Raw genomic sequence first — 72089 nt, forward strand, 5'->3', positions numbered from 1 at the left:
TGTTTACCATGAAAACCCTATTCATAGGCTCACCATAAGTCGGGATCGACTTCAAGACAGTCCATTTCCATTTTCAAACATGATTGCATAGAAATAAATCCCACTGAACTCAAAAAGTATGCAAATGATCAAACTCACCCTCCCTTCTCCTCCCTCCTATCCCCTCCCTTTGCCCATCCTTCCCCATCCTCTTCCAATCCCCTCCTTCCCCTTCCTCTTCTCCATGATCAGTTTTACCTATCTTAAGCATGACTGCACGGGAGTAAATACCATTGAACTCTATAAGCATGCAAATGATCAAACCTGCCCTGCCCTCCCCTTCCTTTGCCCCCCTCCAATCCACCCTTCCCCTTCCCCCCTCCTCCTCCCCCATGGTCAGTTTTACCTATCCTAAGCATGATTGCATAGGAGTAAATCCCATTGAACTTAATAAGCATGCAAATGATCAGACCTGCCTGTCCCCTCCTTCCCCTCTCCTCTCCCTTCTTCCTCCCTCCTCCCCTGCTCATTCCAGCCCTCCCTTCCCCCTGTCAGTTTTACCTATCCTAAGCATGATTGCAAGGGAGTAAATCCCACTGAACTCAATAAACATGCAAATGACCAAACCTGTCCTTCTCCTCCCCTCCCTCTCCTGCCTGCTCCCATCCCCCTCCTCCCCTCTGCCCTCCCTCCCTCTCCTGTCCTCCCCATCCCCTGTTGTCAGTTTCATCTATCCTAAGCATGATTGCAGGGGAGTAAATCCCACTGAACCCAATAAGCATGCCAATTATCAATCCACTCTCAGCAAACTCACGCAGGATCCCATTTCTTACCTCCCAGATTGAAAAGCAGAGAAATTCACTAACAGGCAAAAAACCTTGCAGTTTAAGAACGTACCTATAGCCCACAGATATTTCTATCAAACTTTAAAAAGCAGGGAAATTGGGCAGCTACAGTGAATGCACCAAGGGAGCAGGAGACCTGAACTCCTCTCTGAGATATTGTAATGCCCTACAAATTTGTCAAAATGCAAACACAATTTGGGTTGGTCTTTCACAGTCCAATCCACTTCATGTGTAGCTTGGAAGAATTTGGTAGCATGTGCCTCTGAGCATTTGGTGAGTGGTGGCAACACCTGCCACCTCCAAAGATGGAGAATTATATTTTTGTATGTTTGTTGGTGTTCTTTTTACTTTGCTTCTTTCTTGTTTTACTAATGTTTCTACAGAGAATCTAATCTAGAAAAGCGGACCTCTATAAGGAAGCAATTTCAGAATCCAGTCATGCTGCTGAAAGCAGCGTGTGTGAGAGAATAGATGAATGAAGGTAAAAACAAGGCCTAGAGGCATCAAGATCATCTTCAGGGATAGTCTAAACTGGTGGTAACTAGTGCATGAATCGCTGAGGCCACAAAATTATTTTACCAATCCCTTTTTTCTTGAATCGAGACACCTTTTATCTACCCACACATAGTAGTTAATTATAATTTCTGCATTACAAATCACTTGATACGTTATGCAAACATTTCCTTTCCATTTACCTTCTCAATTCCAGAAACATCACTATTCTTTATAGCTTTACAAACTGAGCACCAAGTCTGTTGGTGCTATATATGTGAAACTAAAAGCTATATTAATTATATCGTGTAGAGCTCTATTTTGTCTGTTTGTATATAATTTTGCTGAGATGTAATAGATTTTTTTTAAAAAAATGCAGAATTCTATGAAGCTATTTCAATAGTCACTTCTTTCCACTAGACACTCAATGCTAATGTGGATAAACTCTTCAGCGGTGTCAAGAGATGGCTCTTGATTTTGGTTCCTAAGGCGAACCGAAGCCCTCTTCTCATTTGATAAGGTATTTTGTCTGCAATTAAGATACTGGTTTTGTGATCTACTTTCTCCCTGTCCTCTTTTGCCTAAAATGGATTGGTAATAAAATGCCATTTTCTGTTTTTAAAGGACATCACACTTTCCTTAAAGATTATTGTCCTATATTTGATCATTAAGCTTAACAGCACTCTCGAAAAACAGAGAAATGAGATCATTCCAGTAGCAAAGGCCGGCTCCAGGCATGCGGGGGCCCTTGGGCATCAGTTTGCCCTGGCCCCCCCGGTGTGTGTGTGTGTGTGTGCGTGCACGGCCCCCCTACCTGTCTAGTCTTTACCATTGCCCTTAATGAAGATGGCGGCCATGGTTTCCCTAAGGGGAATGAAGCCTCCGCCGCCATCTTTGTTGATGGCACACGTGCGTGCTATGCGAGCACATCTCTGCCATCAACTAAGATGGCGGCAGCGGCTTCAGTACCTTGGGGAAGCTGCGGCCGCCATCTTCATTAAGGGCAATGCTAAAAAGCCGGCTGACAGGTAAGTGGGGTGTGTGGAGGGGCACGGATCACAGAAGGGAAGTAGAGGGCCCCTCAGGGGCTCCTGTAGCTCTGGGGCCCTCGGGCCAGTGCCCAACCTGGCCGCCCTTTAGAACCGGCCCTGCCAGTTGCCTAGTTTCTCTAGAAGAAGGCTATGTTTTCATTATGTCAGAATAGCTCCTGATTACCCATGCCTCAGTCATAGGCTTCGCTAGTTCTGTGCTGGCTGTGAAATAAACCAAACTTCCTACATACTTTAAATAGCTAGGTGTAATTTTTCATCAGTCTAAAAAACGGATAGTAAACACGTATTAACAAATGGAATAACTGTTGTTGTTATGTGCCTTCAAGCCGATTAGGACTTATGGCGACCCTATGAATCAGTGGCCTCCAATAGCATAAACCACCCAGATCTTGTAAATTCAGGTCTGTGGGTTCCATGGAATAACTAAGTATTCTTAAACCTACTGAAGCAAACAGGTCTGGACTGAAGGCTATAAGAGCAGGCCCGGCGCTAGCACATGGCCAGGTGGGGTACTATCCCGAGGGCCCAGGATCTCACACAGGGACCCAGGGGGCCTTCCCAGGATAAGCGCAGGCCAGCAGCAGTGGAGGGAATCATTGTGCTGGGGAAAAGGAGAGCCAGGATGGTTGCACTAAGGAGCTGCCCAACCTGTCCTGAGTTTCAGGCATGGGAGAAGGGGCAGAGCTTACTGGCCTGTAGCAACAGAAGCAAGGCAATGCTGAGGGGAAGAAGGGGCTGAAAAAGAGCCTAACTGTCTATTCTGATGTCTGCTGGGAAGTAAAAATGGAAATGGACTGCCTTCGAGTCTTCTGGCGACCCTATGAATAGGGTTTTCATGATAAGCGGCATTCAGAGGTGTTTACCATTGCCTTCCTTTGAGGCTGAGAGGCAGTGACTGGCCCAAGATCACCCAGTGAGCTTCATGGCTGTGTGGGGATTCAAACCCTGGTCTCCCAGGTCGTAGTCCAACACACTAATCACTACACCACACTGTCTCTCTTCCTGAGAAGTAAGCCCTGTTTAATTCAGAAGGGCTTCCTCCCAGGTAAATGTAGATAGAATTGCAAGGATGTGGACCTTGGAAGGAAGGTAAGGCGGCTTTCCTGGTTTTCTTAGGCTGCAATCCAATAATGTCTACTCAGAAGTAAGCTTCATTGGGTTCAGTGGGACTTACTCCCAGGTAAATGCATTGGTTTGCAGCCTTAATTACATTGCCACAATTCACCATATGCTCAGAAGCACGTTACCAAATTCTTCCAAGCTACACATGAAGTGGATTGGACTGTGAAAAAGGTAAAGGTAAAGGTGTCCCCGCACTTGTAGTGCAAGTTGTTTCCGACTCTTATGGTGACGTCTTGCGACGTTTACTAGGCAGACCGTATATATGTGGTGGGATTGTCAGTTCCTTCCCTGGCCTTTCTTTACCCCCCAGCATATGCCAGGTACTCATTTTACCGACCACGGATGGATGGAAGGCTGAGTGGACCTCGACCCCTTTTACCGGAGATTTGACTTCCTCCTTCCGTTGGAATCGAACTCCAGCCATGAGCAGAGCTTTGGCTGTGTTACTGCCGCTTACCACTCTGCGCCATGGAGGATCTTGGACTGTGAAAGACCAACCCAAATTGTGTTTGCATTTTGACAAATTTGTAGGGCAGCGCAATATCTGAGAGAGGAGGTCAGGTCTCCTGCTCCCTTGGTGCATTCACTATAGCTGCCCAATTTCCCTGCTTTTTAAAGTTTGATAGAAATATCTGTAGGCTATAGCTATGTTCTTAAACTGCAAAGTTTTTTGCCTATTAGTGAATTTCTCTGCTTTTCAATCTGGGAGGTAAGAAATGGGATCCTGCGCGAGTTTGCTGAGGATAGATTGATCATTTGCATGCTTATTGAGTTCAGTGGGATTTACTCCCCTGCAATCATGCTTAGGATAGATGAAACTGACTACAGGGGATGGGGAGGAGGAGGGAGGGGAGGAAGGGCAGAGGGGAGGAGGGGGAGGGGAGCAGGCAGGAGGGGGAGGGGAGGAAGACAGGTTTGGTCATTTGCATGTTTGAGTTCAGTGGGATTTACTCCCTTGCAATCAGGATAGGTAAAACTGACAGGGGGAGGGAGGGCTGGAGTGGGCATGGGAGGAGGAAGAAGGCTGTATAATAATTGCCTCCCCACCCCCTTGTTCCCTTTCCCCACTGATTTAATAGTGTGTGTGGATTAAGAGCTTCGCTCTCCTTTTACAGAGAATCTTCCATTGTTCAGGTCTGTACTCTGGCTTTTGTATATGAATTCCCTCTCCCCCCCCCCTTGTAGCTGGGAAGCTCCTATTATTATTTTCATTTATATCTTGCTTTTTCTATAAGGAGCTCAAAGATGGTTCTTTCCCTTCCCATTTTATCCTCTCAACACCCTTGTAAGGTAGGTTAGACTAAGAGACAGTTACTGGCCCAAGGTCACCCAGGGAGCTTCACGGCTGAGCAGGGATTTGAAACCAGGTCTGGCAGAAGGTCCTAGTTATCATGTGTCTCTTTAACTTGGAAACTTGTACATTTATGAAGCTTGGTGGTAACTCAGCATGTTCAGAGACTAATGGTTTGTCCCTAGAAAGGCTCTTTTTTCAGTCCTTCATACAAAGTGCTATATTAATAGTACCAAGAGCATTAAATTTCCACCAGTGTTATGTGTTTATTCTGCACTAGCCATCAAAGGTGAGTCCTCTTATTATACATTTTTATGAGGGTTTCTGATGGACTGAGGCATGTTGGAGTACTGTGTTGCATTTGTATTTATATGGATCTACAGAATCAGAAGGTTTCTCTGCATGTAAACCCTGTGATGTGAGGTATTCCTTAGTGTCATTTTTGCACACTATACGCACTTCTTATCATATAGGTGAATTGTTGCTGAATTATTGTGAATGCCTTCTTTTTTTCTTGAGAAATGGAATTTTAACTTTTAAAAAATACTATTTGCTTAAAAGGGCAGCCTTTCATCTAGTGTTCTGTCCTTGGCTTGCCCTGGTGCTCTGATATGACAGAGCCACATGGCAATAAGGGGTTTCAAGATTCATTCTAGAATGCCTCCTAATATCTCAGCACAGTTGAGTAAGTTGTGAGTGTAGGGAAAGGATCACTGCAGCATCTGCCATGCATGCAGAAGGTCCCTCAGGTTCAGTCCCCAAGCGCATCTCCAGGTAGGAGAGGTGCCATCAGGGACTGAACCTGAGAGACCTTCTGGGAGAGACTCCTGCATGAAGCTCTGGAGAGCTGCTGCTAGTCAGTGTAGACAGTACTGGGCTAGATGGACCAATGATCCAATTCAGTATAAGGCAGCTTCCTATGTGAGTAGAAAATCCTGGAGGAGAACTGAAATGTTTATTTGAAGTGCTTTTTTCAAAGATCTTTGCAAATACCAGGAAAGGATGGATTCAACCCTCCCACACACACACACTTTTGTCTGTGAAAACATTAAAATAGAGAAGCCAACAGAAACAGTGAAAAATTTATTTCTCAGTACATTTTGTGGAAGATCCCAGGCTCTGATACTATTCATATAATCTGCCTATCTTTTACATGGTAAACCAGAATACTTAGGAGCTGAGGCCTACAAAATAGGTAAATTTACCCCAACAATTAAAATAAATCAAAATTTTGTATTTTTATTTTATAAGAGGGGGTTGCAATATTGGCAAAGATGTGTTTTCCTTGAAAGGAGCAGAGCCACGAGGGAGGAAGAATGTGGTTTGAGGAGGAAAGGGAGGGGACAAGGGCCCATTGATACCCTGTGCCTGTGGGTCCCCTGAAACCTGGAGCCTGCCCTGTGTAAGAGCTTTGAGCAACCCCAAATTTGTTTTCTCACCTTTCTGATCAATGTATCATATAGCCTCCCTGATTACACTTACCCAGAGGCACACACTTTTCCTTGTTCTACTCAGTCTAAGCTTGGAATCTGCAAATGGTCAGATAGTGGGGTCATTCTGGATCTCATGTTATCCAAGTATTTTACATTTTATTTTATAAAAAATGAGAACATAGTCTTTTGGAGTTTTCCCCCCAGTTGACTAAGAAACAGACATTATGTTCTGAAATATCAGTGTTGAAAAACTATAGGCTTCTTCTCACAACCATGGCACTTTAGCACATGGGGGGGGGCATGCCTGGAAAATTGCCTGTTAGCTGCCAGCCCATGGTGTCCAAGTCATGTTTCCCTGCTTGACTTAGCTTTTGGTATGGATTGAAAAGTCATTTTCTCATGGTTCCTAGCAAAATTATATCCTGCACAAGGCAGTGTTCGGATATCACCAACTGCCAGGATGAGGGAGCCAAAACTCACAGGCTCTTCCCACATCTATCATATGCATCCAGATGATCATAACAATAGGTTAAGATTGGGGTAGGGAACCTGTTTCTCTTCAGGTGTTGTTGGATTACAGCTACAATAATCTCTGACCATTGGCCATGTTGGCTGGGACTGATGAAAAGTCCAATATCTGGAGAACCACATGTTCACCAGGTGTTTACATCTGGGATGAGGACGTAAGACCGTCAATGGTCCATTGACATGGTCTCCCTTCAGAACAGTGGGGAACTGTTGGAGTGCTCACATGAAAACAAGTTTAGAGGGAGTTTCCAGGTAGATATAAGAATTAAGAACAGCGGGGCCTTACGAAGGATTCACCTAGTCCAGCATCCTATTTCCAGCCAGATATCACAAAACATGAGTGACAACCATTCCCTGTTGTTTGTCCCCTTTTAGATTGCTTTGTCTCCTTAGTTCTTAAGGAGTCATAATACCAACAGCAGGACATGTCACTGAGTCACAGCAACCTAGGCTCCATAGAATCAGATGTATTGGGCTTTGATCACAGCGCACATATAAGAAAGGCCAAGGCATGCTTTTTTGCTGCTGTTTCTCTCATAAGGGTGTGATAAATGTGAGGCTGAAAATGCTTCCCCCTTATACTCCTGTTTTTTGCCAATAGTTTCATGTGAATGAATCAGAGGTGTTTGTTATGGAGATGATGGATTTGCAAAGTATATGCCCAGATTCCCAGGGAGGCTCTCCAGAATTGCGACATTTGCACAACGCATGAGCAATAACAGCTAAATAGGCAGCCTTTTATACCTACCATTGCCTCACTCCAGCAGCTCTTTATTGCAGGGCCAGCCCTACCACTGGACATAGCGAAGTGATCACCTTAGGCAACTGTTTGGGGGCACCACAAAAGGGCAGCAAATTGTGAAGTTATTTACATTGTTGTTGTATTTTTAATGCCAGGGAGGGGAAGAGTGGCTTGTGGGATTCTATGCCTCAGGTGCCAAAATACCTTGGCTCGCCTGCAAAGCTATGCATCTTAATTTGCATGGTGGGCACACCATTTATGGCTCTGTCAGCAAAATGTCTTGGGCCAGCCCTGCTCTACTGACACAGTATGCACTACACAGCTGCAGCAAAAAAATACAAGGAGACTCAAGGGCACCTTAGCAACAATCTTTATTTTATCACAAGCTTTCATAGGTTTCTGTCTTCAGCAAGTATCTGCTTTCCTCCTGTGGCCCAGAGAGGTCATTGTATCATGAACTGTAACTAGGATGAGGCTAGATTGTGAGTACATAGAAAACCACCTAACGCCAATGTCAGTCCACTGGTCCATCTAACTCTCTAGAGAAGGCAGGGATTAAACCTGGGATCTTTTGCATGCAACATGTGCTCAGTGTCAGCTCTTCTGAACTTGCAGGCTAGCGCATCTCCTGATTGCTGATGGGAAGTTAGTCTTTTGTTCATTCAGGTTGCCATTAACAAAGGCAATGACGCTATGCTTTTTGACTCTTACCGGTAGCAGAGGGGCAGGCTTAGAAACTAGGCAGAGTTAAAAGTTTATGTCTTCTACCTTGATCGGGGATGGGGGGGCAGGGAGAGAGAGACCTTTTTCAACCTGAGGGCCTCGTTCTTTTCTAGGTAAACTCACCAAGGCCACGTGCCAGTGGTGGATTGCCCACAGGCAAAAGTGGGCAGAACAACAAATGTACATTTTACGTTGTACAGTAGGCTAGTTTCTACACATATTCACACACATCCCTCTATTCTCCATCCAGACAAGCAAGAAGCATGATCAGAGTTTCAGGACACATTCCAGCCAGGCAAATGCACTCAAAGGTGGTGTGAAGCAAGGCCAGTGGGCTGTGGCTGGCTGAGAGTTTCAGGGGCCAGATGGAGACATTCAGACCCTGGGCGTAAGGTTCCCCTTCCCTGATCATAATATATCAAACAGTTTCAATTGGACTGATCCTGTTCAAGGAAGTGCACACAACTCCAGTGGTGAGCAAGTTATTAATTAATTCATACCTGGCCCATTCTGTGTAGGTGTACCCATGTCTTATTTTCGTCCATGTTGCTCTCAGATGGTTTATTTGCTGCATCTCACATCCAGTTAGCTACCATGGAGAAGCAAGGTTGGTTTTATTCATGATGTGAAATGCCTACTGACTGGCGGAGAGGACACATGTCCTCCCTCACAGCTCATGTGTTTTTGTCCATCCTTTCCTCCAGGTTCAAGCAAACCAACAATGCATTTATCGCTAGATGATGTGTGATCCCGACTGCAGCAGATAATTGCCAGATTAGATCTCAACTGCTCAAGCCCACCTATGTTTTGAATGTTACTTATGATGATAGTTGTTTGCAAAAAATGAGTAATCATTAGCTCTAGATTGTTAAATGAAAAAAGAGAGAATTTCTATTATTCACTAGCAAATTCAACCACAAAATTGCCTGAAGGATATTTTCTTATCACTAATTAACCTGACATTGAATTTACCTTTTTTTTCTTTCTCTCACTGGGGATTTCATTGTTATCAGGCTACTACGTTTGCAAGTGCTAATTAGTTCTTGTCTTACATGAGCACACTACATTCTGATGTCCTGCTTTGATAAAGGGCCAATATACAAATAGCGTGCTGTCCTCTATAGGGAGACTACTTCACATGATGCATTTTCTAATCAGGACTGTAAAATAACCCCACTAATTGCACATAAGCTGGAGAATATCCACAGCAGCACTAGATAGGAGGGGGCCATACCAAATGGAAGCCCTCATTTGGCCAGCTGCGCTACCTGTTAAAATAGCAAGACTGCACAAGCACAGCCTAGAGGCAGAAGCAGGGAAGCGGCGGCCTTTCAGGTGGTGCTGGACCACAACTCCCATTATCCCTGACCTTTGGCCATGCTGGCTGGGGCTGATGGGAGTTGAAGTCCAAGACCATCTGAAGGGGCAGAGGTTCACCACCCCAGGGCCTAGTTGTTTCAATTGGCCTCTGCAGTACAAAAGTAACCAGTGGACTGGCTTTGATTATTCTTGGGGGGAAAGTCTGAGCACCTTAAAAAGCTAACATTTTCATGTTGACCTTCAGAGGTTGGATGAGAAATATCTTCTGTTTGAGGGTCCAAGGGAAGGGCTGTTGACTCAAGGGTAAAACCCACATTCTGTACACAGAAGGCCTCAGGTTCATTAATCCCTCTCCAGGTAGAGCTAGGAGACTCCTTTCTGAAGGAGCCCTGCAGAACTGCTGCCAATCAAGCTGTGGACGATACAGAGCTAGATGGGCCAACGCTCTGATTTCATACAAGGTAGCTTCCTCTGTTTCTATATATTATACTGCCTAAAAAGCTGCACATAAATACAAGCATGTATTAATTAATCTAGCAATGCGGTTCTAAGCATGTCTACTCAGGAGTAGCTTCCAGTGAATTCAATGGAGCTCACTCCCTAGTAAGGGTGTTTAGGAGCTTAGAATTTCTAAAATTAGAAACTAGGCAAATTGGTTGCGATTAGCAAGGTCATCACCTCTTTCAGCACCACCACTACCACTGTAAAAGGCAGACTTTCTGAGAACCGCAGTTTTAGAGGAAGCCTCTCTGATCGTGTACAAAAGAGCAAGAGTTTAAATTAGCTTTGGGTAAAACCTAAATGCACAATAAGTGATTGGAATCCAACTGAAAGCCAACACACACACTAAGTAATTAGTGACGACTTGGCCCCTTAAACCTTCACTGTTGGTGGACACACACACTTCTGTTCCAAGCAAGGCTGAATAAGGTATGGAAGGCCCATTATCCGGAAGGGGACAGGGAAGAAAAAGCCCCTAAACTGCATAATAACGGCACTAAAAGTATTTGCAGAGCAGGGGCTTGTTTCTGTGAAGCTACCCCCGTGTGGTTCGTGCGTTTCGGAGAGGGAGTCGCCATGCACGACCATTTGCGTTGGAGACAGAAAAAACAGGGTCGGGCAATCCTACTTTTCAGAGACGCCCTCTCCCCTTTTTTCATGGTACTGCATGGTACTGAAGACACGGGGTTCGGCAGGACTCCCATGATTTGGCTACGGCAAATTAGGGGGGAAAGGGGGTGCTCTTCTTGCAGCTGTTGGGCGCGCGCAACGCGATCCGCACAAATTCTTCAACCGGCGCGCCGTGCTTAAGCAGCTCGGCAAAAACCGATTGGTGTTGCTGTTGTTTGACAGCCGCTCGACCCTCCACACAGAGCGGGTATTAATCCAAAGGCTTGGCAAGTAAATGGCACCGATTTCGGCTGCCACCCGTCGCGCGTGTTACTTCGGAGCAAGCCGCTCTCTTGAATTCAGAGGGACTGGCTTCAAACCCGTGCACCGCCTTCCTGTTGAACCTCTTCGAAGACTTAAGCCGCCGCCGTCTCCCTCTCCCAGCGTGACTCTTCCCTCACCCTTGCTTGCAACCACCTCTAGCCCGACGCAAGAAAGGCTGTTTTGGCGCCACCCGGGCCGGCCTCGCTTTCTTTTTTGGCAGCTCCGATCGGTTTCTGGAACCCTTATTGTGGCCGGCAGCTCCGCTCGCAGCAGCGCCCCCTGGACCGCCCTGAACCAAGCTAGTGAGGCATCGCGTTGTACCTGCTCTTTCCAGATCAGGGGGTATCAAGCGCCCCCGTGCCGCGAGAAAGCGGCTCTCGCTGACGCGGCTGACCCTCTAGCCGACGCCGAAATGAACGTGTCTAGCGCATGGGAAACTGCCTTGCGAAATACTGAGGTAGGAGAACTGGGCTTACCCGAGATATCGGTGCTGTGAGTCGAGAGACTGACCACTGGAGAGAGAGCCGACCAACCCGGCTCCGCGTCCGCCGCAGCTCAGAGGGGTGTGCGCACTGGGCGGCTGCCTTGCCTAGCCCTCGAACGACCGCGTCTCTCGGCTAACTTTCATTCAGATCATTTCCCCCTTCCCCTCCGTGTAGTTATCCCAATCAAGGTGCTTGGGGGGGGGGCACCAGCTGCGGCTTGCCTAGCTGCGTTTTAAGCCCGAGAAAGGATGTAAACGATGGGCGGGGTGACACTCCCAGTAATCTTCACACTCGAGATGTGCTTTTAGCATGCCCCCTGCAACTCCAGGCGGTGGACGCTATGACCTTTGACGGAGAGACGGCGTGTGCCTGTACATAATGCCCTGGAGAGACACCTTCAGACGTGTTCGCTGTGTACTGCCGCTGGTGTGGTCTACCGTGGATAAAATAGGATCTAGAGGTGGCAGCGTGGATTGTATTACTTCAGACTGCAGGGCGGGATTTTGAACGTTCCCTCACTTTAAAATAATAATGTAAACCTCTTAGAGATCTCTTTTGATTAAGCGGGTTATAAATATTGCATAATAAATAAATAAATACATAACACTTGTTGCTAGGAAAAGAAAAGCTTCCTGTGCTAACTTTACCAGCAGGGAAAACCAATTATAATAATAGTCATTATTTGGGCTGGATCTTTTTTTAATGCATAAGAGTATTAAAAATAGCTGCAGTCTGAAGTGGTATAGTCCACTCCATCATCTCAGGACTCTACCACCCCATTCTGGTGCATTTGGGGACCAGGACTGAAAATATGAGCTGAGATCTAGGAGAAGCCCTTCTTTCAAATTATTACTAGTGTGATTACATTTACATCCTCCCTTTCCTCCAAGGAGCTGAAGGCATAGACTTCTCCCATTCTCCGTTTTATCCTCACAACAATTCTGTAAGGTAGTTTTGGGTGGAGAGACAGTGACTAGCCCAAGGTTATGGCTGAGTGGGGATTTGAACTTGGGTCTCCCAAGTCCTGGCGCAACACGCTAACCACGACACCTTGCTGGCTTTAGGCAAATGGCTGTTTTCCCTCAGCCTCAACCTTCTCTCTCCAGTATGGAGAAAATAATGCTAAACTACCTTTTCAGGTAATGTAAGACTTCCTGGAATGATGAAAAATACGAAATCCATTTGTCACATAATGTCTGAAACAATCCTTTGGGCTACTTCACATTCTGTTTTCACTTCATTAAAAAACTTCAGCATGTGGGAAAGCACAAGACCCACCCATAGGTGCCTGTTAAAACTGCACACCTGTGGGTTTTGATACATGTACTGTATATTTTTTGTTTTCTTTCTACCTCATCATTAGCGGAAGCTCCTCCCAAGGCTTAGTATAATAAATGCTAAAAGCAATACAGCAGTGGAGTAAATAACATATAGTACAAACAGCATCAGATGAAATTACAATAAAATCAATAAAAAGCTTGGTAGATTTTCCCCCCAAAGTCTTTTGGGTCTGCTTAAATGCTGCAAGAGATGGGGACAACCAGGATTCTCTGGAGATGAAATTCAGCCCTTGTGGAATATTGGATAAGTGCATGCACAGAATTTCTTCCCTGAGAGTTATATTCATATAGGAGATTCTTCTTGTTTGTCATGGTCTTTTTTAAAAAGATATTTGCTTCTCACAGTTCAGTTTACAAAAAACACCATTTAGCGTGTTAGAATGTCTATGCTGTTAACCTCATATCAACATGTGTGGGGTGAGCTGGAGCAGCTTAGTAAAGAGGGGGTGCACTCTGCACATGCTTCACAATCCTCTCTACACGGTTATTTCTGCAGTCCAGTACTGAGTCCTGATATTAAAATGAGGTTCCAGAACTGAGATTTGAGTCAGTTTAAGGTCCTGTGTTCTTCCACTTTCTCTATTTGAGGAGTGGGGAACTTTTGGCCTTCCAGATGTTGCTGAGCTAAAACTCCTATCAGCCCCAGCAAGAATGGCCAATAGCCAGGGATGATGGGAATTGTGCTGGATTTTTGTGGGGTGGTAGGGGGAGTTTTAAGGAAATCCACCAGACCAATACCCGTGGACTTCCTCCAGTTTTATCCGAACCATCCCATGCTGAAATGTGCCTTACACCATCAGACCATTGGTCCATCTAGTTCAATATGGTTGACACTGACTGGCAGTGGCTTTCAAGGGTTTCAAACAAGAGGCTCTCCAGCCCTACCTTGAGATACAGGAAGTGAGTCTGGGATCTTCTGCATGCAACAGGCTCAGATTAGTTTGGGGCCTCTATTATTGTGGTCCATTGTTTTCCCTTTACACTAATTGCCGAAATATTTTGAAATTTTCATTTAGGGTAGAAGAGAGATTAAAATCACTAATTGGCTCTTCTGCTTCAACTTCAGATTTCTTTTTGAAGTGCTTGCACAATAACAAAGGAAAATCAAAACTTTCTCAGGAGCACCATAAGCAGTGGAATTAAGGAACTCTTATAAGAAAGCACTCAAAAGAAATGTGCTTTTATTTATTATCATGTTTATTTAAAATATCTACATCCCCCTTTCTATTAAATCATATATATTAATTGTTATCTCAATTCTCCAAGTGCTGGTTCTTATGCAGCCAAAAATGACATCATCCACATACAAGAGGAAGAGGCTTGGGGGAACCAAGTACAAAAAAAAAAAGCAAAGAATTCTGGGAGGGAAACCCAACAGAATGCTGATTGAATGTTGCGGAAAGGGGAATGAGATGGACTATCTTGTGCAGGAGCATTCTACAGTAATATCTCAGTTAATAAATGAAGGTCCTTTTTGGGAAGGCTTTTTAAAAGATGAAACTGACCAGCTTTGCTTTGCTCTGGATAAACTTTCAAGCCTGTGCCTTTGCTTTAAGGTGAAACTGATCAGCCTCATATTTGCTTTGCTCTGGATAAACTTTCAAGCCTGTGCCTTTGCTTTGCTAGGGTAAAACTGACAAGCCCATGTCTTTGCTTTGCATTGGAGATCTTTTGCTTTCTCCCAGGGCTGGAGAGGGAAGGATCCGATGCGATTCAGAGGAGGAGAAGGAGAGGAGGAGGAGTCTGTGGGTGCTGGGTAGGCACCCTTTAAAGCCCCTGTTGAAACTGCCCCTATCATCTATGAGCGGGTGTAGGAACCTATCCCTATTCTTTCCAAGTTATTCCTATCTCTGGTACCAAAGTTTCTGTTAAAGAAAATGTCCAGGAACACATCTGCTTTGTTAACTGAGGTATTACTGTACCCAGCAACATTTCCTTGCAGGCAGAGACAAGGCACTTCAAGGACTTGGGGCACAAGCGCACAGAACAAATTTGCACAATGTATGCATACACTGATTTAGATGTATAGCTGTCTCTGGGCAAATTAAGATGGCAAATAGCAGGGGTCTCACCAGCACTGCACTTTGCAGTATGCCCAGACACTGTGCAAGCAAAATTAAATCAGTTAAGGTTTTAAAAGGGCAAAAGATCTGGAGGCTGGTTCTAAAGGGTCAGAGCTCAACCCCCCTGGTGTGCCCCCTAGCAATACCCCTGTCCAAGTCCCACTTGTTTTATGGTCTGCTTCCACTGTCGGAGGCAGTATGCTGCTGAATACCAGTTGCTGGGAATTTTAGGAGGGGAGAGTGCTCTTGCTCTCAGGTCCTACTTGTGGGCTTCCCACAGGCATCTGGTTGGCCACTGTGAAAACAGGTTGGTGGACTAGATGGGCCACTAGCCTGACCCTGTAGGCGCTTCTGATGTTTTTACATTTCTTTTAGCTGAAGTAAAGCCTTCAATTATGGAACTACAATTATGACTATGGCCTTTATTCACCCATCCCATCTCTGCAGGCCATTAAAGAGTAACACTTTCTCTAAGCTGTGTCACAACAAAAGCTCATGACATTATCACAGGTGACATCAAGGCAGGAGTGTGGAAGAAGCTTTATCTAAAAAGCATTTCTCGTAAAAATGGCTTGAAGTGCAAAAATGCTTAGTTACACCCCGCTCAAATGGCTGTTTCTGGGAATTTCTGAACTTAGCATGAACTTCAGATATGTTCTGTGACAGCTCTCTGATTTATTTCTGCAAAGACAGCAGTTGCTCAATGGAACATTCATGACTGAACTTTTTACTCCAATGGAATAGAAGCAATACTTCTTTCAAAAGGAGGAACCCTCTCTTAGGTATCTCCAGAATAGATTAAGTGCGTCTCCCAACATTTATAATGCAATGCTATGCAGGTTTACTCAGAAGTAGGTTCTGCTATGTTCAGTAGGAAGAACCTGCATGTAAGTGTACATAATATTGCAGACCTAATGGCATAACTTTGTTTTTTAAGTTATAATGTACTTATTTTGCTGTATCTCTTTCCTGGTCCACCAGAAGGACAAGGTGACTGTTAATATTGCTGAAACCTCTAATCAAATCAATAAGATAAAATCTGTATTACAGTGTAGAACATACTGTATTAAAACAAATGAAAATTAGCCCATATTTGCTAAAACCTAGCCATTACATTTATCTGTCCTTTTCTGTCTTTCCAGTTGTCAGAAAACAGCGCCATCCACACACAAAAGGGAATGATCAGGAGACTTGGGGAAATCCCAAGGTTTGCAGAAGTACAAAAAAGCTTTAGGGTGGGAAAACCTTTAAAAGTGTGGAAGGGGGGATAACCCAATGAAGACTGCATGTGCTCAGTTGCCATGGAATGATGACTGATTTGGGGTGGATGCGAGAGAAACTGAAAACAAGGTGGGAGGGGGAATGGAATGGAATGTCCTGGAGGGGGCATGGCTGGCTAGCTGACTGGAACCCTGAACATGAGCACTTCACACTGAAACATTTTGTTGCAGGTCACACATTTCTTTCTATTACCTAGGAGATCAGTGCGGAATACATGAATTTGCTTGTGTGTTTATCATCACAACAATCAAATGGCAGTAGGTTAGGCTGACAGAGAGTGATTGTCTTAACTGAAGTCATGCAGTGAGCTGAATGGCTGAACAGGGATTTCAAGGCATGTTTTCCCGGTCCATGTCTGTCACTCTGTCCATTAAACTATAACTGGACATTTAATCCAGCCTCCCCAGCCAAATTAAGAAAATCTTACAGACTTCCTAAAAGCACTTGGACCTTTATTTTGGTGACTGCCTATGGGAAAGAAGCTGTCGCAGGGCAGCCCCCAAGAAGTCCTCTTGCCTTCTTGCTGGTTCGAAGATGCTCAACAGGTACAACTAGGGATATGCTAAATTGTGCCCAATTCAGATTTGGTACTAATTTTCCATTAATTTCCCTATTCTCTATAGTTGCGGATTGGATTTTTATGTGGCAATTTTCCACAGCTATTTTTGAAACTGTTTCTAAAATACTGACACTAAGAGTGTTAATTTTATCAATATTTCATTTATTACTATTCCCTTTCAAAATATCATTAATATCAATATCTTTTGTGAGGAAAAAAACTGGATAGGTATAAGCAGCGGCTAGTGGACAAAGAATGAACTCGAATTGATACTGGCCTGTTAGGTCAATGGAATGCTTTCAAACTGGCAGTAGCCAACAGATCCCATTCCTAGATACAACTGAGAAGGCTTAGAAGATATGATGGATGAAGTGAAAAAATATGTGTAGACTCAAAGTAGTTTTATGGATCAAAACCTGCATTTCCCCCCCGAAGCTAATGGATGATAAATCGCTGTCATTCCAGTTGTATGATGTCCTTGGGGGGCTCTGACCCCTGCTCGCTGCACGTGCCCACCCCGATCCAATGTCACTTGGATTTACTCCGCTCTGGCCTCTCTCCTCTTTTTCAGCAGTCCACACCTGGTCCCAAACTGAACATCTCACATGAAGGCCTGAAGAAAAAGAGCTCCTCCCTCTTCTTCAACACAATCAGCCTTGAATGTATATGAATGCCAGTACTGTACTGGCATATTCTTAGCAGTGGTCTGCATATGGCATACATGACATTAGGGGGCAGTGTTGTCATCCCCTAACAAGTAGTTCACCCCCCTACTCCGATTGCTGGACATTAAAATAAGGGAAGGGCTGTGGCTCAGTAGTAGAGCACTTACTTTGTATGCAGAAGGTCACAGGTTCAATCACTGGGATCTCCAGGTAGGGAAAGACCCTGGGGAACTGCTGCCAGTTGGTCTAAGCAATATTGGGCTAGATAAACCAATGGCCTGAATCAGTATAAAACAGCTTCCTAAATTTGCAGTCCTTAAGCATGCTTAATTGAAAGTTCACTTATGTTTTTTTTAAAAACAATCTGAACTTTCTTCAGAAATTTGTTTAGGATGGGAGTGTTGAAATGAAATATGTCATTATGAGTTCATATAAATCTGAAGCTTTAGGACTCAGTGGTCTCCTTTTCAGATCAGTTAGCCTGGCAGGCAATGAGGACAGGGCCTACTCAGTAGTGGTCCCTACCTTATAGAACTCCCTCCCAAGAAACATATAGCTAGTCCCTTCAGTTGCAGCATTCAAAAATATGTTTCTGGGAATCATTATCCCTTCCATTTAAAAAACCCAAATCATGCCATATTCCTTCAGGTGTGTCTCCATGGGTTTGTCCTCTTGCTTTCTTCAGGTATTCTGTAAAATATTTGAGCAATGCAGCGTTTCAGACTTGTTGGTGCCAAAATTCTATTGGGATGTCTGTGCATTTGCACCATGCTGCTACCGTTAATGTTTCTGCCACGGTCAGAAAGATGAACAATTTTTTGGTGTCAAGTCTTCATTGTACCCCTTCGAAGATGGATAAGAGAGCCATTTCTAGATCTTTTGCAATAGGCTGTTTTCTTTGTCTGCATTCCTCAGTGACCTGATCCCAAAATAAAACAATCACCCTACAGTGAAAAATATCAAAAAAAGACATGAATACACTTGTGCTGTATCTTTTGCGGTTATTGTTACTGTTACAGTCTAACACACACACCCCATGCACAAGAAACACACCATCTCTCCTTGCCTGTTTCAGTTGGCTTGTTTTTGAGCATGTTGCTGTTTTATTGTTTTATCGCTGTGGATTTCAAAATGGTTTTAGACACATTTATATTCTTAAGTATTGATTTTTGTATTTTGTATTTTTGAAATGATGCTATATTCCATTCTTTTACTGCTGTTTGCTGCCTTGGGTTTTAAAGAAATAACTCTCCCAACACCATACCACACACTCCTCCCTAGCCCTGCTTTGCACCCTTGCGTGCATCTGTCTGGCTGGAATGTGTCCCTGAATTCTGACAATGCCTTTTGCTTGCCTGGACGGAAACTAGAGAGGGTGTGTGTAGAAATGTCACAAAGATAAAATTGGCCTTCATTGCTCCTCCCACTTTTGTCCCTAACTCCACCCACCACTAGCATGTTGTTCAGAATGGAAGGTGATTCTCAGGCTGAAAAAGGTTCCCCATCATGATATATAATACTGAGCTAAGTTGGACCAATGGTGTGACTCATTTGTTCCCCTCAATATTGCCATGGCAACTGGGCATGGTATGGAGGGCATGGATCCCTTCTCTGTTACTGTTTCTGAGGAGAGTGCTACCAGGGCAAAGAACATTTCAGGGGTGATTACACAGGACAGTCATTTTTAAGAGGACTCCTCAGAGTTTGCATTATATGGTATTGTACATCAGTATGGTTCCCCAAAAATGAAAAGGGTATCATGGCTTTAGTCCTGTCCACTGTGGGGGTTGTGGCCACAGGTGGGGGGATGCCCATAGGACAAGGGTATCCAGTGTGGTGTAGTCCAGATGTTATTGAACCACAACTCTTATCAGTCCCAGCCAGCCTGGCCAATGGTCAGGGTTGATGGGAGTTGTCATCCAATGACAGCTGGAGGGCAACCACATTGGCTATCTCCGTTATAGAACGTAACAATAATAACAACAGAGATCTGTTTCCATGCCCCTTGTGCAAGTACTATGTCAGGTTGCTAGGAGGAATGAGAATGGGCCTCCAATATTCCCATTTAGCCTAATTGTGAAGAAATCCTGTTTATTTGAATTACATTTTAATGGATATTGTGTAATGTGTTATTTGTGTTGTAGTGTATGCTGTAATCTGATAGGGAAGTCTGCTCTCTGGTGAGGTGAACGCTGGTTTAACTGTCATGGGGCAGGGGGACCTTAACTGACAACTGAGGTGGGGTTGGAGATAGATCTCTCAGTATGCAAAAGAAGGACCAAAAGTATGCAACATTTATATACCACTTTATTGTAAAAACTGCAGCCCCCAGATCAGGCTGTACTGCATGGAGATTTCTGTGACCTTGGCTGACTGGCTGCCAAGATTTTTTTAGTTTTGGCTGGGAACTCTGATTAGTTGTGGGTTGCTGAGTTTTCTGCCTTACGCATAGGAATCTTGTTGTGGTTGGTATGGTATTGCATTTAGGAAATCATCACTGTCTTTTCTTTTTCTATTTGCATTTTATTTACCTCTGACCTCACTCCTTACATCCATAGAAGCAACACCAGTGGTTCCATCTGCTCAGCTCAACCCGCTTAAACCCACTGATGATGCATCTTGTTGTTTGCATGACAATTTGTTTCTTACACAATAGTGGTGAAAGAGAATTCACATACCGGGAAGTGTGGCTTCAATTGCTGTGTGTTTTCTTGCTGACAGTCATTATTCACTGGAACTGGGTTGGCTGTCACAATCCTAACCATATCTACTCAGAAATAAGTTCTGTTGAGTTCTATGGGGCTTAGTCCCTTATTAAGTGTGTTTAGAATCGCAGCCTTTGGGGCATCCATCTTTACTCCTGAGCGCTCCCATCTAACATCTCCACAATATTAGGTTCCCTTCTTCCTACAATGGCTTTCTGGTGACTGTCCTGGCCTGAGGGCACTTAAACCCTTTTTGCCACAAGCAAGTAGGCTAGATTCAGTGTTCCCTACCCACGCTCCCTAAGCAGGTGAGAAGAAATGATCCCATCACTTCAGCTGGACCTGAGAACACTTTCATTTAACTAAGATTTCTATCTTAATTTCTAATCAGAGATATTTTTTTAGTGGTATGCTCCAAGCAACTGTGGTTGATGCTTAATGTATCATGCTTAATGACATCACTAGGGCCCGTCCCTGAAATCTCAGTGTTACACCAAAAAAGGCTCTTTACATCTGGAGGAAACTCCAAATAAACACCAGATGCGAAACCAGAAAATATAAGACACCTTTATTGATTACCAATATCTTTTGCAAAAGAGAGACCAAGTATTCAGCTCGTGCCTGAAAACCAGTCTAAAGCGTGATTACATAGTCACAAGTGATATATGCTTTCAAGCCTCCTCACACAGCCCCTCCCTTCTTGTTAGTAACTTTCCCAAGTCTCTTCATTGTCTTGCATTGAGCTAACGTCCTGGCCTTGAGCGCTTCATCTGTGCTGTCCCTACCTCCCCCTCCTGACATGATACATTCCAGTGAGCCATTATCTACTTGAACAGTATCTTGTTACATGGGATGGTTAAACTAGCATTCAAGTATCAAACACCAACTGAACATTTAGCATTCACATGCACCTTAGGAATTTTGTTTTTCTGCTTCTATGTTATCTCAAGTTAACACATTCTGTACCGTGTCAAATTAACACTACATACTACAATTCCCAAACTATATATGCCTGATTTCATCACATCAGGGTTTGGGATGTTTCTGACCTGGCAACCCTAGGTTCTTAGGAGTTCATGAGGCTTAACTAGGGGTGGAGTAAATACAAGGACAATCTGGCAAAAGAGGTTTAACAGGTAACTAACTACTTCCTTAAAGCTGTCTTGGTTTAGTAATAGTAGTGTAAAATGTTACTGTCACTTTAAATCAGCAAAGTGTAGGCCCATTTAAAGAGACAGTAGTATATTAAAATAACCACAAAAGCTTGGGCACTACATAATTGTGTAATAAACATTAATATCTTGTTTAAATATATTAACTATATGTGACTGGCTTTGTATTGCTCCTGTGTCTTACAGTTACCAGAGTTTGGGGGAAGTTAAGGGTTCAAAAGATATCAGTGATATTAAATGGTGGCAACGGTACAGGTTTCATTCGAATAGAAGCTTGGTTTTGTTAGTAGACTTAAGTAAAGAAATGCTGCCCTTCCCTCTACACCAAACCACTGTGTTCAATCAAAGAGAACTAGTTCAAAGGGTACAAACTCAGAGGCTATGTTCCTTGACTGGGAAAGGGAGGAAAGCTGAGTAATAATACTGGCAGTTGGGGGACCCTCTAGAGCAGATTTTGCAGAGCTACCAGGAGAGGAAAGGGAAGTCCTGTTGTGCGATTGCTGATTGTAACTCTGTTTGCAGAACATTGAATACAACTTTGTATGTGTGGGGGGGGGATGGGAGAAAGAGGCTCTGTTGCACCTTACACCAACTATGGAGAGGGTTTTGATTTTAAAGAAAGATAAGAAAACTTACTAAGTTTCAAACTGTTTTATTTTCAACATTTTCCCCTAGGAGTTTAAGGGGGGGAAATCTAAAAACCAATAGTGAGCTTTACTCAGTAAACCTTCAAATTACATTTTGTAGTTCCACGTCAATAGGCAGGGACTGTTTGAAAAGGACAAGGAATTATAGAAGTACAAAGTACTTTGTAAGGGATTTTTTTTAATGCATGAATGACAATAATTGCAAGGCTAACTCTGTTCCTTAACGCTTAGGAAGAAGCAATACATTCTTGATCCATTTGGTCTTCCTAATTATAAATTTCTACATGCTTGTTTTATTACTGACTTGGCACTTTTCAGCCAGGATTTCAAAGCCCAGTTTAATTAAGGCTGCAGTGTTTTGCACACTTGCTTGGGAATAAGTTCCATAGTACACTCTATGGAGAAAACAAACATAAAATTAGTCTGCATGCTAATCCAAGCCTGTCATTTAATGGAACAAGGGAATGGAAAGGGGGAACGTATATTGTGAATAATACATTAAAAATGAATAAAGGTAACACAGCTGAAAACTGGTCTGTTTCTATTTCTAGGCTGCTTTCCCATCCAAAGGCCTTCAAAGTAACTTACAAGTTGAACACATACAATCCAGAATCCAAACTGAAACGAAATAAGTACAAATGTCAAACTCAGGGCAGCAGCAAAACAACCTCCGTCTGAAAAAGACACAAAAGAAATTCAGCAGAAAACCAGGGCAACAAATCAATATGGCACACAAGGTTAGAGGCACAGCAAAATCCAGCAACGATGACAGAACATCAAAAAGTGTGAAGTGCGGGGACCATACAAGTCTCCAGTGGGAGGGAGTTCCACAACCATGGGTCCACTACCAGAGCCAGTCCCATGTCACAGCTGAGTGTGCTTCTGATGATGGCAAGACACAAAGGAAATTCTCTGCTGAGGATCTCAACAAGCAGGCACATTTGTGTGGGAGAAGGTGGTCCTCAAGATAGCCTTGATATATGCTGTATCAGGTTTAAAAGGTAATAACCAGCACTTAGAATTGTGCTTAAAAACTAATTTGGAACCAATATAGCACAAACAAAAAAGGAAGCACATGATTCCTATAGCAGATGGGGGGAATCTTTTTCAGTTCGAGGCTGCATTTTCTTCAGGCAACCTTCTGGGAGCCACATGTCAGTGGCCAGGGATGATGAGAGTTGTAGTCCAACAACATCTGGAGTGCTCCTTGTTGGCTACCCCAATTTAGTTATCCAAAATCTGTCTCTGAAGCAACTGCATGCAGTCTAAACAGGGCAGCTAGAAGTAAAGGAGGGAGAGAGACTTGTATTTTTAATAGTTGTGCAGAAGATAGAATGACTGTGGCTTGCCGTGTCAGGATAAGAAGAGCTGGGCTACTAAAATGCCCTCATCTGACCACCTGTGGGTCACATAAAAATGTCCTCCATGTGCCATTTCTGGGTTAACACTGCAGTCAACTTGACATTTTCTTTCCTTCCCTAGGTATTGTCTAATCAATAGCCTTCTTCTAGGGCACTGTGATATCTGTTGAGTATCCTGAGTCTGTTGTATGACTGATAATTATTCACAGCATTCATCTGGCAATTTAAAATGACAAGCTGGCCCTTGGCTTAAAGCCTGCCACAACAGCTACAAAACAAGGGGCTTTCACACTGTTTTCTCTTTCTGAAAAAAGAAAAAGAAAATAATGTTGATTCAGGCTGCAGTTTTTGAAGTAAGAGCCAGCAATAAGCAGGGTCTGTTTTGCTTTTAATCATAATAAGCATATTATAATAAGCATATATCATAATCGGATTTTTGAATATGCATTTGTGTAAACCATTTCAGACAGGTTCCATATTTTGTCATGTTTAACTTCAATTGCCAGATACTAGAACTGTGCACTGGATTCAGCCAAAGCCTGAACCAAAACAGTCAAAATGGGGGGGGGATGTCTGAGCATCAGCTAAGTTGGGTGGAGACAGTCCTGGATTGTTGCAGGTTGGTCAGGCTTTCCAGAGCAATCTGGAGCTATTAGGGAGCAGGGTGTCAGGTGGGAAGGAGAAGCAGGCAACCCCAGTACGTTACCCCACAGCGAATGCACTGGGGAAGCAGAACCCAGCAGGATTGAATCATCCACTCACCAGCTGGTGAGCAGAGGATTGTACCCCTGAGGAATGACCTCTGCAGGCTGCTCCTTTGCAAACGCCTCCATAGGGAAGGCACTTGCAAAGCAGCACCCTTCAGAATGGAACCCTCCTGCTTGCAGTGCACTTGAGGGGGAGCTGTGCACAGCTCTACCAAATTTCCTTCTTTCTGTGCTGTCTACAGGGGTGCCAACAGATTTCCTGGGCCTGGTACACTCTATGTAGATTGAGTCCCCTACATTTCCACCCATACCCCACCTCCCGGCAATCTGTTGACAAGATCGGCTGCTTATGTATACACATTAACAATATTAACAGTTCTTTTGAATCTACAGTCCTGATTTAAGAGGTATTTAACAGATTTTTAACCTGCCCTCACAAAGCATTTTACAACAATTATAAATAGTTCAAAAACCATAATCATATAATTATTAAACATCATTTAAACATTAGGTAAAGATAAAGGTGTCCCCGCACTTGTAGTGCAAGTCGTTTCCGACTCTTAGGGTGACGTCTTGTGATGTTTACTAGGCAGATCGTATATAAGGGGTGGGATTGCCAGTTCCTTCCCCAGCCTTTCTTTACCCCCCAGCATATGCTGGGTACTCATTTTACCGACCATGGATGGATGGAAGGCTGAGTGGAGCTCAACCCCTTTTACCAGAGATTCAACTTCCTCCTTCCATTGGAATCAAACTCCGGCCGTGAGCAGAGCTTCGGCTGCGTTACCGCCGCTTACCACTCTGTGCTGCGGAGGATCTTTTAAACATTAGACTAACCTTAAAAAGATAGGAGTACCTAAAAAAACCTGTGCAGCTTGACTGAACCAACTCTCAGCCTAAGCTATCTCAGGATTGAATAGGATTGTTGCAAGGATAAAGGGGGGAGAGAGGACTCAGGAAGAAAACCGAGGTGCAAATATATCATGCCATATTCACAAACCATGCAGTGAGGGAAGGAAAACATGCCCAAAGGCACCCATCAACTGCTTTAACCACAACATTCCACACTCCTGATGTTTGACAGCAAATTACCAAAAGAAAAAGAACTTGCCAACGTGCACACACAATACTCTTAAGCATATGCAGCTTGACTGAACCAACTCTCAGCCTACCCTACCTCTCAGAGTTGTTGGAAAGACTCCATACACCCACACAGGAGATTTAAAAATATATACATCCCATATAATAGTTTATTGTCAAAACCAGTTAGTCATTGCAGAACATTTTTTAAAAAAAGATTCGTTTCCTGCCAAATAACAGCAGTGACAGCTAAGTCAGTCCTGCCTAATTATCTTAAGAATAGGATTGGGGGGGGGGAAGCATTAACAACACAATCCTAACCATGTCTACTCAAAAGCAAGCCCTTTTGAATTCAGTAGGGTTGATACTCAGGTATATGGGATTAGCATTGCAGCTTTACTCCCAGAAAAGTGAGCATAAGGTGAACACCTCATCTTGGGAAGGTTTTCAAAACAGGCTATGAATTAGACAAATAAATTGCTCTGTTCAGCAGCCCAGCAAAATGTAAACTTGTATGAGTCCTTATGTTTAGAAAGCACATTGTAATGGCATCATAAGCTGCATGTACTTTTTATTTCTGTTCAAAAATTATTTGATTAAAATATATAATATGCTTTTTTTTTTGCATATAGCTAAAAATCTGCTTGCATAGTTTTATTATAATCACTGAAATGGTTTACAGTGCAGGCCTACCAAGAACCTTCTCTGCTATGTGTGCTTCTTTGATCTTCTGGACCTCGTACTGGATGTGGAACTGAGACAAATAGTGGTAACGAGAGAGGAAGTTCTAGGCTTAATGGACAATATAAAAACTGACAAATCACCGGGCCTGGATGGCATCCACCTGAGAGTTCTCAAAGAACTCAAATGTGAAATTGCTGATCTGCTAACTAAAATATGTAACTTGTCCCTCGGGTCCTCCTCCGTGCCTGAGGACTGGAAAGTGGCAAATGTAACGCCAATCTTCAAAAAGGGATCCAGAGGGGATCCCGGAAATTACAGGCCAGTTAGCTTAACTTCTGTCCCTGGAAAACTGGTAGAAAGTATTATTAAAGCTAGATTAACTAAGCACATAGAAGAACAAGCCTTGCTGAAGCAGAGCCAGCATGGCTTCTGCAAGGGAAAGTCCTGTCTCAGTAACCTATTAGAATTCTTTGAGAGTGTCAACAAGCATATAGATAGAGGTGATCCAGTGGACATAGTGTACTTAGACTTTCAAAAAGCGTTTGACAAGGTACCTCACCAAAGACTTCTGAGGAAGCTTAGCAGTCATGGAATAAGAGGAGAGGTCCTCTTGTGGATAAGGAATTGGTTAAGAAGCAGAAAGCAGAGAGTAGGAATAAACGGACAGTTCTCCCAATGGAGGGCTGTAGAAAGTGGAGTCCCTCAGGGATCGGTATTGGGACCTGTACTTTTCAACTTGTTCATTAATGACCTAGAATTAGGAGTGAGCAGTGAAGTGGCCAAGTTTGCCGACGACACTAAATTGTTCAGGGTTGTTAAAACAAAAAGGGATTGTGAAGAGCTCCAAAAAGATCTCTCCAAACTGAGTGAATGGGCGGAAAAATGGCAAATGCAATTCAATATAAACAAGTGTAAAATTATGCATATTGGAGCAAAAAATCTTAATTTCACATATACGCTCATGTGGTCTGAACTGGCGGTGACCGACCAGGAGAGAGACCTCGGGGTTGTGGTGGACAGCACGATGAAAATGTCGACCCAGTGTGCGGCAGCTGTGAAAAAGGCAAATTCCATGCTAGCGATAATTAGGAAAGGTATTGAAAATAAAACAGCCGATATCATCATGCCGTTGTATAAATCTATGGTGCGGCCGCATTTGGAATCCTGTGTACAGTTCTGGTCGCCTCATCTCAAAAAGGATATTATAGAGTTGGAAAAGGTTCAGAAGAGGGCAACCAGAATGATCAAGGGGATGGAGCGACTCCCTTACGAGGAAAGGTGGCAGCATTTGGGGCTTTTTAGTTTAGAGAAAAGGCGGGTCAGAGGAGACATGATAGAAGTGTATAAAATTATGCATGGCATTGAGAAAGTGGATAGAGAAAAGTTCTTCTCCCTCTCTCATAATACTAGAACTCGTGGACATTCAAAGAAGCTGAATGTTGGAAGATTCAGGACAGACAAAAGGAAGTACTTCTTTACTCAGCGCATAGTTAAACTATGGAATTTGCTCCCACAAGATGCAGTAATGGCCACCAGCTTGGACGGCTTTAAAAGAAGATTAGACAAATTCATGGAGGACAGGGCTATCAATGGCTACTAGCCATGATGGCTGTGCTGTGCCATCCTAGTCAGAGGCAGCATGCTTCTGAAAACCAGTTGCCGGAAGCCTCAGGAGGGGAGAGTGTTCTTGCACTCGGGTCCTGCTTGCGGGCTTCCCCCAGGCACCTGGCTAGCCACTGTGAGAACAGGATGCTGGACTAGATGGGCCACTGGCCTGATCCAGCAGGCTCTTCTTATGTTCTTATGTGCACAGAGACAGAAAAATGGGCAGGCAGGTACATGTGCTGCCACTGAAAGCTATATGTTTACTCAGCTCACGTGATGGTGCGCATGCACACTATTAACCAATATGCAAAGACAAGCAGGAAAAGGCAGCTCTTTTGCCACTTGCATGGGTTTCTAGCTATTGCCTGGTGTTCAATGAATTCTTTGTCAATCACAGCTCTGACTTCACTCATTGGCTAAAAACCTGAAAGGGCAGGCATAGGAGCAGCCAGTTAGCTCTTTTCACAAAAATTGTTGGGAGGGGGGCAGCTCACATCTATAGATTTGGTCTATAATTTTTTTCCAGGGCACTTTGAAGTTTACTTTTAAAAAAGAAAAGAAAGAAAGCTAAGAGTCTGGGGCTCCTTCTGACCCTGGGTCTGATAGAAATGGACTCTTTCTGCCTGTCTGTTGACAGCCCTGACTGTCCGCACAGTCACATCAATGCGCATTAAACTTCTCTTCCTCTTTGCTAAGCCTAGTGTCACCAAGGGCCAGCTCACACTGCCAGATTCCTGCACACACGTCCAGTGAAAGGGTCTCTACATACATACAGCCATAAGCTCTGGCCAATCAGTTGTACATGTGTAGGGCTGCCAGAAGCATGACCAGCGGGTGTGTCAGTTTTGGAGGGAAGATGTATGATCTTGCTGTAAGAATGAGGAGGATCACATCATAGGTATGACAGCAACAGGGAATCAGGTCTGCTACTGAATGCCTATAAAGGAAACAAAAGCCCCATGATGTGTTTGATGCCTGCTGTCAAACACAAACACAGATAGGTTAGGCTGCTCTCTGGAACTTGCACTGGTGTTTTGAGTCCAGGGAGTTCCCTCTTTTGTCAAGACATTTATTTTATTTTTAACCAGGCATGCAAACAATGAGTGGGGCCATATTCACTTCTTCCCCTGGGGGGGCTCAAACTCTCATCTCTTCTTTCCCAACGGCATGCCCACTTTCACATCCAGCCCTCTGGTCAAAAGTCATTTCCAACCCCTGGCATAGAAACCACTTTTGGCCAGAGGGCTGGATCTGAACGTCACCAAACCTCTGTGGGCCATATTGCTAGGAAGGTGGAGCTGCCTACCTGTCAGTCACATGACATCCTATGACATCGGGGCAGAAAAGGTAAAACTGCAGTTACACAGGAAGAAATGGGACTGTTCCCGGCTGTTCCTTTGCAGATGTGGCTTTACCTGTGCTACAGTTCAAACTGGGTGCCATTCCCTGTCATGCCACTTTCAGAAGAGACTAGATACTCTTGGGAACTGTCGGGAGCTCCTGAGCATATCTGAACCCTGCCAGAAGCAGCACAACAGGATAAGGAGCCAAATGCAAACAGTGCCAACTTCAAGACATCCTTTGGCAGCTGCAGCTTGAATTTGGTGGTTTGCAGCTGCAGCTCTACCTGTCTGGTGCCTGATCTCGTATGATCTGGCTTGGCAGAAACAGCATTGCAGGCCAAACGGAGGCCTGGTAAGCCATCACAACACAGGAACCTAATTAGGCCAGAGGTTCCGCAGAGAGGCAGTAAGCCATAGGATGCTGCCACTGACAGTATGTTCTGTAACTGCACTGGACCCTCTCTTTTGCTGCTGGGAGAAAACTTCCCTCCCTGCTTGGGCCTTGTCCAAGGAGAGCTGTATGGGTGCTCTCTGCAGTCATCCCATCCAGGGAGCTATGTGTGTCCTGCGTCATGTGGGCTCTCCTTCCTCCCTTGTGTGTGTTTGCTTGAAAGCAGTCATTGTGAGCAGCATATGGATTCAAACCCGTTTCTGAGAGAATGCCTGGGGACTCGCAGCGGCAGGGTGATTGTTAGCTGTGCCACTGTGCTTAATGGAGCAGGGTGCTGTGTCATTCTCATCTTGTGTGTGGTGATGATGCACTGGGAGTATGTTCCCTTCGTGGTGAGTTCACTGGCTGTTTCTGAGGGCTTGATGGCAGGGGTGTGGTCATCCGGGGTCTTGGGGGGTCTTAGACCCCCTACGTTTTGGGGAGCAGAGTCCCAGCATGGTCCCTATGTCTCCAGCATCCTGCTAGCCAATAAGCATGAAAAGGGGAGTGTGTTTGTCACTGAGAAGAGTCTTCTATGCTTCCTTGTCCTTTCCTGCTGATTGGAGCTGATCAGAGGGAAAGGAGGTGAGTCAGCCACTAAGAAGACTCTTTTTAGTAGCTAACACTCTCCCCTTACATGCTGATTGGCTCCTAGAGACATCTGTTGTTGTGAGAGAAGGCATTAACAAGGATCTCATTCTCAACCCAAGAGCAAAAAAGGGTGTGTGTGGCAATGACTATCATGAAGAGACCTTCACCAGAAGGTCCCAGGGTGGGTTACAACAGTCTAAAATTCAGTATTAAAAGCAATTAAAACAAATTACATTCACAAGAATAAGGTGGGTCTTAAAAACACACATCTCAAGGCCAAGGTAAAGAGTTGTGTCTTTAGCATTCACCCAAAACTGTACAGCACAGGCGCCAGGTGGATGGCATATCTGCAGTCCTGGAGTAATGTATAGGACTGCTCTGTTAGTTGCATTAGTTTTAGAAGTGAGATTCATAGCTCATTCCCTTTGTCTTCCACATAACTAATAGAGAGATTAATTCTTTTCTATTTTTTATGTTTGGATCTCTCCATACCTCGATTTTTCTTTTCTCATTCGCAAATGCCACGTTGTTTGCATAGGAAACAGGATCAGCAAACCAGACGGTAACCCACCCTCTACAGCAGCGACCCAGGTTGCCTGCCTCCTGTCGCCGCTCCTGCTAATGATCGTTTTACATAACACCAAAGCGCAGGGAACCGTCCCGGCGGTGACGGGATCCCGCCACAAGGTGGCGCAGGCTCGCTAATCCATGATGCCGACAAAAATCCAGATTGCAAAAGCATTTGGAAACTGTCTCCCACTCCCGGGAGATCTTCCCAGCCCCTCTCCCCCTCCTCCCATCCTGCAGTTTCAGTACTTAATTACATTTGTTTCTGAATTACTAGGCAACCCACCTCCAGATGTGCAGTTTAAAGGTGATGTGCGTGCTCTGGGATCTTCAGATTCCGCACCACACTTCATCATGTGATAGCGGGATAATAAGGTGGAGTTCGGCTTTAAGGGGGACGCCTCCTGCTCTCTTCGCCCCCTCTTCAGGATCTGTGGTAGGCAAATGCCAACGGGTCTGCCCCTCTTTTGCCTTTGCTTCCTGGAGTCAGCAGCCGCCTACCCTACTGCTTCAGCCCCTAGGATGATATCTGGAAGAACGGGAGAATCCAGGTGAGAGAATCTTTTATGGCTGTCTCGTGTCTTTATTACCCTTTTTCAAAAATGGATAAATCCCTTTGCTGCAAGAGACGTTTACAGATTGCCTTTAGCACATTGGACTGAGTGGCCGTGCTTGACAGAATGTGAGCGATCCTCAATCTGGCACGTGCTAGACCCGGGATTTGTAGTACTGGAATAATTTTTTTTAAAAAAAACCCTCTCCAAGCATAGTTTTCTAATCTAGCCGATTTGAGCCCTGATCCGGCTGGCGCGGCTGTTTGCACACCTTTTAGGACGCATCTCAAACCATCCAAAGTTTCGAAAAGCGCCCTGGGAGGGAGATTTAAAGGGGGCGGGAGAGGGAAAGGAGCTATAAGTAGCCCGAAGGTTAGAAGGGCTCTTTTGTGGTTCTTATTCATGCCTCCCCCGCTCGCAAAGCCCTGGAAGACGGCAGATCCAGCGCAGGTTCCTGTAAAAACTGGGGAGCCGCCGCGAAGGGGACAGGCGCGTCACACCAAAAGCTGTGCCCGCCGAAGGGCCTGAGCGGGCGCGATCTTTGGTGAGTTGCACCTGCGCGCCTGGCTCTCCCAGCCGGGAGGGATGTACACAGAGGAAGGAAGCTGGTGTGCAGAGAAAGGGAAAGCATGGGGGGGAGGGGGTGTCACCAGCTCGTAGCAAATTGCCTTGCCACGGGGACGGGAACTGGGAGCCTTTTAAAGGTTACGTTAACCGCCGGCTTCTCCGCAGCAGGAAAGCGGGAGGAGTTGTCACCCAACAAAATCTAAAGGGCCACAAATTCTGATCCAGGCTCTAACCCTCTCTTTTAGTCCCACATTGGACGGTACCCTTTGTTTCCTCTCCAGTCCTTTATTTTCTAGAAAGCAGCGGAGCCCTCCGACCCCTCCCGCTGAACCTTGCCCCGCCAGGGGTTTGTAGTCAGGCCCAGCCGTTTTGGCTGCAGGGATCGCCCTGTGGTTAATGTTTAGAGCTGATCAGGACCGGCGTCGTCGATTGGAGGGGCGGGGGGCGGGGGGGCGGGAGACTGGGGGTGTCAGGTTACAGGGAGTGGGTTCAAGAGCCCACAAAGTCTCCAGAAGAGACAAATGAATGACAGGGTCAGGTATAGTTCGGAAGGGAAAGGAGGGGCGCTCCAGGAATCAAATAAACTGCCCTCCGTTGTCTCAAAACCCAGGACGCCAGAGACATAGAAAAAGGGCAAAAGGGATGAAATGACGGCTGGATCCTACACCCGTCTGCTCAAAAATCACTCCCATTGAGGTCATCCATGTCTAAGGGTTTGCAGCCTAAGAAACACTTTTGTTACACAGAAGGGGAGAGGTTCAAAATATGGAGAATTTGAGACAGACGGGTAACCCACTCTGCTGTCCACAGCCCAGTCATGCCGACGTGCTGGGATTTACTCCGGTTGATAGCCCGCTTCTCTAACCTCCCGTGGTTGCGTCTACAACCTTACAGGTGGATCCTATCGTCCCCATCCCAGGAAAAAAGGGCAAGGTTTTAGCCTCGCAGGAGCAACGCAAGGAGAGGGGGCAACTTGTTCTAGGCCGCTCTGAGAGATTCCTGGTCGAAGATGGATGACAGAAGTCTTACTTCTCTCTCCCCCACACCAAAAAACCTACACCCTCCACAACGTTCTGCCGATAGCCTTTCCCAACCTTGGGATCCCCAGTTGCGGTTGGACTACAACTCCCAGCAGCCCCAGCCACCGTGGCCGAGGGTCACGAATGGGGCCCGGCAACATCTAGGGGTCCAAGGGTTGGTGACGCCTGTGTCCAGCCCCAGCCTATGCGCATTTACTCCCAATGAGTTTAATGAACTTGATCCCACGTGAGTGGACATGGCATCGCACCTTTACATCTCCTCCATATGGGAAGGCGGATGTAGCAGTAGTTTTTAAATGTTTTGTTTTAATATGTTTTAAAGGGTTTTTTTTAGTGTTTTTCTTTGCCGCCCTGGGCTCCTTCTGTGAGGAAGGGCGGGATATAAAAGTAATACATAAATAATAAAAAAATAAAGAGAACTATCCAGGGTTGACCCCCACAGGCCTACCCTAAAACCGCCAATGACGCAATCATATTCAGAAGCTATTTTTCAGGGATGTCAACAGAACTCCCATCTCAACAATGATGGGGAGGGGGTGCGGTTGTGCAGTAGGATCCCTTGCAGGTTTACTCGGAAGTAAGTCTCACCAAGGCCAGGAGGGCCCCCCTCCTACGTGAGCCTGCCCTGCGCAGAGCTGCAGCCTCAGCCCCCATCCCAAGCCCTTTGTACTGGGTTATATGAAGCCACGGAAGTTCTGTGTTTCCCACCTTTTGCCCTTTTCATGAAGCAGACAAGCCGAAGGTTGGCCAGCAGCTGCGATCTTCCTGGGCTGCCTTTTGATGCAGGGACTTACCTGCGTGTGCTTGAAAGGAATTGGCAAGATTCCCTTGCAGGCTCCTTGGCCTCGAAATGACTGGTATCCGGCTCTTGCCGGGCAGCCCAGCCTTTGCCCAGGGCAGTCAACCTAGGAAAGTTTTGATTGATGGGAGTTAGGGCAGGATGTGAGCAGTCAACAACAACAACATGACTATGCAGACAGAAAGTTGCTAGGCTATGCTATACCTTAATTAACAGCACAATCCTGTGCTACTGGGAGTTACTGGGATCTACTGAGTTCATTGGGGGTTATTTGCTGTCTAAAGCTACAATTTTATACCCGCTTACCAGGGAGTACACCCCACTGAAATCAATGGGACATACTTCTGAGTAGAAATGTTTGGGTTGCACTGTTAGTGTGTTTAGGGTTGCATCTGTGCTGCCTGATCCCACCACATCCTTACTAGTACAATTCACTGAATCCAATGTAGGGATGCAATCCTAACCACACTTAACTAGGGAGTTACTTTAGAAGTAGGATTTTCTCCCAGTTAAAGACATCTTGATTAATCATATAAGTTTTTGTTGGTCATTGCTTTATCGAATATCTATATGGGGGGGGGGAAATAGGGCTAAAGAAAACCATCTGCTTTCTTCATGTTTAGATTTATTTATTTATTAAATGTCTATCCTGCCTTTCCTCCCAGAAGGAGCTCAGGGCGGCAAACAAAAACACCGCAAGCACTTTAAAACATCTTAAAAACAAAAGACTTTAAAGCATATTAAAACATAGATGAAGAATGTCACAGCGGGCAGTATCTGAGAAGAGGCATTCCATCTTTCCAGTTGCCTCCCAGTCTCACCCCATTGTGCAGCATTTCGGCTTAAAAAACAGCTTACGTTGGCACCAGCACCCTTTTTCAGTGCAGGGGAGGGCTGAAGAGGAGAAGCTGTGGGCCAGATGGGGAGGGCCCACAGATCACACTCTTGCCTGTGACCGGGAGGCTCTGCATCCCTGATTGAAGCCAATGAACAGTAGGTGCTGTTGCTTATTGGGACTGTGGACTACCACGGCAAACTTAGCCTTAACACTGTGTTTTAGAGTACAATTCTAAAATTGTGTTAGAAGAGGGGAAAATTCCTGACAAGACGTTGCCATCCACAGGGTGGATCAAATGTGAGTCAATGAATTGCTGGTCTAAGTCCCTTGATTCTTTGGGGGGGGGGATTGTTCTTCCTCTTCATAAATAGTAATACTGTAGATTGCTCTGTTGTGTACATCTATTTGAGTTCCTTGGATAAATATTGATTTGCTCTTTCTCTCCTCCAACCCTCTTTAATTTTTGAATCCTTTTTGTTTTGTTCTCTTCTCAGTGGTTGCCCTTTCCCGGCTAGACAGCAACAGCTGGCTGTGATTAAAGCAACCAGGAGAGTTTATTTGTGTTTGGCTCCCTACTGCTCCTTCGGGGCCCAGCAGCAATGTTAAGTAGAGAAGGAGTTTTCTTGCAAGAACTCCTGAAGCAACTTTGCTCCTGTGCGTTGGGCACTTGTCTCTTGGTAGCTGAAAAAAAGCTTGACCAAAAGGAGAAGGGTTTTTAAAAAGGAAAGGAAAAGGTCTGTCACAACACAAAAACATTGGGAATATATATATATATAATGGAAGGTGGCTCATTCAGGCTAAATGGGGCACTGCCCCACCAATCTCAGTCTGCCCTCCGCCAGCCCCCACCTGCCTGCTGCCTTCTTACTTAACAACTAGTGTGGGGGGTTGCTGCCTCTCAGCGGACTCCTCCATAGTCACAGTGTTGCATTTGTAGAACTCAGCAGGGAAGCGGATGGGGACAAAGCTAGAATTAGATGGCTTTGCCTTTCATTGGCTCTGGTTTTACCTGCTGTTGGGCTCCTCGCCTTCTGCCCTACCAGTCCCAAAGGGCACCAGCCACCACTAAATGGATCAGTGTCAAACGAGATGTGATGTTAAATGCTTCTTTGAAGCCATGCTTGGAATTCTCTTTAAAAAGTGGCGGGTAACAGCAGTTACAAGGCCCATGATCTAGCTCAGAACCATAACGTGGGGATATTTTTTAAAAAGCAAAAAAGCAAAAAGCAGCTGGGAGGTGGTTTTTGGTGGGAAAATGGCAAACAAAGAAAGGGTTAACCCCTCCCTCATGCTGTGGTCCCAGTCCACATTGGGAGGCCCTACAGTTGGGGCCAGGAAAGGTGGCGGGAAGCTCAGGGCCCTTCTGTAGGATAGTGGTAACCCTGCAGGTGTGCATCACAGCTAGTCAGACCTCTAGAAAGTATAGCTCCATTAAAAAAAACCCTCAGGCATTCACAACTAGTGACCCATCAATCCCAATGCAGCCCACCAACCTTTTTTTTTTTGCATCCTGCCCTTTTGTCTTTGCAAACTCAGACAGGCAGAAAGAGGAAGGGACCAGGAGTTTTAGCGCACCTCTAGGGGACCATCATACATGGCTCTGGGCTATGTTGTTTTAGCTGCAATGGTAATGCAACCATCTTTGCCCATTTCTCCCACCTCTGATGTTCAAGAAACCATTCTGAAGCAAGTACTTCTTTGTCTATGGTCTCAACATAGGATTGGGCTTTACAAGGCTTGTTTTATTGTTTTATATTATTATTTGTATTATTTTAAATTGTTTTTAGATTTTTAAGTGCCTTTCACGGTTTTAAGGTTGTGCATAGTTTAATTGTATTTTAACTGTATGTTTTTCTATGTTTTTAACTACATGCAGTTCTATTTGTAAGCCGCCCTGAGTTCCAGTTTGGAAAAAGGGCGGGGTAAAAATAAAGTTTCAATTCAATTTCAATGGGCCACAAGTTATTTTAACCCCTCCCAGTTAGACCCAATGTAAAATGTTTTGATATTATTATAAATATACTACACAAAGAACAGCAACATCTATCATAATGAAATACTTAATTAACTTTAAACATCTGAACCTATCTCTGCACCCAAAATACTAGAAGCTTATCATTTTGAACTCTGTCAAACACCATGCTTCTGTGGTGTGATTGCAGAATGATGGAGTACAGTCACAGTCTTTGGATTGTGGCAACAGAAGGACAAAGGTAGTCATTGTGGTACCCCCCAGATGTTGGATTACATCTCCCATCAGCACCATCCAGCATGGCCAATGGTCAGAGATGATGGGAGTTGTAGTCTACCATCTGGATGCCACCACATTGGCTACCCGTGCATTAGGATGATGCTCAAAGGCAAGAAATCATCACCATGAACAGATCTTGCATGAGCTGTCAAGCTGACTGGTGTCTGGCAAATTTTTAATGGGTCCTCCATCTGATTTCTTGGAGGCTTGACCTTTTCACAGCTACCAGCATTACCATTTCTAATGTGAGTGAGATGGATGCTTCCTTGGTGTTTATCTGCACCATGACATTTCTGAATGGATAAGAGTTTTGAACTGACCAATACATTACGTATCGTTTTGTTAAAAATATAAATGGACTGCCTTTAAGTTGATCCCGACTTATGGCGACCCTATGAATAGGGTTTTCATGGTAAGCAGTATTCAGAGGTGGTTTACCATTGCCTTCCTCAGAGGCCAAGAGGCAGTGACTGGCCCAAGGTCATCCAGTGAGCTTCATGGCTGTGTGGGGATTCGAACCCTGGTCTCCCAGGTCGTAGTCCAACACCTTAACCACTGCACCACACTGGCTCTCTATTTTGTTAGTACTCACTAAATATTTGGTTTCCTTATTAAACTGGGTTTAGTGCTGGAATCTTGTATGTTTTAGTTATAGCCTGGGGAAGGAGAAGAAAGTGGTGGTGGCAGCAGCAGCTGCTGCTGCTGTTGTTGGGTGAGCCTCACTTTAGCTGGAGAACGGGCAGGGATGCCTGCCTTGGCACCTTCCTGCAAAACCATAAAGGGACTGCTCTGACAGAGGATGGTGGGTGTTCATCCCCTAAGTCACATCAACAGGGTTAGCTGAGTTGGTTTACCCAATCTTCTTTCACTTGTAATTTTTATCAGTGTTATTTCCAGTGACTTGTTTTGGTCGATATTCCTTAATATACCAACTCATCAGCCTTGTAAATAAAGCTATGGTTGTAATTGTTCTATTCTTAATCATAACCCATCTGCAGATTGATGCTGTCATTCCTAACAAAGCTAGATTCTCCATTGTTTTATACTTGCCTGCACTATAGTCAGTTGCATTTGAACTCAGTAGTACTTGCTGTTGAAAAGGGACAGGATTAAGAAATGCTGAGACCTATGTTGTTTAAGAGGCCCCATAGTATTACCACAAAAAATGTATTATTTTAATAGAAAGAACAACAAAAACAGAAACAATAAACGTTCATATTTGCACGTATACCAGTTCATATACAATGTTACAGCTAAAAACTAGTGATCTAACTACAACATATATATTGCAATAAGCCTATTTGTATGTGACAGATATTTAAATAAAAATACCTTATGTTTCCTTTGTTAGCAAATATGAAAACTTTTAAGCGTCGGCAACACAAGAGCCATTGCATACACTATTTAGCACTTATTAAATGGAAGAGACAATGCAACACACTGTGTGTGTTCTGCCCATGACATAAAAATTAAAACAGTTTCTTTCATGGTTTTTTTGAGAGCAGATGAGATGGATGCGAGACTGATGTATAATTAGGTCAAACCATTCCTAGGTCGAATCCTGTCTGGTGTCACTGGTGCTGTTTGATTGCTTGTGGACACGTGGCCTAATGAAATTTTGATGTAAGTTATAGTCATTTCTGCACAGTTTTATAAACAAAATGCGACAAATAATTGTGTAGCCATTATGTATATATCAGAATGATAATGTCTGAGTTTCTTTTCTCTGTTTCCTTTATTTTGTAACCAATTATGCAAAACTTGAAATTTAGTAGTAGTAGTAGTAGTAAGTATTTAGAAGCCCCTCAAAATCTGAAGCCCTAAATTGTAGTTTAGTTAGCTTGTGTGTAAATCCAGCACTGCTTCTGAGTAAGCAAGCATAATACTAGGCTGCAAACCTAGTAACTCTTGCACATATCCCAGGTTATTGTCCTTGAGTCCCAGGGACATCCCCTTCCTGCCCCAGAAGGAATTTATCTCATATGCCTGTGGGTCAATCTGATATTGCTTGCTGTCTTTAGCTACAATGCATTATAATGAAAAATAATGCAAAACGGAAGTTGTGGATGCTTTCTCTGGATACAAAGTGAGTATTGGGAAGAATTTAGGTTTAATTAATACTGTCTGTACGATAGAGGTGGCTAACCTGTGGCCCTCTGGCTGCTATAGGACTCTAGCTCTCATTAGCCCCGGACAGCATGGTCAGGGATGATAGGAGTTAGAGTTCAGCTTCATCTGCAGGGCCACAAGTTAACCACCCTTGATTGTAGGGGATGGGAACCGATGACCCTACAGTCTCTTCTGGATGTTATTCCAGCAGTGGAAATTCATGTTTTTAAAAAACCATTCCATAACAGAAAACAATGGCATATTGCTGGCAACAAGGGGAAATAAATATTCCAGGGGCTGTAATTAAGAAGGCCCCTGGCTCTACATTACAAAATGCCTTCCACCATTTGTGAAAACCCAAGGAAAATAAATGTGTCCATTCTTTTTGTCTTTGCAGATTTTGCATTATAAATGGCATGAACATTTCTGTGGCAGGTTTTGCTCGGAGCCCGTTCTTTGTGTAACAAGAACAAAATTGAACTCTTGAATGTGCTTCTGAGAAACCTATTGCAGTTTCAGACTATCGCTGAGTGCGGTCCCAGATTTTCTTTGGTGGGGGGACTCAACATGAATACATCACTACTCTCTTCGGCAGGAAACTATACTATTCAGAATGTCTCAAAAGAGGCTTCTGAACTTGTACGCTTTGAGGATGAAGATTGTCACGTGCCTTTGGCAATGGTATTCACCTTGGCACTGGCTTATGGGGCCGTTATCCTTCTTGGCATTTCTGGAAATCTGGCTTTGATTATAATCATCTTAAAACAAAAGGAGATGCGCAATGTGACCAACATCCTCATTGTCAACCTCTCCTTTTCGGATCTCCTAATTACCATCATGTGTCTTCCCTTCACATTTGTCTACACTTTAATGGACCACTGGGTTTTTGGGGAGGCCATGTGCAAGCTGAATCCTTTTGTGCAGTGTGTGTCGATCACAGTCTCTGTTTTCTCTTTGGTCCTCATTGCAATTGAGCGCCATCAACTGATTATCAATCCTCGGGGCTGGAGGCCAAATAACAGACATGCCTACGTAGGGATTGCCACTATCTGGATTCTAGCAGTGGCCTCCTCTTTGCCTTTCCTGGTGTATCACATACTAACTGATGAACCTTTCAGAAATCTAACGATAGAGGAATACAAGGGGAAATATGTGTGCTTGGATTCATTTCCATTGGAGAATATCAGGCTTTCGTATACCACCGCTCTCTTGGTGATACAGTACTTGGGCCCTCTTTGCTTTATATTTATTTGCTACTTAAAGGTAAGCAATAATATGTTGCTGTGATGTGTCTTACCAGTTCTGTGGCTGTGTACACACCATACATTTGAAGTGCACTGCTTCCCTCTAAGAATCCCTCAAGTGCACTGCTTCCCCCAAAGAATTCCCAGGATTCTTTGGGGGGGGAGTCATGTGCTTTAAATGCATGGCATGTATGCAGCCTTTTGTTTTCTCCAAATTAATACCTCTGGGATATGCAGTTTTAGGTTACATAGTTCTTGAATTTTTGTTTCCCCGCAGATATACATGCGCTTAAAAAGAAGGAGCAGTATGATGGACAAGATGAGAGACAATAAATACCGATCCACTGAAACGAAAAGGATCAACGTTATGCTTATCTCAATTGTGGTGGCATTTGCAGTGTGCTGGCTGCCTCTTACTGTTTTTAATACAGTCTTCGACTGGAATCATGAAATTCTACCTTCTGCATCTTGCAGCCATAATTTGCTGTTCTTGATCTGCCACCTCACGGCTATGATTTCAACCTGTGTGAACCCCATCTTTTACGGGTTCCTCAACAAGAACTTCCAAAGGGATCTGCAGTTTTTTTTCCGTTTCTGTGATTTCCACACCAGGGACGATGACTACGAGACAATAGCTATGTCCACCATGCACACGGACATTTCAAAGACCTCACTGAAGCAAGCCAGCCCAATTGCATTTAAGAAAATTAGTGACAGTGATGATGAAAAAATATAACTCCCCAAGCTCGTTACAGATGTTGTAGTTTCATGGATCAAACACAGTATTTTAAAGAAGTGAATATCTTCCCCTCTTGATCAATAAGAAACTCTGAAATGTCACTTTCATATCTCTATGATTCAGCTGCTGCTGTTTGTTTTTGTTTTGCTGCTTGCAGTGGAGACTGGTGGCTCTGATGTCAGTGGGGCAGTGAATCCACTCTGGGTTTTAGTCCGAACTGAAAACACCTTGAACAGCTGCTGGAAAGGTCAGACTAAAACCCAGAGCAGATTCACTGCCCCACTGACATCAGTCTCCACTGGCTGCTTGTAAAAAACAGCAATTCTACCTAATCTCTAATATATAATGAAATTTGGGTCTATTTCTGCTTGAAGGTTTCATCCAAGGGTTTTGTGTCAATTTCTTGTGCATTTATACATTTAGTTTTAGCTGTATTTATTTCAAAGAATGTTCTTTCATCAGCAATGCATACAATTACCCAGCAAAAAAGATGTTAACCCTTATTTCCCTAGTATACCCAGAAGGACTGTAGCTCAGTGGCAGAGCATATACTGTATTTTGCATGTAGAAGGTTCCAGGTTCAATCCCCAGTATCTCCAAATAGGGGTAGGAATGTCTCCTGCCTGAAACCCTGGAGAGCCACTGCTAGTCAGGGTAACGTACTGAGCTAGATGGACCAATGGTCTGACTCGGTAGCTACTGATGTTCCTATGTACATCCCCAGACCCACAGCAAAGGGGACCTTTCTTACCTAAGCCTCATTACTGCAGGGGTGGGAAGAAGAAAGATTTTTCAGGAGGATGGCAGTGCATGGGGTAGATTAACCCCTCCCAGTTGCCATCCCCCCCATCACTTCCCTGTGCTGCAATTAGGCTTCGACAAACTGTCCCATTCATGTGAATGGGACCTTTTTTCCTAACCCTAAGCGCCATGAAGGATGGGGATGTAAGGAGAGGAGGCCAGGGACCCCCTGACATAATGCTTTCCCTAAAGCCAGTGGAGGAGGCTGGTCCATTTGGGCAAATGGGGCACTGCCCCACTGAGCTCAGTCTGTCCTCCACCAGCCCCCACCTGCCTGCCTTCTTACTTACAAGCAATCTAGAGGGTGGCCCAGGCTGTCAGCTCCTCCCCCTCAGTCTCAGTGTTGCCTTTATTGAATTCAGCAGCAAGGAGGATGGGGACAAAACTAGAATCTGTTGGCTCTGGCTCCATCTATTGTTTGGGTTCCCTGCTTTCTGCCCTCTCAGTCTCAAAGGGCACCACCTACCGGTAGGCCTAAAAATAACCTAAACCCACTTCTCTTACAGAATTAGGCCATTCTGTTGTGAACAACTGTTTTGCACCACAGTCCTAACCATGTCTACTTAAAAGCAAATCCTATTTAATTCAATAGGGCTTACTTCCAGGTAACTGGGATTAGGGTACACCTGGGAGTAAGTCCCATTGAACAAAATGGAGCTTACCTCTGAGTAGACATGTACTGGATTGCAGCCTTAGTCTTAGAAAAGACCTATGTATGCCAGAAGCAACAGATTATCATTACAGTATTACTCCAAAAACTTAAATTTACACAAAGTGCTACATGCATTTGAGTTATTTGAAGATATGCATAATTCATAAAATGCATAATTCAGAAGGAAAAAGTAATAGGATTGACTAAGCTAAATAGCCAGTTGTGGACCCAGTCTGACCTAGAATTAGCACTTTATGACTCCAGTTTTAAGCACAGTTAGAAGGTAATAAGTCTCATTGAAAATAAGTGACACTGCCCTCTAAGTAAGGATTGTTACGATTGCCCAATAGTATGCCCAATGGCATCTATGGGATATGATGTGTAATCCTAATTATTCCTTTTTGTTTTATATTGATTGTTAATAGAGATGGTCGAGAAATCTGATTCAGTTCGCATTTAAAGATGAATTTATCAAATCCACACTTCCCGAAACAGCATGAGAATTGAAAAAACATGAGAACTGAAACCCAGCCATCCTTCAACATTTGCACTTATCCAGATTTTGTGATGCAGTTCTCCAAAATGCACATATTAGGAGAAAGTGCACATAAAAACAAATAGTGAAAATAATATCCAAAATGCATTACATTAGGAGAAATTGCTGGCAAAAATCTAGTCAAAATCGCTTACAAAAATGTGTTTAGTAGGAAAAATTCTCACTAAGATGCTGCAGAATTTTTCATGAGGAATTTTTATTTAAAAAATTGCAAGTTGCTGTTGAAATATGGAGAATTGAATTTAAGCCTGGGAAAATGAGAAATTGAGAGAACCAAAATTGACAGATCCTTCCATCCCTAATTGCTAGTCTCTTGTTTAACTCAATGGGACTTAAAAATGGTGTAATTCATGCCCACAGTAACTCCTTGTTTTTGACAGAACTCTCCACAAATATATTTGATTGAGTTTTGGGGCAGAAACTACCTGTAGCTGTATATTTTGTCTCACAGGGTAAATAGCAGCTTTGATGTAAGTGGGGCAGAGGTGTAGTGGTCCAGGGTCTCGGAGGGTCTTAGACCCCTTACTTTGTTGTTAGCAGGGTACCAGGTCTCTATGTCTCCAGCATCCTATGAGCCAATCAGCATGAAAGGGGGGTATATTAGCCACTGAGAAGAATCTTCTAATGGTACCTTGTTTCCTGCTGATTGCAGCCAATCAAAGTGAAAGGAGGTGAGTCAGCCACTGAAAACACTCTTCTCAGTAACTAACACACTCCCTTTCATGCCCATTGGCTGCTATGGATGTCTGTTATTGTGGGAGAAGGTTCAGGTGGGAAGGACTGAAGAAGAGCAAGTAAGGGAGGGAGGGGCGTGGCTGTGAGGGAAAGTGACATGACTTTCATGAAGGGACACTGCACTTCTGAATTTGTCACTGTACTACTGGTGTGGGGGTGTTTAATTGGGGAGAATGGTGCGCGGAGAAAGATTTATCACTCCTTCCCCCAGTGGCACAGTCCTAACAGGATTTGCCCCAGCCCATAACTGCTATTAAACTTTAAAGCAAAATCAAACAAAAACATTTCTGGTCAGAGATCTCCTAATATCATGTCTAGTTGTCGCCGAAGTGCAGCTTAGTTTGCATAACTGAGCGCATGATAGGCATAGCCTGGGCTCCTACTGGGAGGAAGGGTGGCTATAAATCAAATAATAAATAAAATAGCACATAATGCTCAATGTACACAGGGTCAAAACACTCTTAGATTGTCAGGACTTAAGTCCAAATTTGAAAGTCTTGCATTTTGATTCACTTGGTATGCAGGCAGACTCACAACCAAATAGGCAGTATTATCCAGTGCTGTCAGGTTTTTTTAATTTAAAATTATATCAGGTTATTAAATAAAATATGTCCCTAGTGGCCTGATACTGTTCATATGCATTATTCAGTAGCATAATTATAACATGATCATGGTCTGTGACCAGATTTTCATGGTTTAACCCTATTGTAAGATAGTGATAGTTTAGTGAACCTATTATGACTTTTGATTGAAAAGTAACTGGATTATTTATGGCTCCTCATTGTCCAGCAGAAATAGGACAAATCCTCTATGGTGCACCATAGCAATCTATGTGAGCAAGGACTATCTCATTCACATAAAATAGGGGAAATGTTCAGGGCTGTAGCCACAAGATAGCTATTACCCCCCAAAACCAACCTCCCAAACCTGAAGTCTGCTTATGTATGCTGCTGACCCAGAAAATTCTGCCCCATCAATCTGTCCTTATTCACATATATATAAAGAGTTTCTTTGTCACAAGTTGGAATCATATCCACTCTCTGCTGCTATTTTATTTTGGTTTTGTTGCCCCCCCCCCGCTCCTGATATAGCTATTATTGATTCTCTGTTTTTGTGTTGGACCAAACCTCCCCCTGCCCCCAATTACAGCTTAATTTTTTAGCTTTTAAAAATATAGGCAGAACAATCCTAAAGCTGGCTGAAGGCTGGCTGGGGGGCCATCTGAAGTGGAGTAAATGCTGTTCCATGATGGATATACATTAATCAAGGTGCCCCCAGAATGCCTGTTGGAAGCTCTGTGGACATAGATGTACTACAGGTGGTAAGCTTGAAAAGTGGTAAGTAGAAGGTGAACAGTGGGAGGCCTTGGATCTCCAGGATCCAAAAGTCCTTGTTTTCCTGACATGTCCCTGAAGAGGGGGGAGGGAAACACCCCTATGCCAGCCCTGCAGCTAGTGTAGTGATTTTGGGAGGGGATTTTTAAAAAGCAAACAAAACAAAATGGTTTGGTGGGGACAGGAAAAATCTGACCTCGTCTCCCACCCTGGCAGGTGTTTGGATGGGATGGAGCAACCACTATGCAATCCTCTTCCCCATCCACTGTCAATGGGAGGAATTTATTTAAAAATGGGAGACCAGGGAAAAACACCTCACCTCCCATCTTGGTTGCAGGAAGCTGGCAGGAAGGAGGAGTCACCAAAACACCCTCACCACCCAACAGAATTGCAGACTAACTAGCCCTTGGAGTTGTGGGGATGTAAAGGAAAAAGCATGCAGTTAGTATTTTACTCAGTTGCTTGCTAAGAAGTAAAGCTACACCCTCCTTCCAGATTTTTGTTTTTGCCAATGTCATTTACTGGGCCGATGGACAAGGAGGGGTTTCTGTGTGTGTGTGTGTGTCTGCAAGTTACTAACATTGTTTAACCTTATATAACCTTATTTTTTTGAAGTTACACCATTGAAATAAAGAATTACACAGTTACATAACTTGAAGCATATTAGGCTACTCTAGTCAGATTATGACTGTTCTGCATTGATTCCCCCGGAAACCAATGTACTTTTAGGCTTCCTGAACACAAAGTGTCTGCCTACGGTCCCGGCTACGTTCCATACCTGCAGTGGGGTGTCCAGCTTTAAGATTCCCCAAACAGAAGTAAATGAGGCATCATTTTCTCACACAAAACTCAGTGCACAGTTTTGGACTGCAGAGTAAAGATGTACTGTAGACTTTTGTAGATAACTATACTATATTAGAAGGTTTTCCAGTGTTTGGCATATAAAGTTACAGACTTAGGTTCTTGGACCTATGTTGACATAAATTTCTTGAAGCAAATTAAACGACACTGCTTTCATACAGCTGTTAAGGTATACATTTCCATATAAAGTTTGCACCTGCCGAATTCAATAAACATCAAGAGCTCATGTTGGGCATCCCTTACTCCTGAGGCTTGTTTACATCAAGGTTCCTTTCTTTTCGTTATCCATGTGGTGTCAGAGGAGTTTAAGTAAAGCCAAACTTCATATCATAAAGGTGATGGACTTAATATATTCTGAATTTGCCAAGAATAACCGTCTATGAGATCAAAAAACTTCCCCCGGTGTTTTGAAAAGTCTCAAACTAAATTGTGCCTTGTGCAATATTTTGTTATTTCCAGAGGGAGCAAGACAAATACTGTACATAAAATGTATACCATTGTGCATGTTGATTTCTTTATCGTGACATTGTGATCAGTTCACAAATATTTGCTCTTCACTCTGCCCTGTGTACCAAAGCCATTAATTCTGACAAACACAGCTTGGGAGAAAATGTCAGTTTTGCCCATAGAGTCATAGATTTTAAATTCCAAGAAACACTTAGAGCATGACCCAGTCAAATGTGAGTTCCAATCCCATCCATATTTACTCCAATGCAAGAGAGCCACTAATTTCAGTGAGTCTCACTCCCAATTTGGTGTACATTTGGTTGCAGCCTCAGAGATGTTGGAATTCAGTTGATTTCAGTAGTAAAGTTAGATATTTGTTTAAATCTTTTCCCAGTGAGATGAATGGGATTAGAAGTGCTTACTTTTGACTGCATCAAGCCCCTTTCTCACTGAAATGGGCAAAACCTCCTTGAAACCAAACATGCCAATGAACTAATTCTACAATGATGGCATTTACATGCCACCAGGCTGGCGCCAGGCATGCCTGGACCCTTGGGCACCAGCCTGCCCTGGGCCCACAGCACTGTAGCCCAACTCCTCCATATAGGCAGTGCGGGGCTAATAAACCCACCCACATGTCCCACCTACCTCTATCATCCCTGTAAATGATGTGTGTGTCTGCCATCAACCAAGATGGCGGCAGGGGAGTCAGCCCCTTAGGGAAGCCTCCGCCCCCATCTTAGTTGATGACATGCATGTGTGCACTGTGTGCACATGCCTACCATCAACTAAGATGGCAGTGGGGGCATCAGCCCCTTAGGGAAACCTCCACTGCCATCTTGGTTGATGGCAGGCATGCAAGCACAGCGTGCATGTCATTCCCAGGAATGAGAAAGGTAGGTGGGGCATGAGTGTGGGCTTATTGAACCCTGCACTGACTATATGGGGGGGAGGTGCCTGGAAGTTCTATCTCTGTGATCCACAGCAGAGTTGGGAGCTGACACTGCCGCGAATTGCAGAACGGGAGCCAAATCCTCCCACCCTAAGGAGGGACCTGTCGGGCTCCTCTGAACTCCAGCCCTGCATGCCACAATAAGCCAGAGTTGCTGATTGTGGTTTCATGGGAATGCACAGTGCTCTGGACCACACTGACCAACTGCTTCCACTCCACTTTTCTTCTGGCATAAGTGAGAGAAATAAACCAGGAAGCTGCAAAAAAGCTTAGGTTCCCATTTCTTCCAAGCCAGGGATCTGTGGTTCATTCCCCCCCTGAAAAGCCAGGATCACTAACCAACTTTAAACCATGGTTTGTTGTTGGCTTATTGATTCTGGCTGGTTAGGAAGCATCAAAACACAACCCCTAGTTTGGGCATCATGGGAAAGAAAGCTTAACTGCAGCTTCCTTGTTTGTTTATCCTGCTTATGCCAGGGGAGGAACACAATGGGAGGAACTGGGTAGCATTCCCCAGCATGCTGCTCAATCACAGTAAACTATAAGGCAAATCAGCAACCCAGGCTTATTGTGACACGTTAATGTGACCAGGTGGCTGAATTCTGTGCTTTAATAAATGTGATAACTGTCTTAGAGCAAGCTTGGCTTGATCTTCTCCATTAAAATAATCTATAAGATCCACTGATGGAAGCATCCACAATAGGCTACTACAGGACAGCTTTAGCATGCCATTTTTGTTATGAATTGTATCAGCCTCCCAGAAAGAGATAATGGTATTATGAGTAAAGTAGAACAAGCAGCTCTTCTGGCTTTTGCTGGAGTATTGTCTTAGCACGGGTAACCTCTCTTTATTTATCTTCACATGCCTGGGATCCAAAAAGCTGTTTACAGGAGCCCAGTGGAATTTTGTTACTTTCAGCTGGTGACACCCCCCCTCCCCGTTATCACAAAGTGCTTTTGAAACTCCCGTTGGTTTCAAAAGCAATTTGCCATTACAGCCTACCTTATGCTCACAGAGCTAGTTTCATAGTTCTCTGGATCCTAGCTCCATTTCTCAGGGGCAATATAGTATTATGCTTGCCTGTGGTGAGGAGTCCCAGGGGTGTAGCACTTGCCACAGTTTGGTTACCTTTGAAAGGACAGAATCACTGGAGATTTAAGATTTTTTGTACTATGTGATCTTATTTACTATATGAGCATGGGTGGAAAAAGGCAGCTTAAACCCTCCAACAGCAAATCCACTGCACTACATCAGATCCCCAGAGAGGTGCTTTGCAGAAAAGGTCTTTTCCAGGGGCACATTCACGTCTTACATTTATTCCACTATCATTCCACTTTAAGCAGTCATGGTTTCCCCCAAAGAATCCTTGGAAGTGTAATTTGTGAAGGGTGCTGAGAGTGGTTAGGAGATCCCCATTCCTTGAGTAGTTTAATGATCAATCGCTCTTCCCAGAGAACTCTGGGAACTGCAGGTCTGCGAGGGGAATTGGGGTCTCCTAACCACTCTCAGCACCCTTCACAAGTTACACTCCTCAGGATTCTTTACGGAAAGCCATGACTATTTAAAGTGCGATAATAGTGGAATAAATGTACAGTGTGAATGCAGCCCAGAACTCAAAGCCTATCCCTCTCCTTTTTCCAAGACCCACTCAAAAACTGCAGGTACTAAATAGGGCTTTACTTAGGGCCTTTCTGGAAGGGAGGAGAAGGGTTATGTTGTGGGTAGTGACTGGTGAGAAGAAGTTGGGTTGGCCTAAGACATTTTGCTGCCTGAGGTGCCCCCTCCCATTCCATATACAAGAGTCAAGTCAGACTGGTAGCTCAATCTTACTTCCGCCCTGCAGATGGGACTGCATCCTCCACCACATCTGAGAACACCAGGCTAGCTGAGATGGCCCATAGCAGGTCAAACAGGTACACACAGCTCTGTCTTTCAATAACATGCCACCACTGCCCCCCCATCATCCACCATCTCATTCTTCCTAATGGTGGTGCTGTCTCTAATGAGAAGCGGTGTCCCGGAGTTCCAACAGGGTTCAGGCACTTCTTTGTAGGAAAGGCTGTGTAGTTATTCTCTGTTCCTCTTCAAGTCTGAAGCCACTGGGACAGCAAGTTTGCCTGATGGCCACTCCCTTCCTTACCCCCTTAGAATGCCTGATATTAGCATAATGATAGAGGTAGTGTGTTGATTGCTTCTAGTCTCACTGCAGAGCGAGCTACAGCACGATCTGTTTGGGGGGCTCAATCCAACACAGTGGCTATAGTGCAATTCCTCCCTTTGCCATTCCAGGCATCCTAGTGCTATCCCTATGCTTCAATTGTAGTGCTAAATCAGCCATGGCAAAAAAACAAATAATTGCTGGTTTGATGCAGTTGGAGTAGTTTCTTAATCAGATCCACCAAATGTTTTCAGCTCCTAGGCCTCGCAAGAGAATGGTATATCTGGAAACGTTATAGGTAGCATTAGACAAAATTGGTTTAGAGACCCTGAACTTAATGTTGAATCACATCTTTCATTGAACACCCGTGCTTGAGCTCTGGAAGAGGGCCTTATTGTTGTGGGTTGGACTATTACATCACCCTCTTGTGAGTTAACTTATTCTGGGGGGGGAAAACCCAGATCAGCTAAACAGAGAACATAATGGAAGGTTAATTATTCACACTGGAATATATTCTTTCTCTCCCCCTCTCTGGCTCAGCAGTTTGTTATACAAGACTCTGCATTCAGTACATCTGGGCTATTGAAATCTGGTAAACTGAGTTAATTTTTTACTTGAAGTCATATAAGGGGACATCTACATCTGGGATGGGGAACCTGCAGCCCTCCGGATCTTGCTGGACTCCAACTCCCATCAGCTACAGCCAGAATGACCATCAGGAATGATGGGAGCTATAGTCCAACAACATCTGGAGGACTACATGTTTCCCATACTTGCCCTACATGATGAATTAGTAAGAAGTAGAGGGATAATGAACAACGGTTCTGAAGATCAACACTATTTGTGAACTCCCAGGGAATTATGGGAGTAGGACTCGGGCACCTTTTTGCTTGCAGCTGTTCAGGTCCTTGGAAGAGCCAGCAGGTCCTTGCTATTCTCCATTGCTTCTAAGATCCAAGAGGAAAAGGGTTGCATCTGTATAGCATTCTTGTTCTGTCTCATTTATCTTCAGTTTCTCTTCTATTCCCTGGAAATCTAAGAGATGCAACCCTTCTGGATTCCATGGGTGCTTCAAAGGCCTGAGCAAAGCAGTTGTTCAGTGCCCCATGACCCTCCTTTGTTTGAGTGAAAAGAAGGCTCCAACTGTTTTAAAAAGAAAAAAAATTCAGTCTTTGAAAGTTGCAGCTTTGAGCATCCCCCAGCCAATCCCTCCTAGTTGCTTTGCCCTTCATGAGGTCCCCAGATACATGTTTACAAGTATAAGCACTTCAGATGGACAGATCAATCTGCTTCTAGTTTATGCCAATTTTGAATCTATTCATTCATAAGTCTGATCTGTTCCATTTTCACATCAGTTTGCATTAAAAAATCCACATAAAATTCCCATTATTTTTAATGTATTTTCCCCACAATATACACATTTGTATATGCATTTTTTCCAGTGCTTGGAAAAAACTAGTTTGGTTTAATGAACTTCACAAAATTAGTTCAAAGATCTATGAACTACACTTGAAAGTTCCGCATGATTGCAGGGAAAACTGAACGTGAATTAAGTTAATTTTGGGGTAGAATTTTGAATGATTTCTAGTTCATCTTCAAGTTCATTCTCTTACATTTTTTTAATACTTTAGACTTTTGGGGACTTTATGATTAAATTAAAACAATTCACATTCTACTGTGTGTTTGTATTTTGATGTTTTCTTAGTCTTCTTAAGTATATTTCATACTTCAGAACAGCATCTTGTAACATTCTAAATGCTGGAAAAAATGCAGAAGATCATTTGGATGAACTAGAATAGAACTGTGAACTGAACATGAACTAAACTAGTTCATTTTGGAAAGGGGCAAATGTGAACTGGAATTAATTCCATTTTGGACATGTTGAACATGAATTACTTCCTTTTAAAGATGAATTTTCCAAGTACTGGTTTTATCCTAATGTAGCTTTTTTTGTACACACTTTAACCTAAAATAAAAAAAAATGAATTTTGGGGTGTGTGTCTTAATATTTATTGCAAATTTTGGAGCAGTGTGAAAATTGATTGATAACCACATTTCAATCCACTTCTTAGTCCAGGAAGTGCAAATCAGGTTAAGAAAAAATCCCTAAGCATCCCCAGTAACCATTCATAATTGGGAGCTGAACAGGTACTCATCAGCTAGGTTGTATAGGTGCCCATCAGGGCAGTCTTCCCAAAAGCTGCAGAAAATACTCGAAGTGAGGGTGGAATTCTCCATTGTGTATAGTTCCATGATTCCTTTTTGGGATTCCCACCACCAACACCACTTTTTATCAAATACAGCACTGAGGCTACAACCTGAAGACTGGTGCTAGAAGAGAGAGGCACGTATTTTTTTTTCCCCAGAGGGGGGAAAAGCAGCTCAGAGGGTGATTTCAGAGAATAGGGCAAGAGGAAAGGATTAAGAAGCTCTGTGCCCTGTTTTCCCATTCAAACTGCAATGTCAACAGCTGCACTGTGTAAAAAGTCTCCAAAAAGATAGGACTATATCTGATGTGGCATTCCATCCTGACATAGAGGAGTTATATGGAGTGATGGTGGTGATTTTGATTGTTGCTGTAATATCTCTAACTGTAAAGAATGATCTAGCATACCAATGTTCAGCAACTGAAATTTGCTTTCCAATTCAAAATATGAAATCTTTCAACCAACATGAAAGAGTGGAGAAATGAGTGGGGAATAGTCATGGTACATGACTAGTCCTCAGCCAGATATGTGACTCCCAAGGCTCCTTCAAGCATTTCAGCAATTCGTGGGTTTAGTGAGTGCTAAATATATGTAGTATGCATTATACATTTTCCAACAAAAAAAATTATAATCCCCCTCACATACACACAAAAGACTTGGGAACCTTCGCTAGGGGAATTAAGGACACACCACAACATGGTTGTGCAATACAGATTATTTCTATTGCTAAAAGGAATTAAGTTGGATGGAGAGGGAAGATAAGGAAGGATTGTTACTTTAGACTTAGAATGATAAATTACACAGAACAAACTAGATCAAAATCTCAGTGGGTTGCTCTACTGTGTATGTTTCATATCAAACAGAGCTTGCCTCTTTGAGATTAAAAACCTTGAAACAAACACCTGATCCATCTATAGATTGTGTTTACAAGGAGTCCCCCCCCCCTTTTTGGCTGAACTTCTTTAAAATGCAATAATAATAATAACAATAACAACAACAACAACAATAATAATAATAATAATTCATTGCTTTTCCCACAAAAATGTCTCAAAATGGCTTACAGAGTAAGAACAGAAATAACAAGAAACATTAAAATCAAATATAAGAACAACAATAAAACAATAAAAAACAGTAAAATGCTCATCCAAAAATATATATATAAAAAGGACAGATCCAACCCAAGTAAAAGGATGAGCACAAAAAGAGATCACAGATGTACTTAAATAATGCCCAAATTTATGGCCAAAGGCCTGGGTAAATAAATATGTTTTTGCCTGGTACCTAAAAACAGACTGAAGCTGTGTCTCCCTGGACAGAGCATGCCACAAGCAAGGAGCCATCACTGAAAAGGTTCATTTTCAAGTTGCCACCCTCTTTAATTCTCGTGGAGTGAGCAAATGGAGTAGTCCCTCAGATGACAAACGTTAACAGTTAGCAGCACTTAAATGCTGACAGAAGTTAACAGCAGAAAGATATAAGCTCTATTCATTCTTCCATGTTTAAGCAATCATGTGAGAGGGGGCAGCATGAATGAGTGTGCTGGCTATGCCCCCCCATCACTCTATATGGAGGGTGAATATCTGGAGAGCTTCCTGCACCAACGGATGCTCCCCATGTATTTTAGAACCCTGGAAATTGGGGTTCTAAAACACTCAGGGAGTGGGACCCTCTATAAATACAGGAGGTTTGCCCTCCATTGAGGGCAACCGGAATGGAGATGGGGGGTGGAGGAGGTAGCAAACAGAGTCCATTGCACCCATTTGTGTGTTTATGTAACTCCAAAGAAGAACACATGAAGAGGGGCATAGTCAACATGTATTTTGTTACTGAAACTCTTCAGGAGAGCATTTCCCCCCTCCTGGAACCTAGGAGAGGCATGTATTTTTAATTGTCTAGAGAATGCCTGGGAACCGGAGTTGGGCAGAGAGGCTAGATCTCTGCATCATGGCTATAGGATGCCTCCTGCAACCCAGATGGAAAAGCTGGATATCGGACTGCTGATGCCTTGAATCCCTCCATCCTAAGCTCAGGTTGGAATGTGTGTAAATAAACAAATGATATTTCATAAAGACACCACAGTCTCCGCTGACCTTCTTCCCAAAGGAAACTAAACCCTGGATGAGTGCAGGAACCCCTGAGATCTCACCGCTCGGAGATTGGGGAGGTGCGCAACAATATTGTTATGGAAAGAAACATACAAAACAAACCTCCGCTACATTTTGCTCTAAATCAGCCAGGTTGGGGAGGGAGCATTGCTGAGCTCTTTAGCATTGTCTGCTATATAGCTCAGTAATCACCTTGACTGTTCCTTTAAATCCACCCTATTTGACAATTCACAAAAGTCAGTATTTGCTAACAATTGCTAGTGTTATTCCCCCTCCCCCAGTATTTTTGTTATATCAGTTAAGAACAATCATCACTAGGATTATTCTTTTTCTTCTTAAAGAAAGTTGAGTAATGCATGATGGATAAGTTGCGCTTGATCATTGAGCAATCACAGTGTAAATGGCTTATAATATAGCTAAAGCTAAAAATCAATTTACTAATCATTCTGCATGAAAGGGTACTCAGTTTGGATTTGAATGGCACAGCAGCTGACAAAACATGACCTCTTGTTTTTTTTGTGGGGGGGTGACAACAATGATGCAGTTCAGCAGCATTCAATTCAGAAGTGGATTGGCCACAGTTTAGAGAGACTTGAATGGAAATTGAACCTGAACCAGGAAAGCAAGCAATTTTATAGCCAACACAGAAAAAATCAAGACTGTGCTTTCAGTAATCGCTTGTGTGACCATAGCCATTATATGTTTGGATTGCAATCCTATACACACTTACCTTGATCAGTAGAATAAACATGCATAGGATTGTGCTGTAAGATGATATTTGAAAAAAAGTAAAATTTGTTGATGCTACTTAGTTAAGAGGCACAGCAGTATTATTGTGGCTGTTTAATCCATCAGTTATGTTAACCCATTAAGCACAAATCTGACACATTAGCTTACCTATGTAGTCATTTAATAATGATAAAGACTGTCATATGACTACATGGGTATGCTGATGTGACAGATTTGTGATTAATGAGTTACTGCTGTGCCTCTTAACTCAGTTCCCCTTTCCCAAAATGAAAAAAATGGAAACCGAATTCCACCCACATTTAATTAAAAGGTATCCTGTCTTAGAACAAGGGCATGCTTTATAAATAAAACAGCAATATCTCTGTTATCTTTTCGGCGCCTACGGAAGACTTTCCTCTTTCAACAAGCCTTTTAAGTTGAGACCTATCCCAGTCTGCGTCTGTGTTGGAATTGCTTTTTAATATTTTTTAAAAAATATTTTCCCCCTAAACAATATGTTTTTTTAACCCTTTTTATTTAAGATGTTTTTAAAGCTTTAAAAAAAATGTTTTTAAAGTTGTTTTGTTTTAATGTATTTTAAGGTCTGTTTTTATGATGTTTTAAAGTGTTTTTACGGCTTTTGTTTGCCGCCCTGGGCTCCTGCTGGGTGGAAGGGCAAGATATAAATCAAATAATAAATAAAAATAAATAAATATATGTTTCACTGGGTTACTTCCAGCTATGAGGACTGTTCACACATTACATGCAATGAGTGCACAATCTTTGTACCTGGGTACACAAGCTATTGAGCTGTATACTCGTACTGTTATTCACGTGTAACATTCAACAGGTGTAGAATGTGTGTATCTGTGTACACAATAGTTGAACTGCACAAATCAGCAAATGTACACTCTTTCACACAATCAGTTGTACATGTGTAGATATAACTTGTACCTGCGTTCAGTGTAATGTGTGAACAAGCCTCTGTAACTGACATCCAGTATCCTGTGGAAATGGTTCTGCTGTCTTCAATGGAATTTATTATAACTAGTTTACTTCTAAGTTAGATTAAGACCATAGGTTTAAATGTACAGTTAGATAAGTATTGTGTCAATGCTGTGAAACAACAAAAACAACAGCAACACACAAAGAAATGTGAAAGTATCCTCAATAGTATTGCCAATTTTCTAGCTGAGCTCATTTGTTTTTCATAGTGGCTGCATGTCAAGCAAAAATGCAGCAAGGAATTTCCCCCCCCTACCACACAAATATCACAATAGAGGAAGCATTGCCTGCTCTAATGCATATTGAAATGCACCTGATTAAGGCAGAGCAACCCTGCTAAATGGGAAGGGGAAAGTTGGCAACCTTGATCCTCAGTGATTTTGCACCATATGACTGGCTGTCATTTTTCATATTATGCCTCTGGAATGTATACCACTTTTTATTTTAAGAAACCCATATTGCTTCTTAGCATCCAATTGCTACTTGTTTGTTGGCTGGAAGGAGGAGGGCATGGAGAAGGAAGGCAAATATATTTCCCCAATGTTTTTTGCTGTAGCCAAAACACATTGCATAATAAGGATATAACCTAGCAAGTTTCCCCTTTCCTCTTTTTGGTTAAATATAACATCTTGATAGGCAGCATGGGCAAAATCCATTAGAAATGTCTCACGTACATGCCTAATTGAACTGTGCTCCCAAATAGAAAAATCTTATTTTCAGCAAGCAGGCTTGTGCATGGCGTTGCTCAGGAATTCTAAGAAACCAAAACATCAGACAAGGGAAAGGTATGACAAGGATTAGATTGATGGCTCATCTACACAGTGGTTTACTGTGTGTTTGGTGCTGTTCACGTCTCCTTTAAACTTGTATGTTCACATGACATTACCGGCAAATAGAAGCTATCATTCAGTTTCCCCCCTGTAAATTCATACTAACCCAATCCGCTTACAATATGAAAAGGGAGGAAAAAACGTCTCCACTCACTTTCTCTAGTGGTTGTCAATGCTCTGCTTCTATACTTTTAGGTGGGTGTGTTAATCGTTTCCCTCTCCACTCCCACTATCTCCTCCTCCTTTCTTTCATTTTGTTTCCTGTGGGCTGACAACCAACTTCTAGTCTCTCTCTTCCATTCTGCTGGCCTTTTTTATGTGGCTGCAAATGGTGCCTTTCTTTTCTTTTCCCCTTAACTTCTGTGCAAAAGCATAATACTACTCAAACAAAGATTTGTATTTAAAGTTTATCCTACCAACCATAGGCGTGGAAAACATAGATATTCACACTTTCGGTTTTTTTAAAAGCAAATTACTTTAGCTGGTAGAACAGAATGAGCATGCTCGGTCACCTAGCAACCGGAGGGAGTGGAAATGTATAATTAGAAGGTGGGGCCACAAAGAAACAGCAAGACTAATCCTTCCCAGAGGAATGCCTACTTGTGTGAATAGGAAAAACCTTTGAGCAGTAACTGCAGATGGTGCAAATGAATAGCGAAGGTAAAAGCAGTGTATTTGCTACAAACAAATGCTCCCACGTAGATGAGCCCTGATACAGAGAAAGCACTGCATTTTATTTATGTCCAGGTTATGCCAGTCTTCGTTTTAGTGTTGCAAGCTTTTGAACCGGCCCCCTCTCCTGTCCCTTTAATAGCAGTTTTGTTCTGCAGCAAATAGCAGGTGATCATAATGTTTAGCTCCACATGAAGAGTTTTACCTCCTGATTTCTGCATGCCAGACTCTGTTAAATAGACAGACAAGTTAAAATGAGGCTGGTTCTTTTCTTTTTTTTATCATTAATTTTTATTCAAATTTTCAAAGACAAAAAACAAAACAAAACAAAAACAATTAAACAATAAAATAAGATGTTGACTTCCGATTTGTCGCAGATCAGTTATAGGTCTACAATATATAACAATCCTATCTCTAAAATTATATTATAAAATCACTTTCCTCCAGTAGTTATCTTAATCATCAAATCTCATAAACATTATTTTATTCTTTCCACAAAAAGTCAAAGAGAGGCTTCAATTCCTTGAGAGATATATCTTTCAATTTTTCTCCAAATAAACATGTCGCTTAATCCATCTAATTCAAATCTGTTAGGCCCAATAATTTCAATAGCCATTCTTCCATTATCTATATTAATTCCATCTTCCATCTTCAATAATCCTGTTAAGTCCAGTAATTTCAGTAGCCATTCTTCCATTATCAGTATCCCATAATAATCTTGTTGTCATAGCCATAGTCCAAGTAAACATATCAATTAATCCATCTCGTCAAATCTGTTAAGTCCAATAATTTCCATAACCATTCTTCCATTATCAATATTAATTCCATCTTCCATCTTCAATAGTCCTGTTAAATCCAGTGGTTTCAGTATCCATTCATCCATTATCAGTATCCCATGATGATCTTGCTGTCATAGCCATAGTCATATAACAAGAGTCTGATGGGAATTTCCCCCATCACAAATATGTCCTTGCCATCAATTCTGAATATGTTGTTGAAATATTGTTGTAAAGTCACATCTCTGCTCTGGGTGCATCTCTGCTCTGTCACATATTTGTAGTTAATTCCATAAATTTTTTCTATGTCAAGCCCCATCACATCATTCCAGTCAAGAATTCTGAATATGTTGCTGAAATATTGCTGCAAAGTCATATCTCTGTTCTTCTTTTTTACAAAATGCACTGGCTCATCTCTTAAGAGTTTCTCCACTGTCACATATCTGTAGCCAACTCCATAGATTTTTTCTATGTCAAACTCCATCACATCATTCCAGTCCAGAAAATTATCCAAGACATTGATAACTTTACCACCAAAATCTTCATTAATTTCTTCAGAGACAACGTTGAATTCCAAACAGTAAACTTTATTTCTAACATCCATAAACTCCAAATCTTTTTCCAATTTCACATTTGTTCCAATCTCCAGGGCTTGTAGCTTCCCTATCCCATCAAACTCCTCTCTCACAGAATCCACTATTTCTTTAAGCTCCTGCGTCATTTTGTTAAATTCAATTTTCACCTCCTGTCTACCCTGTCTCAGGGTTTGTTTCGTTATCTCAATCTCACCCATTATTTTCTGAAACATAATTTCTTCCATGGTCTCAATCACTTTCCTGGTTGCCATTCTTAAAACCACAGAAACAAAAATTATTTCAGCCACAGTTGGGTTAAAATTCCAGGCTTGCTTATATCAGTGTAGACAGTACAGCCTGCCTTATCTCTATGTGTTCAGGAATACAAAACAAACTTAGTTCCCAACATCAAAACAATTAGTGGCGTCGTGAACAAGCAGATTCGTCAAAATGAAATAGACCAAAAAAAAATCCCCCCCCCCTCCTCGAAATAGAAATCCCTCTTCCGTTGGTATCTTTAGAATGCACCTCCAGGACAGCTTTTTGCGATAAAAACAAAGATAAGCTTTTTCGATTTCTTTCCTCCTTAATTTCGTTAGTGAAAGAGAAAAGCCATAACTCACCTAGAAGTTCTTCACAGCTGATTCATTGACAAATCTCTTTTTTGCTGCACCAATTTAAACCAAGTGAAAAAAGAAAATAGAAAGAAGGATGCTTATCTGCCTGTTAGAGTCCGTTTTTCTTTAAAGAAAAGATAAACGGGTCGCTGTAATCAGCTAGAGCTTGATGAAAGTCCATCCGGCATTGCAGTTTGAACCTTCTCTCATAAATAAATGAAATCCAGTCCTCCCCACAAAAACAGGCTTTGTGGTTAATCTCTACGTTTCTCCCTGCCCGGGAGAAAATCTTTACCAGTCAAAAAGAGCGTTGTGACTTATTTTAAAGCTGAAAAAGCTTCTTCTGAGACGAGAGCTCGACTCAGAGGCAGCACAGGCAAAGCAACCCTTCCCGGAAGCCGAGGCTGGTTCTTTTCTGGCCAGTTGATAAACCTGGTTGTGGCCTGACTTTTTTGCTGTCAGCAATATATAAAGCTGCTTTGGTATTCATCTTTGGGACAGCAATCATCACAAGAGGAGCCAGAGCCAGCCCAAATGGCAAATACAGGGCCAACAGACACATCACTGTTACAGCAATGACCAATAAAAGATATCTGTCTCCTTATTCATTTTTTAGCTTTCATTCTCCAGTGCCAATAATGAAACTGCCATTTTAAAATCATCCTTCTAGATATATCCAGCATTTTTCTTCTTTGAAGTTTCTTCGTTGGGCCAACAAGGTTATAAAAAAAAATGGCAGTGTCTACTGAAAGCTTGGACACCAAAATGGCATAGCAGGATCCAGGAGACAATGTGATGATTGCAACCCAGCTTTGTCTTTTACCAGAGTCTTCAGTTCCAGTCACCTCCCACTACAGGTCTCAGTCTAAACTGTTCAACTTCTGCAACTCAGCTATTGCCGCAACTGGCGATTAGAATATAGAAGGCCATGGCGTACAGTTGTGCTTTAAGCAAACAATGGTGCGATCCTATGCACATCTACTCAGAAGTAAGCCCCACTAACTTCCCAGGCAAGGGGGTATGGGACTGCAGCCTTATTGTTGTATAGTGAACCTTTTCCAAGTATCTAGGTTTTTACAGTGTGCTGCTTTTTGGCTTTACAATGACATTCTTGTGTTTCCAAATTTGGTCATTGTTTTTACATTTATTTCCATATTCATGGGTGAGTTAATATTCAGATAGCAGATAATGAAAAAGGCCTGTACCTGGTACTACAGACAGCCATTGCCAGTGTTGGCCCAAGTCAATCAAACCCAAATGCCCTTTGCTCCATAAGGCAAGAACTGGAAAAAAAAAGCAGGTGAAAGACCTGCTTTCATCCACCTCCTGTGTATGATGTCACCTGAAGCAGATAGCTTTTCCTAGCTGCATGGCAAGGCCATCTCTGACAGCTGCTGCTAATCAGAGTAGACAATACTGGGCTAGATGGACAATGTAAGGCTGCTTCCTGTGTTCCTAAGAGAAAGGGCAGTGAATCAGGCAATTCCTCATTTGAAACTTGACTCTGCTAAAAACTCACCAGTAGAGCTGTGCTCCATATGTGGCTGAGACCCGAGCCAAATCGGACTTCTTCAGAGGCTTTTGGGCCTTGGCCAAGTTGGGTTCAGATAGTCCTGGATTGCTATGGGTTGGGTATGGCAGCAGAGCGATCTGGGGCTATCAGGGGCAAGGTATGTGTGGAGGGGTGAGCAACAACATCCAACACTGGATACCAGCCTCTAGAGGAAGGCAGCTGCGGAGTGGGTGCTGCAGAGCTCCCTAACTGTTATGGACCTCTTATGTGGTTCTTTCACAGTCTGCTCCAGCAATGTCCTCCCTTCAAAATCAGTGCGCGAAGGAAGAGGCCAGTGTCAGGTAAGGCTAGGCCTAAGGCCTGGCCTTGATTCCACTCTGCTCAGACTCTCACAGGATTGCCTGAGGTTGCTAGTGATCTTGTGACAGCAAGCATGGGTGGGAGGAGGAATCTCCCTCCCATCGCTCCTGGAGCCATGTGCCACCCCACAAATGTGCCCTGTGCTGGGTGCAAAGCGGTTCTTGCACAGTGCTGGTTGCACCTGCCTGCTTTTTTTGGGGGGGGGGGAGGAGACATAGTGTCTCCTTCTTCCGCTCCTCCTGACTATATTTTTTCAATTAAAAAACCCCTTAGACCCACCCCCAAATAACTCCAGAGTGGGGTGGATGGTCCCATATTCAGGACAGGATGGATTGGCCTTCCTTGGGGCTCACAGACTAAGGCCATGGGGTGGATTGGGGGAGCAGTGCATAGCTCTAATCACTGGATCACATTAATGGAAGACTATCTTGCACCCTCCTTGTCCCTTTCTGTCCTTCTCTTATGATCTGCTTCATTCTGCATACTACATTTTGTGCTTTAAAAAAGTCCTTTTTGTTTTGGCTGAACTTCTTTAGAATGTGATGAAAGTCAACAGCAGAAATGCACAGCCAACATGTGTTTTGTATGTTCTGTTCTGTGCTGCTTTTGGTCAAAGCAGACGGTATGATAAATAAGGTACCAGGGCCGGCCCACCTATTAGAGCTAGGATGGGGGACTAGTGGGCCCTCCAGGTGTTGTTGGACTCCAATTCCAATCATCCCTAGCCAGCATGGCCAATGGTCAGGGACGATGAGAGTTGTAGTCCAGCAACATCTGGAGGCTGCAGGTTTCCCATCCCTGCTTTAGACAGAATGAGGTCGCTGCTTCAAGTAACAGAAGGTGGAGAATGAGGAGTAGAAGCAAGATGTTGGAGGTAGAGCTGTGTATGCCATGTGGTCTGCCATGTGCCCCTGCTACCCTCAGGAACAGTGGAAGACACTGTCCCATAGTCAGTGCTGAAGTATGATTCAACAGCCAGTCTGGTCAGCTTCAGTACATGGAATGCAAGGAAGTGCCATCTTGTACTTTCCCTCAGGCAGGAAAATGTCTTAGCCTGGTCAGTACATTACTTATTCAGAACAAAAAGAGAAGATGATTACTTTGCCCCCCCCCAATCCGATGCAAGGCCTAATTTGGTGATTTAGATCATCCCCAACCCAGGACAATCTGGACCTGGCCTGACCTGACCCCTGAATCATGATATGGAAAAAACAAACATTCAGAAATGCCATTGACTTGTATTGGGAAACCAAAACAGCTGTAACTTTCTTGTTGTTTTTTTTCACATAGGTGCATGAAATTTGGAGACTTGAAAGCCACTACAGAAGGGATTAACCTTCCATGTTTCAGACAGGTAACTTCAAGGGTTTTTGTGCTAGCTATTCAACTTTGTCTTTTTCAAAAAAATAAAATAATTTTATTAAAAGACTGTACTGCACTGGCATATGTAATATTACGATGTATGTGTGCTCCTTGTACATTGTACTGTGTACAATGCACTGGACTGTGCAATGTACTCACAAGATTTACTCACACCCACACCCCACAAAGTACTAATAATGACAGATGTTGAAAACAGAACACAGCTGTAAATAAAATCCAGACCTAATCTAAAATAACTAGGGCCAAAAGTGGTGGTGAAATAAGGAAAACAACATGGCCTAAGTAACTAAGACACAGACTATAAACATTTTTTTTATAGGGATGCAGCTGGGCTTGATTGGGAATGGATGGAAAACAAAACAGGTATAAGTATGGGTAGGGTACTGTGAAGGGAACAAAGCACAAGCTGAACAACCGCCACCAAACTTCAAACACTTTCTAAGAGACAGAAATTACAAAAGAGTGAAGGCAGTGTGAGCTTGCAGCCTTTAAGACTTCACTATCCTTCCTCACAAGCACTGTGATTGGAGAGTGTTGGGTGAGATTCTAGCCCTGGATTGGAATCTAGAGCTCTCAATGAGCAAAGTCCAGCTCCGCTTCTCGATTTCCCCCTCTCTCTCACCCTAGTGTTTTCCTTAAATGGTGCTCTAATTAATAATTGCAGTACTTTGGAAGCAGCCTGTGGGGCTTTTTTAGTCTTTTTTTTCCATTCCACATCAGCACAAATCACTGCTAATCAATTTGTGTCCACCCGACCCACTCTGTCGCAATTTGTACGTGCCTCAACTTAATCTGAATTTGGCACAAATCATTACAAATTGGCCTGATTCAGTTTGGGATTTGGACAAACCGATTGCACAGCCTACTCTAAACACTCTGGAATATAACATACAAGCAAATAATAATTTCCCTGTTTCCCAGACAGCCAGACAGCATTTTGCAATATAAATAAAAAAAATTACAGCAAATTTACTAAAACAGAAGTAAAAGATAGTAGGCATGACTTTAGCCTACCTTATTCTGCAATTTCTTGAATTCTGTTTCCCCTTTTATATTCTGATTTCACTTTAGCTTCTTCCCAACTGCCATTATACGCATTCATGACTTTCATTATATTCAGCAGTGTGATGCTTCCATTCATTTACCTGTCATTAGATGAATGCTATGATGTTATATGCATAATGCTTCTGTTTCAAAGGACTACACAAACACCAGTTAATTAAGCATTAGAATAACTGCATGAGTAAAAACATTATTATCCATTTTTTTCTGGCTAAGCAACCGATGACCTAATGTTCATAATGATCTGAATTATAAAAAGGATTATATGAGCTTACTTAGGTATTGACATAATGTTTGGAGGCTTTGTGTTAAGAAAGAAACTAACTAATGTAAATTGTTTAAAACCAAAAGTTTCTGTGTCATAGGAGGGCAGTGAGGGTTCCCCTCATCCATATGTATAACTGTTTTTATCTTTTAAATCAAGACTATATCCATGTGTGGTGCAGTGGTTAGAGTGTTGGAGTAAAGTCAGGGAGAACTGAGTTCGAATCCCTATTGGGACATGAAGCTTGCTGGGTGACCTCAGGCCAGTCATCATCTCTCAATCTAAGCTAATTCATAGGGTTGTTGTGAGAATAAAACTGGGGAGGACCCATCATGTATGCCACCTTGATCTCCTTGTAGAAAGTTGGGTTAAGTAAGTAATCATTATTATTATTATTACTGGTATTACTACTACTACTACTACTACTACTACTACTACTACTACTGCCCTGGACTGCCTTCAAGTTGATTTCGATGTATGGAGACCCTATGATTAGGGTTTTCATGGTAAGCGGTATTCCGAGGTGGTTTTACCATTCCCTTCCTCTGAGGATGAGAGGCAGTGACTGGCCCAAGGTCACCCAGTGAGCTTCATGGCTGTGTGGGGATTCAAACCCTGGTCTCCCAGGTCATAGTCCAACACCTTAACCACTACACCACACTAGCTCCCACTACTACTATTTATTATCACATATAAAGTTATTCTATTTACTAGGTCTGCTACTGTGCTAAACATACAGTAATTTAGCAGGTGACGTTTTCCTGGGGATAAGTCTGAACAAGGAGATACAATACCGGAAAATTTCAACTTTTTAATTTCATGTGTTAGACCACTATTGAAGAAAGGAGCACTTGGCAATCCAGCTGCCAATTTTTTAAAAAATGATAGTGTTAGTTAACCTTTCCTGTCTTAATATAGCGCTATGGAAAGTAAGAGTGAGTTTACATATGCAACATCAAATGTTGACTTGCATGTGTGAAACAGGCCATTACAAATTAAACACCACAGGCAGAGCTTTCATATAATCTGAAATATCTCAAACTGCAAGCTTGAACCAGTAGATTAATTAGCTAAGGCTGTAATCCTATGCCTATTTACTGTCTGTCTGTCTGTTTCATATTGTTCTTTTCTACATGCCTTTAGGCTAAAAGAATGTTCTCCATTCTACACAGGTGTTTCAGAAGCCTTGATATGCCCCCTGCTCTCTATGGATCAGCGATTGGGCCCAGATCAGGCCTGATGTCATCAAGTGATGATAGTTGGGCCCAGCACTGTAGCAACTTTTCCATGGTAGGTGGGGCGGCCACATACTTAGGTGGGACAACCACATTTCTAGGTGGGGCATGGGTGGAGGGGATGTGAGGGCTAGGCCAGGGGAAGGGAAAGGTAGTGACTTTCCCCGTCACTCCTTTTCTATCCAGAGAGTATGTCAATTTACATGAATGAGGTTTAAGCTGTTGAATTGTCTTTTAAGAGATCCCCAGGAATACCAGACTCAAAAGCTTGACTTTGCCTATAGCTACAGTCCCCTTTCACCTGTGGTTTGTCCCTCTGTTCTGATTCTTCATGAACTGAACTGCTTTGGTAATGACAGTGAGCTCCTGAGTTTGGCTTTGATGCTGCACTAGGTATCTCAGTTTTAGATTCCACCTGAAAAACAAACTTTTCCATACTACAAGTTTAGAGAAGGGCAGAGAGAAAATAAATACTATAGGGTGTGTTTGTTAACTCCTCCTTGAGAGTACCTTCTTCTAATCTAATTCCTGGCCTTTACATCTTCCTTCCAGTTGGACAATCAAGGGAAAACATTATATCTGGCTGGTATGTAAAGGACGAACTAAGCCACTGGAAACTAGTTGTGGAAAGCAATTGGAATTTTTTTTACTGGTCGTTGAGTTGATTTTTCTGTCCAGAAACCTTGAATAGACCTCATGCTGAAGTACATATATCGGGAAAATCAGAAATTAGGCCCGAGTTAAAGAGTAGGTGTCCAGCCAGCCAGCTACGTAACGAGTTATTATGCCAAAGGCAAGAGGTTTGGGTGATCTCAAAGGCAAGGAACACATCAATGGAAAAGATTTAAAGCTTTATTTGAGAGCAGCTGATGTTTTACAACAGGCAAGGCACTAAAAAAAGGATACCAGCAGCTACTGAGCACAGTTTATCTTATGTTCTCCTTTCTGTAGTCAGGAGCACCAGATAAGTGGCAACGGAGAGATCCCAGCAGCCAATAGGTACACAGCATCTCACCAGTGTAGGTCTGTGTTGAAGTTCCCCGAACAGGATTTAGGGAGGCTTATTTATACCCAAAAGAGCCCCTGGACCTAGGTGCAGGTTTGCACCTGTGACTTTAATTAACTATACCTATTGGGATGTTTTTAATTTGGGTCTCATTATTCTGTCTTTGTTTCTCAATCCTGTTGGTCAGTATCCTTGAGCTTTGTATCAGCATGATTTATTGCACCTGCCTTGGCCGAGTTCCCAGCAGTGTGGGAAATAATCTTCACTAATGAGCTGCTGGCATCCATGGCCTGTCTGGAAAATTAAGGGCCTTTGTTTGACTTAGGGTTGCCAGGTTCCTGGCGTGAGACTGATCCTGTATCTTTAGGAGAAGAGAAAGTCAGCCAAGTGCAGGTGTTCTTGCAACACTGTAATGAGAAAAACCACAAGGTGGAATTCTCCCTTCCCCCTGCCCAACTTTTAAAGATACAGAAGACCTCTTGGAGGTTGGGCCTGGCAACCAAGAGGTCTTCTGTATCTTTAAAAGTTGTGCAGGGGGAAGGGAGAATTCCACTTTGAGGTTTTTCTCATTACAGTGTTGCAAGAACACTTGTACTTGGCTGACTTTCTCTTCTCCTAAAGATACAGGATCAGTCTCAGGTAGTTACCAGGTCTCCAGTTTTTGGCCGGAGTCTCCGGTTTTTGGGCCCCTCCTCCGGCTCTCTGGCTAGTGCCCCTTAATCTCCAGACTCTCAGCTTCAATTAAAAAAAAATTAAGTTTCTAGGTGGTCTCTTTCCTGAGATATACACCAAAATGTCAACCCCCCTGCACGACTGTTAAATCTGTTTTACAGATGTTTAGAACAGCTCCTAGCTCTAACTACAACTCCCATCAGCCCAATCCAGTGACCATGCTGGCTGGGGCTGATGGGAGTTGTAGTTTAAAAAAGTAACTTGTTCAAGCTCTGGCTCTAACCCCGCCGTTCAGGATTGTAGCCAATAAATGAAGCCAGGTTGTGACTTCTTGATCCAAGCATGTCTAAGCTTAATTTCAACGTCAGAAAATGGAGGCTTTCAGATTTTGCAGTTTGTGTAAGTAATATTGCTTAAAGTTTTTTTTCTCTTCTGTGCAAGAGTCAGACCCTGGGCTATGAAATATGAAAGTATTTAATCCAATACTCCATTAGGACTTACTTTTAAGTAGACATGGTTAGGATTATATGGGGTGTATTTTTACACCTCTCTCTGTGTGTGTGTCCTTTCCAACAACCCTGTGAGGTAGGGTTGGTGATTGGAAACCAAGGCAGCTCACAATAAGAAATAAATCACTTTAAAAAACAATAACCATAAAACAGTATAAGTTGCAAAACAGCTTAAAGTGGCATGATTCTGAATTTTGGGTTGAGTGAATGAAGTTTATTTATTTATTTTTATTTGTTTATTATTTGATTTATATCCAACCCTTCCTCCCAGTAAGAGCTCAGGGCGGCAAACAAAAGCACTAAAAACACTTTAAAAATAATAAAAACAGACTTTAAAATATATTAAAACAAACATCTTTAAAAACATTTTTAAAAGCTTTAAAAACATTTTTTTTTAAAAAGAAAGAAAAGGTTTAAAAACATTAAAAAGCAATTCTAACACAGACACAGACTGGGTTAAGGTCTCAACTTAAAAGGCTTGTTAAAGAACAAGTTCCTTATCACTTCAGGGTATAGTTTTCCCTGGTTAAGTAAGCCCCATTGAATAAATTAGGACTTGCTTCTGAGTAAACAAACATAGGACTGCACTATAAATATCTTTACACATTGTATAAATAATAAACATATTTGATAGTCATGCTTATATAAATATTTTGTCATACTGTGTCCCAATGAGTATCCGATTTCACGCTATGGTTGTACAATACTTCCTTTACATTTTAAGTATGCCTTGGGGTGGTCATGGTTCTCCATTGTTTTCATCCCGAGGGGCAGATAGGCTGAGAGGTGGTGAGTAGCCCATGGTCACCCACTACAGTTTATAGCTCATTTCCATTTTGAAAAATTAAAACAATTTACATGCAGGCAAAATTTATTAAGTGGATTCACACAATATGTTAAAAGCACATCCAACTCGCATTTGAAGTGCACAATGTCCCCTAAAGAATCCTGGGAAGTGTCGTTTCCCCCTCACAGTTATAGTTCTCACCACTCTTAACAAACTGCAGATCCCATGATTCTGTGGTGGGATTCATGTGCTTCAAATGGGTGTTGAATGTGCTTTAAATGAATGGTGTGGATCTGCCCTAGGTATGATGTACATTCAAGAGTGAATTGAAAAGAACGATTTTAAAAGATACTTCTTACTCTTACTCATTTCTCAGACCTCTTTCTGAAGTGAAGGGTCAAATCTGTAAAAAAAGTTTGGAGCAGCCACATTAAAAGATAAGGGCAGGGCATTCCAGGCAGGGGGTTGCCAACCCTGCTTGGATATGGATGTCTTTGTAGAGGAACCCTAGTCAAGGTTTACCAACAGCACAATCCAAACTATATCTACTAGAAGTCAGGAATTGTACCGGGCGGTGTCCACATGTTCAGTTGTTGACCGCCCAGAAAGTGACCATTTTCCTTTGGTTCTTTATCAGGATTGTGGTAACCAAATTATGTATGCAGATCAAGAACCAATTATAGAAGCAGATCTGGAAATACAGCCATCTCGTATTAAATGGCTCCCCAGAATAGAAAAAGTTCTAAAAGTTATATTAAACTCCAGGCAGTGCCTCTCTCTCTGAAAACTTATACTTACTGCGACCACAGCAACAATGGCTTTTTGGCCCCTCCAACAGCTGACTATAGCTCTACAAAATGTTCTGCTCTCTAAACCTAAAAGTAAAACACCAAACAGTTTTTAAATCTAAACCGTGGTTTGATAAAGAATGTGTAGGGAAAAAACAACAACTAGCAGCAGCATATAAGGCCTATAAATCCAATAATTCACGAGTCCTACTTTTAGAATATCTTGAATCAAAGAAATGGTATAAACACTTAATCGCCCGGAAAAAGAAACTGGCATTAAAAGATAATTGGCAACGCTTGCTAAAAGCCTCTAGATTAAAGGATTCCTCGTTTTGGAGGATGGTTGCACAGGGATGGCCAAAAGTCCCCTCCAATCCAGACTGGTACATTACAGCCAATACCTGGGAGAAGTATTTTGCAAAAATTTATGCAAGAGATCAGAGTTCCTAATCGCCGCCTGAATTGGCTACGAACGATTTACCGGATTGGCCACCAGTATCTGCTATGGAAATTTCTAATCTCATAGCCAAAATGAAATTGAATAAAGCCCCAGGTGCGGACAACATACCGGCTGAGGCTTTTAAATCAAACGTAGACTGGTGGGCCCCGATATAACCAGCTCTGTTTATGAAGATAGATCATTGTATTCAAATCTCTCAAGATTGGGGCCTTGTGATCATAGTTCCCATATACAAGAAAGGTCTTAGATATGACCCCTCTAATTACAGACCGATTAGCCTTCTTAACACTGTTAGTAAATTATACACTAGTCACCTATATGAAAAATTAAAAGACTGGTCTGAACAAGAGAATATCGTAGCAGATGAACAGGCTGGGTTTAGAGCCGAACGATCCACTGTAGATCATGCTTTAGTTCTACAGCATCTGGTGAATAAATATACCGCCTACTCTGGAGGAGCCCTATACTTGGCTTTTATTGATTTCAGGACAGCTTTTGATTCAATTTTCAGGGAAAGGCTATGAGAGAAATTAGCGATTACGAATATTGCTAAGCGCCTATTATGTTTAATACGTGGCTTATATGCGAACACTTGTTTACAAGTCGGATGTAACAACGTAGGACATCTAACTAGGCCCATCCCCACCCATAAAGGGGTTAAGCAGGGATGTATCTTGGCCCCTCTCCTGTTTAACCTCTATATTAATTCTCTAGTTGAGAGTTTGCAGCAAGTTCATTCCCATCCTCCTAGACTAGCTGAGAGGTCCCTGTACATTCTTATGTATGCCAATGACATAGCCCTGTTATTGCGCTCATGTATTGGCCTAAGGCACTTACTGATAGCACTTGCAAACTATTGTAGCACCGAATCCTTGTCAATTAACTATGATAAGACAAAAGTTTTGGTCTTTTCCAACAAAAGACCAAAACATTGATGGCGGATCAACAAGCACCCAATTGACCAAGTAGGATCCTTTAGATACTTGGGATTGATTTTTCATTCAAAGGGAGCCTGGGGCCCCCAAGTAAAGGCAGCTGTGGCTAACGCTCAAAGAACTACGAAGGCGCTTCTCTCCTTCTATGTTAATAGAGGAGGTCAATACTCTCCCACAGTCATACAAGTATTCATGACAAAAATCATCCCCCAGCTGCTGTATGGGGCACAAGCTAGCACCTACGATAAGTATTTCCCTTTCGAAACAGTCCAAAATAGTTTTCTTCGTTCGGTATTGGCTGTCCCTCATTGTGTCCCTAGCTTTATTCTCCGTTTGGAGGTAGGGCTTCCTACTATAGAATCTCATATCTGGAGTTGCAGAATTAAATCATGGCTAAAAAATATCTTTGCCCCTGTGGGCCTGGCCCCATGTATTTTATCAGATACTTTCCAGTCCAAATGGAAAAAGATGATAAAAGCCAAAATATTAAGCCAAGGATTTTCCCTACCCGTGATCCTTAAAATGGGACATGTAAAAGCTAAAGAGAGCATCCTTCAACGGATCCGGGATGTTGATCTTCAAGGCCATCTGATGTTAATTACTAAATATAGATATAATCCAAGGCCATTTATACCTGCTTCCTATTTAAACATGCTGTCTGTACCTAAATCTTGAAGAGCCTTTACATGGGCGAGGTTCAACATCTTGCCCTCGGCACTTTTGGAGGGCAGATATAAAAAAATCCCTTAAGGAGAGACTTTGCCCATGCAGTGGTGGAGTAGTAGAAACAGTAGAACATGTGCTACTTCATTGCCTATTCTATCGAGATCTCAGATTTCAGTTAATCACTCCAATTTTACAAAATCTCCCTACTTTCTGTAGACTGCTACCACAGCAACACCACTAGTGGTCCTTCTACCCACCCATTTGAAAGTCTGCACCAGTGGAGTGATGCTGATGTCACTTGCTGGGCAGAGGGCACTGGAAGCACTGGGTGGCAGTTCACTTTCTCCTAGCACCTCCCGCCCCCCACAGCCTGGCAGAAAGGGGGTTTGGATTGTTGTTGCTGAAATATATCTTCTTTCTACTTTTCCCTAAATATCTCTCTGCAAGTTAAGTTCAAGTTGATGAGAGACAACTCAAGCAGTAAATTAAATTTCTTCCATTTTTAGTAAATGATACAGAGTCACGAATGCACCCAGTGATTTATTGCTTATTTCCCAACAAAACAGCACATCCTTAAAAGGTTTTCTTTAATATTATTTTTTCAGGCTCAGGGGGAAAATTGCTGCACAAAGAAACTGATGAAGACAAGATGGCATAAACAGTCTTCCTACTTCTCCCATAAATAACTGCATTTATCTAAGCAGTCCTTTCCTTGATTGAATTTAATGCATAAGATAATTATGAGTTTAAATCATTTCCTGTTGGAAGCATCAGTTTTTCACATCAACAGGCCAAGGTGACAGGTACACATCATGCTGAGACTCCTCATTATCTTTACTCTGGAGAATATTGTCTGGGGTAAAAAAACACCCTCTGCCTGAAACCCAGATTGATTCACCTAGAAGGATCACCTTGACAAAACTGCAGTCTGCTGTGCCTTCAAGGTCAGAGAAAATGGCACAATGAGAGCTTTTAAAAACATTTTCTAATGGTCTTTTCCTTTTTTGAACTGTCACTCATCTTCACATAGCAGCTTGAGATATAATGGTCTTAGAGAGGACAATATAATTCTCTCCACCCTGAAATGGCTGTTCCCACGTGAAGCTATGGTCCATCAATGAGCAGGTGGAGCAAGTCATTCTCTCAGTAACTAGGGATGTGCACTGGCCACAAGATTTGGTTTAGATCTGGATTCAGCACTTTGTAAAACAGTTCACCTCATTCTGAGGTGCTTCATGGTTTGTCTGATTTGACTCATTCGGGTCTGCTTTGTTTTCCCTCTTCACATTCATTATTGGGAACTAAAAATGGCTATTATGTTGTTTCCCTTTTGACAGATGTTAATGAAATTTGCAGGCATGGTAGTCCCTCCATAGTAGATAAAGTAAGCTAAATTACAGGCAAATAGGTCCAGAGGCTTTTGTGGTTGAGGAGGATTACTCCTATTATTATCCCAATATGGAGGATTCATTTTAATATCCCACCAATACTACTACCAATTGTGGATGTTTGTTTTAAACCTCTACTATTGTTTATTTATTTATCAATCAACCTTTCCCCCTGCTTCCACCATGTATATGAATTTCTATTTAATTCTAAAGCTCAAGTCACCTACCAGTAGCTGTCTAAGTGTGGTACAAAACAGTTCAGACACTTTTTTAAAAGTAAACAAAACAAAGTACTACGTATTTTATTTTTAAACAGCAATAAAAACAAATGGTTTCTTTAGCTTTAAAGGTTATTTTGATATAAAGTAGGGTAATTTGGCTACTGTTGCTTTAAATTAGGATTTATACTATAACAGATTACTGTTGCTTGAAAGTATAATGTTTACTATACCAGCTTACTATGGCTTTAAAAGGACGGCTTTCAGAGGTTCAGTTCCTCCCCCTATTCAAAACCAATTGCCAATAGGGGTGTAGTCATCCAGAGTCCTGAGGGGTCTTAGACCCTTTACATTTTTGTGGAGCAGAGTCCCTATGTCTCCAACATCCTTTCCTGCTGATTGGAGCCGAGAGTGAAAGGAGGAAAGTCAGCTACTGAGAAGA

At 42.9% G+C, this 72089-nt stretch overlaps 1 protein-coding gene across 5 annotated transcripts; it reads left to right on the forward strand.

Annotated features, from left to right (window-relative positions):
• The first annotated feature begins 30518 nt into the window (after positions 1 to 30518).
• NPY1R (neuropeptide Y receptor Y1) lies at positions 30519 to 40911 on the forward strand. Of its 5 annotated transcripts, none has more exons than XM_061583920.1 (4): positions 30519 to 30797; positions 37801 to 37918; positions 38802 to 39667; positions 39926 to 40911. In XM_061583920.1, exons 3-4 carry the CDS (start codon positions 38972 to 38974, stop codon positions 40382 to 40384), a joined length of 1155 nt encoding a protein of 384 aa, XP_061439904.1. In that variant the 5' UTR covers positions 30519 to 30797; positions 37801 to 37918; positions 38802 to 38971; the 3' UTR covers positions 40385 to 40911. The 5 variants fall into 5 exon arrangements, with proteins under 5 accessions (XP_061439904.1, XP_061439907.1, XP_061439903.1 ...); XM_061583919.1 differs by lacking the exon at positions 30519 to 30797 and adding an exon at positions 31146 to 31344; XM_061583922.1 differs by lacking the exon at positions 30519 to 30797 and adding an exon at positions 31146 to 31344 and having other exon boundaries at positions 37849 to 37918.
• Positions 40912 to 72089: the final 31178 nt, after the last annotated feature.

The sequence above is a fragment of the Rhineura floridana genome, chromosome 9 (assembly GCF_030035675.1).
Source record: "Rhineura floridana isolate rRhiFlo1 chromosome 9, rRhiFlo1.hap2, whole genome shotgun sequence".
Taxonomy (NCBI): Eukaryota; Metazoa; Chordata; class Lepidosauria; order Squamata; family Rhineuridae; genus Rhineura; species Rhineura floridana.

Bases quoted from the DNA above. Each gene is read 5' to 3' on its own strand.
- NPY1R (XM_061583920.1), top strand. From the start codon at position 38,972: ATGAATACATCACTACTCTCTTCGGCAGGAAACTATACTATTCAGAAT. The intron at 39,668-39,925 runs GTAAGCAATAAT...GTTTCCCCGCAG, and splicing joins TATTTATTTGCTACTTAAAG to ATATACATGCGCTTAAAAAG.